We start from the raw sequence: 72,089 nt of genomic DNA, 5'->3' as shown, positions 1-72,089 counted from the left end.
CAAAGACGCGTCCTACCCACCAATGTTATTTGCACGTCGTAGTAAACAGATTTTGTAGTAGTGCATGATGATGGGAAATTTCTGTTTCTCTATTTTTTTAATTGTTTTTGTTGGAGGTTGCTTATTAAAGAAAGTTCTATGCTAATCAAATATCTTGAAAGAATTTAAAATATTGATTAAGAATATTTAATAAAAGAAGAGACCAAAAAGTCTACTTGAGCCTCAACATAATAGCACAAAGTCGCCTCCAAGTGACCGTGCTCATAGGTGGCCAACAATTTCTATTCTTGTCATATGCCTATCTCGAGAGCTTGCAAGTCAAGCTGCTGCAGAGGCCACTAAACTACTGAAGTATCATCCTACCATTGGTGTACAAGTTTTGATTGGAGGGACAAGACTTGCTTTAGAGCATAAACGAATGCAGGAAAACCCTTGCCACGTAAGTTTTTTCCTCATTGCCACCAAAGTCTTATTTTATGTGGTTATTAGTTAATGTACATCTCCATAAGATCAATAATCAAATAAATGAAAAATATTATGTATCACCCATTCGCTACTAAACAACCTTGGCTTAAGGATGTTGAACATTATGATTCTTCTTATTGGGACATTGATGTTGTAGCCATCATAAATTGTAGGATTTTCTTTTTCCAACTAAACATCTTAGATTATGTTAGGGCTGGTCTTCGAGACCCAGCAAGTCTCCCTGAAGAAGACGAGTAAGAGAGAGAGAAGATAAGAGAGAGAAATACGAGAGAGGAAAAAGAGAATTTGTTATTGCTTGCCCTTAACAGCGAGTTTTACATCATTTATAGTTGGTTACAATGGAACCACTCCTAACGGCTATAACAGTATCCTAACTACTAGGTAGTTATTCGTCAGATGCTTCCAATGGTTGAGAGTTCGAAGCTGCTCTTTCCATGCATGGCATAGCTCTTCAGCACGTAATCCTTCAGACATGCGGGGATATTAACTTGCCTCTTGGGTTTTGCTGTTTGAGACTCTTTTCTACTATTCTCACAGTTAGGTGTATCATTCCTGCCACCTTCGAAGAACACCTTGTCCTCAAGGTGATGAAGGGATTTAAGGGTTGACCAATCTTCCCATGATGCCTCATCAGGGTGCAAATCCTTCCATTGCACCAACACCAGTTCCTGTGGGCCTGTGTCTGTTGGAACCGTCTTGTGGCCCAAGATGGCTAAGGGAGTCGGAACTAGTTGATTATCCACGGCCGAGGGAGGGAGGTTTGTAGTCTGCGTTGATGCTAGAGATCCTATGAAGGGCTTCAAAAGAGAACAATGAAAGACTGGATGGATGCAAGAATATTCCGGCAACGCTAGCTTGTAGGCAACTGGTCCTAATTTTTCCACGATCCGAAATGGCCCATAGAAGCGTTTGGCAAGCTTCGAATGAGTTGAACCAGCCACCGTTGTTTGTCTATACAGTCGTAGTTTAACTAAGACCCAATCTCCGATATTGAAGTTGTGATCTCGGCGGTGTCCATCCGCGATATTCTTTATGCGTTCTTGAGCCTTGAGCAACTTTTTCCTTAGTAACGCAAATACTTCCTCTCTTTGACTGAGCCACTCATTCACTGCTTCTATCTGTGCAGAACCTTCTACATAGTGAGGGTAGTTGGGGGGCTTCCGACCAAAGGTGACCTCGAACGGGATTAGCCCAATGGTTGAATGAACGGAGGTGTTGTACGACCACTCTGCCCATAGTAGGAATCGTCCTCACATCGAAGGTTTGCGATGAACAAAGGCGCGCAGGTACTGCTCCACTACTCGATTAGCTACCTCCGTCTAGCCATTCGTCTGAGGATGGTAGGCGGAGCTCATCCTGAGCTTGGTGCCACTCAAGGAGAAAAGCGTTTGCCAGAACCTGCTAACAAAGAGTGGATCCCGGTCAGACACGATGCTCCTGGGCATTCCATGGATTTTACCCACCATTTCCATGAAAAGCTGAGCAACACCTTGTGCTGTGTGCTGCGCCGGCAACATGCCGAGGTGAATCCCCTTTGAGAAATGATCCACCACCACGAAGATGCAGGTGTGACCCTTGTACACCAGCAACCCCACAATGAAGTCCATTGATAAGGCTTCCCACGGCTGAGATGGTACCGGCAAGGGGCAAAGCAAACCCTTTGGCTTTGCAGTTTCATATTTGACAAGTTGGCAATCAACGCAACTAGCAACGAATTTTCGTGTGTCGATGGCCATGTCCTTCCACATGAAGTTTTCCAATAAGTGGTTCAAGGATTTTTTAAAGCCTATATGGCCTCCTGTGGGTGTCTGGTGGAACTCAGTCAGCAAGACCTTGATGAAGGAGCAGTTGGCGGGCAACCATATGCGTCCACGGTGCAGGATAAAATGAGATGTTATCACGTGGTCAGGAAAGTCCAACGGCGATGAACGTATCTGCTCTCTGACGGAGATGAATTCTTCGTGCGACTGATGCTCTTTATATAAATCTTCTAAGAACAAGAAGTATGGTGTTGAAAGAATGAAGAAGGAGGCAGTAGATGGCTCTGCAACCCTCGATAGGGCATCCGCGACTACATTGGTTCTTCCTTATCGATACTATATGGAATAATCGAATCCCAACAATCTTGACAAGTATCGATGTTGCTCGGGAGTTTGGATCGCCTGAGTCATCAATTCCTTCAATCTTCGATGATCTGTAAGGATATCAAAATGGTGACCTAGAAGGTATTGCCGCCACTTCTTAACGGTGTTCGTAATTGCTCCAAGCTCGCGTACATATGCTGATGATCTCGCAAGCTTGGGACAAAACTGCTTACTAAAAAAATCTATGGGGTGCCCTTCCTGAGATAGCACTGTCCCCATGCCGGAACCTGAGGCATCTGTCTCTATGATGAATGGCTTGGTGAACCGGAGCATTTGTGACAGCGTCTTTGAGAGCCTGAAAGGCAGTTGCTGCTTTGGGTGACCATGCAAACCCATCCTTCGTTAGTAGGTTAGAGAGGGGGGCTGCCATCACCGCATACCCCTTAATGAATCTGTGGTAGAAGCCCGTAAGTCCCAGAAACCCACAAAGGCTGCGAGCAGTGCGCGGCGGCGGCCATTGTTGAACAGCTTGTATCTTGTCTGGTACTAGTTGAACACCTTTCCCCGAAACAATGTGACCCAAATACTCGATTTGTCGTTGCGCGAATGAACATTTGGATAGCTTGAGTGTGAACTTTCCTTCCATTAACACTTGAAAAGCTGTTTCCAAGTGAAGCAAGTGCTCACGAACAGATTGACTGTATATTAGAATGTCATCAAAGAAGACGACAATATACTTGCGTAAGTATGGCTGAAATAAGCGATTCATTGTGGCTTGGAATGATGAAGGGGCATTACAAAGCCTAAATGGCATCACGCGAAATTCGTAATGGCCATTGTGGGTTCGAAACACTGTTTTCGCGATGTCAATTTCCTTCATCAGTATTTGATGGTAACCCTACATCAAATCTAGTTTGGAAAACCAGGTTGCACCTCCCAACTCATCTAATAATTCGTCCACCGTAGGGATAGGGAAGCGGTCTTGAATTGTGATGGCGTTAAGCGCTTTGTAATCTATGCAAAAATGCCAGGTGCCATCGCGCTTCTTTACGAGTAATACTGGTGAAGAAAAAGGACTTGAGCTATGTTGGATATGTCCTTGACTTAACATGGCCGCTACTTGATTTTCAATTTCTTGTTTTTGAGAGTAAGGGTAACGATATGGACGCGTATTAATAGGTGCTGAATTTGGTAAGAGGTTGATGGCATGATCAGTGGGTCTCAATGGAGGTAACGTGTTTGATGGCTGGAAGAGTGGAGCATATTTAGTGAGGAGTTGGTTAATTTCTGGGATTTGGCAAGTTGAGGGTAGGGCCGTAGTGGTGTCGGGTTCTAACTGGATGTGGAAATAGGTGCTAGTGTTACCTGTATGCACAAGACAGTGCAACTGGGAAGGGGAGATTTGTTCCATGTTCTTATCGTGTTCTCCAGTGAGCTCGATCAGCTTCCCTGCATAGATGAACTTCATCGTGAGAGAAGTATACTCAGTGAGCACAGGCCCTAATGATTGGAGCCACTGCACGCCAAGAACTACATCCGCGCCACAAATTGGTAGCACATGAAAATCTACTGTGAATTCATGGTCTTGGATGTTCACCGGGACGTCTGGGCAAAGCTGATGACATTGGAGTTCCTTTCCATTACCCACCGTGACCTTGAGGGGAGATGTATTCTGTGGGGCCAACCCCAAGGTGGTGATCAAATCCAGTTATAGGAAGTTATGCGTACTTCCTCCATCAATCAAGATGTGAACCTTACGATTCCCAATAACTCCGACGACACGCAAGGTTTCAGGAGCCCCATGCCCTAAAGAGCGAGGAGGCTAATCTGAGCTGGTGGTTCGTCGACACCGGGAACTGCCGATACCACAATAGGTTCCTGGCTCCCTTCCTCTTCATCTATAACAAACAGGAATAACGAAGGAGTGCACTTGTGACCTCGTGAGAACTTTTCATCACAATTAAAGCACAATCCTTTCTCGCGGCGGAGGGCCAATTCTGCTGGTGACAACCGTTTAAAAGGAATCATAGCAGTTGAAGGTTTGGTGGCTCCCTGTAGCAACGAAGGTTCCAGGGACATGGTGGGTGGTGGTGAGGGTTGCGAGGGAAGAAGTTTTGTGACTCGCGTGTTCTGACGATGACCATCCACCAGCTTTTCCTCATGCAACCTTGCAAAAGAGACCGCTTGTGTTAAGGATTGAGGTTGCATTACCTGAACTTCTCGGCGAATGGCGGGGCTTAACCCTGAGACAAAACAGCTGAGTACAAACGGTGTCGGAAGTCCTATGACACGGTTGGCCAAGGCTTCAAATTCCGCGAGGTACTCCGCCACTGATGACTGCTGTGTCAGCTTGCACAACATGCCAGTGGGGTCTTCGTACGTGGAAGAGGAGAATCGCGTGTGCAACGCGTGGAGGAACACAGGCCACGACATCAGCTGTCCATTCCAATACATCCATTGGAACCATGCTAACGCCTTCCCCTCCATGTAGAACGATGCAATTGTGAGGCGCTCATGATCCGGTGTTGCGTGGTATTCAAAGAATTGTGAAATCTTGAATATCCACCCAGCTGGATCCGACCCGTCGAAACGCGGAACTTCTAGCTTTAAACGGTGGATTGTACTCATGCTAGTTGTTGGTGCCGACGTGAACGCCGGCGAGGGCCCCTGAGGTGTCTGTGATGTCTCCAGCTGAGTCATTCTCTGAAGAAGCTCATCAAACCTAGAAGATATCGATGACGGAAGCTTAGCAAAGGCGTCTTCCCACCGTTCAGTGCTTGTCTTTGAGCGAGTGCCATCTGTCATAGTAACGTTGATGAAAGCACCAGTGTTAGGGCTGGTCTTCGAGACCCAGCAAGTCTCCCTGAAGAAGATGAGTAAGAGAGAGAGAGAAGATAAGAGAGAGAAATACAAGAGAGAGGAAAAAGAGAATTTGTTATTGCTTGCCCTTAACAGCGTGTTTTACATCCTTTATAGTTGGTTACAATGGAACACTCCTAACGGCTATAACAGTATCCTAACTGCTAGGTAGTTATTCGTCAGATGCTTCCAATGGTTGAGAGTTTGAAGCTGCTCTTTCCATGCATGGCTTAGCTCTTCAGCACATAATCCTTCAGACGCGCGGGGATATTAACTTGCCTCTTGGGCTTTGCTGTTTGAGACTCTTTTCTGCTATTCTCACCGTTAGGTATATCAGATGGCTTAGCTCTTCAGCACATAATCCTTCAGACGCGCGGGGATATTAACTTGCCTCTTGGGCTTTGCTGTTTGAGACTCTTTTCTGCTATTCTCACCGTTAGGTGTATCAGATTATAATTTAATTTAAACATCAAGAGACAAGGAGAAGAAAAGTTTTGTTTGTTGGTGTGCAAGTCTTCTGATCTTTCATTTATTTGCATAATCATCCTCATATAGCTAACTACTAACTAGTTTTTCCGACTTTGTTGATTGAATATTGAGTTCTGCTTAAGCTACATGTTATGTTCACACCCATTTTTAATTTGCATACTGTACAAATCCTTGTTGCTACTCCTGGAAGGCTTAGAGATCATACTAAGAATACTGCTAGTTTTGCAACTAGGCTGATAGGTGTGAGGGTCTTGGTTCTTGATGAGCGGAATCCAAGAGGGCTAGAGCACTAACCGAGTAGTCAGAACAAAAATAAAAGCCCTCCTCATTCAAAGACGATTTTTGAAAACAATCATCTTTAAAATGTTTCTTATATTTATAAAAATGTAACCGCTTAAAAAATAACAACAAATTTGAAAGAACCGTTGTTAAGCTTCAATTGTTGAAACTATTTTTTTTTTTTTTTAGTAGTGAGGGTATAGAGTAACCTAAGATAAGGAAAGTACATGAAGAATTAATTAATACTAATTGATGTTTAGAACATCTCCGGTGCTCTTCAATCTTCATATTAGTATCTCTTAAGGGAGTTCATACATGTAACTTCAATTTTAAAACAACTAAATAAATTTTCACTCTAACGAGAATTCCTATCAATAAGTTATTTTTTATTTTTTTATAGGCAAATAATAATTTGCCTAACGCACCAATCTCACCGCCTTCTCTCTCTCTCTCTTTAACATTTCATATTTACTCTCATACCTGTACACATACAAATGTTAAGTGATCCATAAGGAATAATTGTTTGCATAAATAACTCTCTCCAATATTAAATAACTTATAAAATATTGCTAAACAATCTATTGGAGATTTTCTTAAACATTCAAAGTATAATTGAAGTTCTCTCTCAGTTATACCTTTATATAATATCCCATTACTACGGGTCCATCAAGATCTAGATATTTAATAAGAATATTTGTTTAAATTCAATTACAACTATTAAATATTCTTTATTCTATATCCATTATTAATTAACCTTAATATATCCGTGGCTTTTGGACTCTCAAAAAACATCTAATTAATACTTGTCATTTTTCAATATCTTTCTTCTTATTATATTACATTATTTATTATATTTATATTTTTTCACTTTTTTTTAACTCTAACTATCTGTCGAATAAATTGTTTGAAAATTAATTTTGATATTCATATGAAAACACTTGCCCACTTATTTTTTTTTAAATCTTAAATGTTGATTTAGACAAGTGTTTTTATTACATAAAAACGTACTTTATGTAAAACTAACACTTCATTTTTTTTTTGTTGAGACTACAAATACTATAAAACCATTACACAACAAACCTTTTCCTCGAACTACATACTTTCTAATTGTCAAAAAAAAAAAGAAGAAAAAAAAAACTACATACTTCTGGTTACTACTCAGTCAATATTCCTAACTTTAACAACTTTATACTAATAATACTAATCGATGACGTTAGGACATTATACTGTTTATATTTTTTTGTGATTTTTATAATATATATATATATATATATTAATTTATTAATTAATATTATAATAATACCGGCTAACACTTTATTTTTCTGTAATAAAGCATATATAGTGCGAAACAAAAATTAAATATTTTAGTGCAGAAAAAGATATGACGTCATCGAAGAGATGAACTAAAGGTTTTTTTGTAAATACACTCTCCTGTTTTTTCTCAATATACACCACTTTGCAATTGCAATTTAATTTCTAATCTACACTACTTTGGATTTTGTGTTTTGATTCACACCATTTTGCAAATGAATGTGACCAAAATGAGATCTGACAAACTTAAATGAACGTGAATATACCCTCTCCTTTTTTTTAATTTAAAATATTATAAAATATAAATATTATATTATATAATTTTTTAATTGGTTTTAAAATTAATTATTCGTTAAATTAAATTTTATAATTTTTTATTTTTTAAAGAAAATGATATTATTAAATATAATTATTTTTATTTTATTATTTAATTTACTTAACATATTTTTTAGGTGAATATTTTTTATTTAAAATTTGAATTTTCTAATATAATTATTTTTAATAAAATTATATTACTAAATATAATTAGTTTTCTTATATCATTAGATTTAATTAAAAATTATAAGACTTTTTGTTTGACAATTTATTTATAGAAGAACATTATATTGCATTATCAATAAAATACTTAAATAATTACACTTGACTAAGGAAAAACTTAAGATGGAGATATGTTGGGACAATTGTTTCTGTTATGACCATGTTGTCGACAAATTCCATATTTTTTTCTACTTTCCTGTTCATTTTCTTCTCCGTCCATTTCAGTAAAAATGCGAGTTGAAACGGAACGACCCTTTGCAGTCCTCTTTCTGTTGGATCAAGTGGCCTCAGAATAATTAAGAAGGGGGGTTGAATTAATTATTAATGTACCTTGACTAATTAAAACTTATCCTTCTTAATGTTACTAGATTCAATCAGGCTTTTACTACAAAGTTAAGAAAGTAAAGAACAGTAATTGAAACTTAACCAAAAGTAAAAGCGATAATTAAAAGTGCACAACGGAAATTAAAGAGTGTAGGGAAGAAGAAGACAAACACAACTGGTTCGGCAACAACCCGTGCCTACATCCAGTCCCCAAGCAACCACCGGTTCTTGAGATTTCTTTCAACCTTGTAAAAACCTTTACAAGCAAAGATCCACAAGGGATGTACCCTCCCTTGTTCTCTTTGAACAACCAAGTGGATGTACCCTCCACTTGAACTGATCCACAAGAGATGTACCCTCTCTTGTTCTCAATTTCAACAACCCAAGTAGATGTACCCTCTACTTGTACCACAAAGGATGTACCCTCCAATGTGTTAAGACAAAGAATTCTCAGGCGGTTAGTCCTTTGAATCTTTGTAAGGGGAAACAAAAGATATCTCAGGCGGTTAGTCCTTTGAAATCTTTTGTTTAAGGGAAAGGGAAGAATCAAAAGAATTCTCAGACTGAGTCCTTTGAATTCTCTTGGAAAGGGAGAAGGGAGACACAAAAGAATTCAGGCGGTTAGTCCCTTGTTCTTTTGGAAAAGGGAGAAGAGAGACACAAAAAGAATTCAGGCGATTAGTCCTTGTTGAATTCTTTTTGGCAAAGAGAGAAGAGAATGAAAAGATATAGCACACTTTTATTTTCTGCAGAAGAACAAGGTTTGGAAAATAGAAAACTTAGAAAGCTTTTGGCAAAGGAAGAAGAAGAAAGATGAGAAGCAAAGGTTTCAAGATCTCTCAAAAGTTGTTCAAGAAGTTCAAGTTTTTCACTGAATGCAAGTCAAGGTCTTGCTTTTATAGACTCTTCATGTCTGGTCAAGAAAACCATTGGAAGAGTTATAACCTTGAGAAAATCTTGAGAAAACCATTGGAAGAGTTACATCTCTTGACTTTTTATTCAAAACTTGTTACTGGTAATCGATTACCATAACCATGTAATCAATTACACAATGCATTTTATGAAAAGATTTGACTCTTCACAATAGAATTTGAATTTCAACGTTCAGATACACTGGTAACCGATTACCAATATATTGTAATCGATTACACCATTTAAAAATCATTTGGAACGTTGCAAATTCAGTTAAAACTTTTTGAAATCAAATTTTATCATTGGTAATTGATTACAGGAAACTAGTAATCGATTACCAGAGAGTAAATACTCTGGTAACTCAGAAAAATTTGAGAAAATTCTTTTTCTAAAACAAAACTGTACTATGTTTGGTTTTTGAAAAATCCTTTTCAATACTTCCCTTGTGAAGTCTTGACTTGTTGCTTCTTGATTTCTTCCCTTGAATCATGAATTCATCTTCTCTTGAATCTTGATTCTTCTTGATGTCTTTTCTTGAATCTTGAAATCAATCTTGATCTTGAACTTGTTGACTCAATCTTGACATCATTCTTTTGGGCTTTTTGTCATCGTCAAAACTACTTGTTTCATACTTGATTCATCATCATGAAGCTTGCTTCTACACTTTCTCCTTGGATCAGGACTCCACTGATTTCGTTCATATTCTTGTCACACTGATTCGTGTGGCATTAAACCAAAGGAGTTCTCGTAGACGTGCAAAATGTCACTACTACAAAATCTACAATTAACATCGTTAAGTTAACATCGGTTTTTGCTAAAATCGATGTCAACAAAAATGTGATGGCAAAATGGTAAATAATGAGACTTTATTAACATCGGTTTTGAAGAAGACCGATGTTAAGATAAATGTCATGGCATAATTTATGAATATTGGGTATACGTTAACATCGGAATTGAAAAAAACTGATGTTAACGAAGTGACTTTAACATCGGTTCTGGAAAAATCGATGTTAACATTAATTAGTTAACATCGGGTTTTCAGAAAACTGATGATGTTAACGTTAACATGAATTTGTTAACATCGGTTTTTTTATTGAAAACCGATGTTAAACTTATAATTTAAATTATATTAGACGCCACCTATTTTGCTCATGCTTTCTTCTTCTCTGTGCATGTACCCTCTGCATCCTAAGGTTGTTTTTCATCGAAGCTTATTGTTCTCCATTGAGCTAAAGATCGTGACAACTCACCTTTTGGTTGTCCATCTGCAACTTACCTAGGTACGTTTGACTCCCAAGTAGGTTTTTCTGTTTCTGCAACTTAGCTAGGTTTCATTGCCAAGTAGGTGTGTTTGTTTCGGGTTAACCCAAGTAGGTTTCATCTGTAACTTACCTAGCTAGGTTTTTTTCGTGGTTAACCCAAGTAGGTTTTTTGGTTTCTGCTGCCAGTGTCGTGCTGACCTGAGGTACGCTTCACTACCATTGTTGCTGTCATTGTTGTTGTTGGGTTCGAGGTAAGATTGATGTCTTCATTGTCTAATAGTCAGTGTATTTTTCTCTTAAATAGTCATTGGATTTTTCTAATCTTGCATCATGTTAGACTTTTGGTTTCTGCTAGTAGTGTCGTGGTGATTGTCGTATCATTCCACTGGCGCCATCAACCTCCAAGGCTCGAACCACCGTCCTTCCACTCAACTGCGTAGTTGCACTCGTTGGCTCAAGCTACCACCGCAGCACGTCTCAACCGCCGCCAGTTAACAAGGTATGAGCTCTACCTTAGTTTATTGCTCTTCTTAGTAAGTTCTTAATCAGTGCGGTGGGTTTGATACTATTTTCTTTGGGACAACCATTTTTGGACCTTAATCGGTTCTCTTCTTAGTGATAGTAACTTAATATATGTGGTGATGATGCATTGTGAGTTTGTGACCACTGTAATTTGCTTGACTAAAATGTTTGAAGTTTTGGGTATTGTTTTGTGCTTGATTCTTAGTCTGAGATGAGTGTCTAATAGTAGTGCATTGCGACCTCTCTAATTTGCTTTTAACTTCTTTATTCTGTTTATCCCATAGTCAGTATTCACAATTGTTTACCTTCTCCCAATTTGTGTGCATTTCTAGTTTCTAAGGTACTAATAGAAACTTCTTTTTTTGTGCATATTCAGAATTGTTATTGACAATCTTTTTCTTTTTTTGTTTCCTTAACTGTATGACATGTGCACATTCTGATGTTTTAACTCATGGATGTCATTAGGAAGTTTGAACTTGAAGAATAAGCTTATGGAATTATATTAATTTCTGATGGCACTAATTTGCAAGACTGAGAGTAGCATCTCAGAGTGGCCTTTAGTTCCAGTAGAAGAATTGTTTTCTCTGGTTGGCATTAATAAAATCATTTACGGTGCTCATTTTTCTACTATTTCCTAGATTAGATATTGTTTTCTATCTTTTTTTCTCCTTGGTGTTTATCACTATCCCAATTTCCAATTAGCTTTATTTCATTGTACAACTCAGGTTCATTGTATGTTAAGAAATTGAGATAATTACCCTTATTTGTAAGTGTATTCTATTAACAATCTCTGTATACATATCATTTAACTGAGTGTGTGTAAGTGTGTATTGACCATTCAAGAATATTCACACGAAATCAATCTTATTTTTATCTTCAACTATATTTTTCACGCCTCACTTAGGTTCTTGGCAAATGGTTTTTAAGAGTGGTAGCAGGCAGATATGTAAAGACACTAAAATGCTTTATTTTGTTTCCTTAGATGTTTTCTGCTTTTGTTCTCCAATTTTGCAGGCATTATGTGACATAGAAGCTATCTACACATTTGAAGGCACGTATGACATAAACACCTTGGTTACAGGCAGGGAAACTACTGGTATTTTATTTGCTTTAAACCAGTTGCTCAAAAAAGTAGGCTGTGAAAGTGTAAAAATGTGTTCCTCTATGGACTGACTTCATTGGTTTATGTTTTTATTTATAATAATGAATTAAATAACAATTCATAAGCATTAAATAATCATTCAAATGTGTGAATAACAAAGAAGGGAAATGAAAATTAATGATCTTGGGATATTCTTCCAGTCCATATCCATCCTTTGAGTTTTGATAACTTGTACATGCTGAATGTTTGAACTTTGAAACTGCTGCTTTAGCATTAGGCATTGTGTTGAGGAAAGGACCAAAAAGACCCCTAAGGGAGAAATTTTCTTTGATGCAATGTCAAAGTGAGTGGGACATTGAAAAGTAATTTTCAAGGTTCCACATCCTATACATCCATCAAAGTTATTCACTAGAAATTAGAAAACATGTCTTAATATCACAAAAGAAAAATAAATAATCCTTAGGTATCTACTACCTACTTACTATGGTAAATATAGCAACCAATTGAAATCTGTGGTAGCTGCTTGAGTAAAGAGAACCTGGAGTGCTTTCCTCTATCTCAAGAGGTACAAATATATTGATGTTTTTATCCTCTAGATAAAAGTATGCATTGCATGGCCTTGTTTTGTTCATCATTGTTCAATGGCCACCAAAGAAACTTCAAATAAAGAGAAACAACATTATAGGCAATGAACACGCTCACTGCCGAATGCACACCACCCATCATGATGATGCTAAAAGGTTAAATGCCTATGTATCCATCCTCCAAGTCACTTCAGGTAGATATTTTATTAAACTATAGTAGTACCAGTGGTACTATAATTACATAACATGAGATATTTTAAGTACATGCATAAACAGTCTGGCAGTTTGAAGGAGACTAAAGTATTGAGTACAGTAAGTTCAATTTTGATTCTAAGTTAGAGAAAATTAGTTAATTTGGCAACAATGCCGAGCAGGCTCCTAGCTAGGTGAATAGGCATGATTACGACATGTACTTAAAAAGACATGTTTTTTGAACACTTGAATCCAGCTAGGAATGTTACTGCTAGTGACGACAATTGAAAGGTTTAGTTAATCTATGGGACTAATTTGATTGTTTCAATTTTGACACCGTGGAATTCTATGGAATAGTGGAAGTGGGGTAGTGAAAATTAGCATTTTGTCCCAGCTAAGCAGTTTTCTTTTGCTGGTTTCTCATGTCGTAATTCTATTGGTGGTGACTTTGGACAGTGTGTAGGAACTATATAAATCTTGGCTAGTTTTCTGTTTTAATAAGACACAACCAAAACCAAAAGAATATGAATAATTGAATATATTTATTGTGCAAAATTTCCCATCCTCCATTTTCTGACTAACCAAAACAATGACAATGAAGATATATACTTTCCAAACCGAATTATTCAGACACTCAGTGCAAAAATTGGTTCCTGGTGCTATGTGCTGTGCATATGGCATTACAAAGATGGCAGCAACAATGCCTAAACTAAGCCCGCTAAAATCTGACCATTAGACATGTACAATGAAATCCCATGTTTTTTGGGGAATCAAATATGGGCAACATTAACCAATCAACCACTCCACTAAACCAATCTATGAGTACGATGCACAAAAAACTAGCACCTTACACAAATAGAAATTGCAAAAATTAAAAGATAAATCTAGGTATTTGTTGATGCTGAAAACCTAAAGCCCAAACCCATTCCATCTTTCCTTCAAATCATGGCTACCTGCATGTGTGTAACAGACAAATTTCATGTACAAATATTTTTCTTATGCCAAACTAGATAGATCAATTTATCTGCAAAATATTTCACTGACTTTTTTCTTCCACTGAATTTTTAGGTGACCACCACTATTCTTCCACGGACTTCTTTCTCATCAGTGATTCATATGCTGATAAATTGGTTGTGATTCATATAAGGCAGCTTCTTTTTTTGTATTAGGTGATGATCATTTCTCCAATATCAATGATGTATATATTTTAATTTGTGTATACTTGACAAATGAGAATTGATTTGAACTATAGCTGAGTTTTGTTATATATATATAATATAGAACATACTTGTATCGAAGCATGATATGTCACTGTTGTCTAGTAAAATTGATGTTGTCTGAAAAACTTGATGTTTGATCACACGCACACACACACACACACACACACCCATGCACACACGCACCCACGCACACACCCACCCACACACACACATACACACACCCACACACACACCCACACCCACCCACCCACCCCCACCCACACACACCCACCCACCCACCCACACACACACACACACACACACACACACATACACACACACACTTTGGCTCAAATATTAAATGATGAAAAGACTTTTTCTTGTTCAAACATGACTCGTAAGCCATGTGAGGTGCTGAGTGACTTTGGCTCAAATATTAAATGATGAAAAGACTGTTTCTTGTTCAAACATGACTCGTGTAGGGGACTACACAGTTTGCTATTATATAGTGAAGATTTTTTTGTCTCCTTACCATCGTAGCATGATAATGAGTCATCAACTCTTATCTCACATGCTGCAACTGATTTATGTCATTCAGACTCTGACCTGGCACCTTTTACAGCTTCATTACATGTCAATAACTGAAGCAAGCATTTGTTTGTCTCCAATCTTCACTACTGTCCATGTTCTCACCCATGATTAATTTGTCATTGCCATCAAGAATGGTTACTATCTGTATTTGGTCTTAATTTTGGGTCAGAATGGATACATGCAGCTCCTAAGCTTACCAATCTCATTAACTCCTTCAAATTGTACTCTCCATTTAGTCCCATATCTGCTAATGCCTCAAGTGGCCTTCTCACCTCAAATTCATCAACCTTGTTTACCAATAGCACCTCAAGTTGCCTAAAATCCACAACCTTAAGTCCACTTACAATCTTAAGCACCACTACACACACACACACACACACACACACACACACACACACACACACACCTAGAGAGAGAGAGAGAGAGAGAGAGAAACACACACATAGAGACACACATACACAGATATTTCCTATTTTGGACCCTCAGGATGTTGTAGAAATTTTTAAAATTTATTCTGATCAGTTAAACTAATATTTATTTATTTTTGTGTAAATATGTCAGCTGGGTTGGTTTGATTCTTTTTTTATAAAAAAAATCAAGACCTTTTCTTGGAAAACTGGGTTGCTCGTTTCATAGACATACCCTAAGGACTAACCACAAAAATTGGCTGGCTTGACCTAAAAAGCTTAGGAAGTATTTTTAGGAAATTAATTGGTAAAATAGAGCATGTGGGAAAATTACTTTTATTGAGAATCTGAGTTTGGTAAAAGTTATGTTGTTCCTTGGACCTTGAAAAGTGTCTAGTACTTTTGTTGATTTTTAGAAAATTCATCTACTATTTTTCAAAAAATTTGAAAATCTAATTTTCTGGCAAGAGAGTCTTTGGAGACCACCTTCTCACTAACTTGTTAATAAACTTAACAAGATTACTTACCTCTTGACAAGATCATTGGGCAATGCTTCATCAGTGAAAACCCAGTCCTTGTAAACAACAGCAGACATTTCCAAAGCGGTAGCTACCCCACAAAAATGTTTTCTCTATAATACACAGTCACACACTAATGACTGGACCAATTAAAAATATTATGACAACTGGAACTGAACTATGCTATGGCATTATTACCAGTTTTCAATTTAGCAATGATCACATAGTTTATCTAAGATTCATTGTGGTTTGGTTGATATTTTTAAGTAGTGCCTTAAACAATTTTGGTAGCTTTTGTTATGGACCAAATGTGTTTAGTAGCTTTTGTGAGCTCATAGTTTATGCTAATGGTTTCTATTTACTGTTAGAGGCTATCAAGTACCCCCAGTGCTTTGTTGTAGTAATATGTTGCATTGTTATATATACACTAGGTTTGTTGTGTTCCCCTGTTGGAGTAGTGTTGATTGGACCTGCATTAATCTATTTAGGTTTTGCTGATTTCAATTGGTCTATGTTAGTATAGAAGAAAGCAAACATGCCATTAGTTTATTTGATGCTTGCATGCACATACACAATTTCCAAAACCGAATCTGTGTACAAAGTTTATATAAATTTCTTTGTAAATATTTATAAGATAAAATGAATTGATTTTAGTTTGTGTTGGTGCCTAGCTATGATGTGATTCATTGGGTTAGTGAAAATTGATTTGGCAGGGTCTGAGCAGAAAGCTAGTACATATATTGTCTGCGTTACTTTTTCTAGTTTCTTGTCCAATTTTTAGGTATCCCATTTCTTCAATTGTTGAATCTTTTATGGTGCTTGTTTATTGTCTTGGATACTGTATATACACTATGGCTTTGTCATTACAAAATATGCTTGCTTTGTAACATATATAGTTGTCTTCCTTTGAATGAGAATGTCTTTTGCTATTAATCGAAATCTCATTAGCATATTTTTCAAACTTGAGTTGACTCCTAGAACTTACAGCTTTACAATCTTGTGTTGATTGACCTCAACACACACACACACACACAAACCCTAATGACACACACACTCATCATACAAACACACACACTCATCACACACACACACACACTCATCATACAAACAAACACACACACACACACAAGTTTGATAACAAATTTGTTCAATTATACATGCAGAAATTTCTTCAATTCTGACTTATTAGCTGTGACAACGTAGCTGGCCTCTTCACAAGGTACTTACCTAACTTTAACTTGAATTCTACAGTAGTGGTGACGACTTACTAATATTAGTGAAAACAAATTTTCCAAGTGTACCTTAGTTAATTTGTTTAGAGTTGTAAAAAATGAATAATTTTTAACTTGAGTTATTCCTATTTTAAATTTTCAAATATGCTTCCATGATTGTCTTTGTATGAGGATTATCTTCTTTTTTATATAAATTTTGGGAAGTTGAACAGTAGTTAGTTTAATGTTGGTATTTTATGGGCAGTGTAGTTATTTAAGGGTACTTGTTAGTGTTTTAGGGGAATGAGAAAGGCAAGTCTAGTCTTTATCAAACGCCTAAATAGAAACTCAAGCCCTTCTTCAAGATCTTGAGTATGAGACTCGACTTTCTCCAATTAGTTTTGCTGCTTATTCATGCTTTCAAATTTACTTGTCTTGGCAAACATGTAGGGATAGAAATAGGGCAGAGCACTATCTATGGCCTATCCTACATCAAGCCCAAGGCAAATAATCTTAGAATGTTGAAGTCATTTTTGCCCATCATAAGCCTGATTTCTCATCTTCCATAAATTGCAGCAGGCACAATGCCCCCAACAAATGTTAGTCGTGGCGTTGATTTTTTTCCTTTGACCATAGTAGCAAAAAGCTTTTAAAACTACAGTAAAACATCTGGTAGTGAAAAAGAATAACCAATCTCATCATCCAATTGGTGTTATAGGTTGCAGTGAGTAATCTTTGATTCAAGCTGGGCTAGTTGTTCTTCCTCCCAAGAAAACAATGCTCTACTCCAGTCCCAGTTCCAATTCCAAACTCTTTTTTTATTTCATCTAGACCATAAAGTATCTTTATTTGTTGAGATACTGAATAATCTAGAAAACATATCCTTCAATATCTCTTTATCTATCCATTTCTATTCCCAGAATTTTGTTGACAAAACTACCTAGTCTTGGGCACCACAGCCTTAAATCCATAGCTCCTAACCTTAATTAAAATCCACTCCCTCAGGTTGCTCATATTGTTGATTACATGATGTCCATGCTCATTCCATGACCTCAATCGGGACCTATGCTAGCCAGTTGTGCACTTGCCCTTTTATTAGTTTTGGGCAAGCAATGCAATGCTAGAGTTACCACCCACAACACTCGTTTACAGTTGAGACATATGGTGAAAATGAATTGCAGATAGAGAAGTGGATTGCTGAGTGTACCTTCAGCTTTTTCAGCTGGCTATTCATTTTTTGCAAGTGACACTTCCCTTTCTCTAACCTATTAATGTGTTCCTTGAACCGCTGAATTTTCTGAGTAACCAATTTCCATTACTTGGTTCTCAAAAAATAATGACTTAGGAACACTGAAATGTTGACACCCCCCAAAATTCATCTGTTGATGATGATGTTGTTGCGCCTAATGTTGGTGTATGTTAATAGTTGTAGGAATTTGCATTTGCAACCAATGTTCCTACTGTGAAGGCATGACCATTGGATCCATTCCCATCAGGTCCTAATGATGAGTATCACCACCAATAACAACATTAACATTGTGATCTTGCTGATCTCCTACATTGATCACACCTGCAGGAGCTAGAAAATTTTCTAGGTTTTCCCCCAAACTAAGTTGTTGCTTCAAGGGGGTGTCCATGGACCGGCTCACCTGTTCTTAAAGAACAAACTTCCTCCAAGACTCACTAATACTATCATTATTAGTTTTGTTGCTCAATGTGCCATTATTCAAACTACCATTGCTACCAAGAATAAATGAATTATTATGATCAGATGAAGGGTCTTGAAGAAGTTGTTCATCTCTGATCAGTTGAGATCACATTTTTCTGAACCTCATCCAAATTCATACTATGGAGAGGCTTCCCTATGTTTCCCAACTGATAATGGCTCTGAACCTCATCATGAAGGGTGAGGAGGCTATAATATGAGCCTTTTCTAACCATAGGTGGATACTGTGGACCCTGTGTTCTACTAGGCTATAATATCAGCCAACTTATCATGTTCTTGTGAATGACTTGTTCATCCCATTCCTCATGCAGATAGAGAAGTGAAGATGCAAGTCATTTCACTATGCTATACCTATGATGATCTGACACACACACACACACACACATAAACCGTAATCACACACACACACACACACCCTGATGAGACACACACACACACAAACCCTAATCACACACACAAACCCCAATCACAAACACACACACATACCCTCGTCACACACACACACACAAACCCTAAGCACAAACACACACACCCTCATGACACACACAGAGACACGCACACAAACCCTAATCACGCCCCCACACACACAAACCCTAATCACAAACACACACACATTCCCTCATCACACACACACGCACACACCCTCATTAAAAATGCACACACATACACACACCCCCTCATGACACACACACACAAACCCTAATCATACACACACACACACACACACACACTTAGTCAACCTTACTTCCGACCTAGTCAACCTCCCTTAGCTTTCTTGTATGTCATGAATGTAATATGCTATACAAACAACTATTGATGTCGATATTTGTCTGTAATCGAAATTTAGATTTTGTATGTTCTTGTACGTCATCAATGTAATTTGCTATATAAACAATTATTGTTCATGCTGAGTGAACCTTAGATTCCCATTTGAGACTGAATGCAATGATTCTTGCGGACAGTTTGCATTAGTCATTGTATTTAGTCTTGAATTTTACATTTGGACAGTTTGGGAAGACTGGTATTTTTATGTTAGATTCATTCGTTAAGGTTATTATTATTTTCATTAATTTGATGAAATTTCGATACAATGCATTTCAAGTTGTTCTCTGAGTGCATACTTGATAATCGGGAAATTAATTTCATCGATATCATGTCGTGTACTTGGAGACCAATGCGAAATGCTGTCGAAATTTAGTCAAATTTTTTAAAATAATGCTAACCCTGACGTTTGAAGCTAACATAAAAGATAGTCTTCCTAAATGGGATAGGGCCACACTTATAAATAAATAAAAAAGTGAGATTTTCATGCATGGAATTGCTTAGATGGATCAAAGTTCGATGAATCAAAGTCGCATGAGCCCAGAATATGAGGATGGCGTCGAGTAGTTCTTGCAATTTGCTTTAGAAAGAGGTCGACCGAATGAAGAAGGAAAATATTATTGTCCTTGCATCAACTATTTCAATGGAAGATGCCAACTACTGGACGACGTACGGGAGCATTTATTGTGTGATGGGATTAAGAAGAATTACACGACGTGGATATGGCATGGTGAAGTGATAGACATGCAGAGTGGGTCTCAATCTGAACCGTTTGATGTAGAAATGGGAGATCGCTTGGAAGACATGATTCGTGACCTTGGACAAGAGTCTTTTTAGCAAGCACACGCCTCTGTGTATGAAGGATTGCAGAGTGATTCAAAGAAGCCTTTGTATACGGGGTGCAAGAATTCCTTAACCCTGTTTTCTGTGGTGTTAAGCCTAGTTAATGTGAAGGCCAAGTATGGGTGGAGTGACAAAAGTTTCACCTCATTGCTTGAGGTAGTTCACAATCTACTTCCAGAGGACAACACGCTGCCTAAAACTTACTATAAGGCGAAAAAAATATTGTGTCTGATGGGTATGGAGTATCAGAAGATTCATGCTTGCCCCAATGATTGCATACTGTACAGGCATGAATTCCAAGAAATGTCCAAATGCCCTATCTGTGGGACTTCACGATACAAAGTGAAGGATGAAGAGGAAAGTAGTTCTGATGAAAACTCAAACAAGGGCCCTACAGCGAAGGTTTTGTGGTATCTTCCAATCATTCCAAGGTTTAAGCATCTTTTTGCTAACGAGGACAATGCAAAAGACCTTACATGGCATGCAAATGGAAGGATTTCTGATGGAATGGTGCGTCATCCGGTTGATTGCTCGCAGTGGAAGAAGATTGATGGTTTGTATCTGGATTTCGAGAAAGAGCCAATAAATCTTAGACTTGGATTAACCATTGGTGGAATGAATCCATATGGCACCTTAAGCACTCAACACAGTTCATGGCCAGTTCTGCTAGTAATTTACAATTTGCCTCCTTGGTTGTGCATGAAGCGAAAATACATGATGTTGTCTATGATAATATTGGGCCCAAGACAGCCAGGAAATGACATTGATGTTTATCTAAGTCCATTTGTTGAAGACTTGAGAAAGTTGTGGGACGACGGGGTTTTAGTGTTTGATGCGTTTCGCAAGGAGACGTTTCAAATGCGTGCAATGCTTTTTTGTACCATTAATGACTTTCCAGCATATAGGAATCTCATCGATTACAGTGTTAAGGGTCATCATGCATGCCCCATTTGTGAAGAAAACACAAGCTACATACAATTAAAACATGGAAGAAATATAGTCTATTGTAGGCATCGCCGTTTTCTAACACCCAATCATCCTTACAGATGATTGAAAAAATCTTTTAATGGAAGTCAAGAGCACGATATTGCGCCAATACCGTTGACTGGTGAGCAGGTATACCAGCGGGTTCAATAGCTGAATACTGTATTTGGAAAGACCCAAAATAAGGATAAAAGTAAGACTTGCATATGGAAGAAGAGGTCCATTTTCTTTGATCTTCTGTACTGGTCTGATCTAGACATCAGACATTGTATTGATGTTATGCATGTCGAGAAAAATGTATGTGACAGTGTGATTGGGATGCTCCTTAACATTCAGGGCAAGATGAAGGATGGCTTAAATACCCATCAAGATCTAGCTGAGATGGGGATACGATCACAGCTGCATCCAAGGTCTGATGGGAAGAAAATTTACTTGCCCCCAGCTTGTCATACTTTGTCCAAAAAGAAGAAGATAAGTTTTTGTCAGTGTCTTCATCAGGTGAAGGTTCCACAAGGATACTCTTCAAATATTAAGAGTCTTGTGCAGTTGAAGGAGCTTAAGCTTGTAGGGTTAAAGTCTCACGATTGTCATGTGTTGATGCAACAATTGTTAGCTGTGGCTATACGAGACATATTTCCAAACAAAGTCAGGTTAGCCATAACTCGCCTATGCTTTTTCTTCCATGCCATATGTAGCAAAGTCGTTGATCCTGTCAAGTTTGATGAGCTGGAAAATGAGGCTACAATTATATTGTGCCAGTTGGAGATGTATTTTCCCCATGCCTTCTTTGACATCATGATTCACTTCATTGTGCATCTCATCAGAGAAATCAAATGTTGTGGTCCTATTTATTTGTGGTGGATGTACCCGGTTTAGCGATACATGAAGATCTTAAAAGGGTATACGAAGAATCTATATCATCCAGAAGCATCTATTGTTGAAAGGTACATTGCAAAAGAAGCCATTGAATTTTGTTCAAAATATATTGAGAAGGCTAAACCTGTTGGCCTTCCTGAGTCTTGACATGATGACAGAGTGGCTGGTAAGGGTTCAAGAGGACTGCATGTGATCACTCCAAGTCTAGAAGATTTGTTACAAGCTCACTTGTATGTCTTGAACAACAGTAATGAAGTTTTGCCATACATACTTAAGCATGAAGCTTATGTCAGACAGAATAATCCAAAAATGTCAAAGAATTGGGTGTTGAAAAAGCATAACAAGACTTTCTGTGATTGGTTTAAAGATACAATCTTTGCAGATGAAAATGCTTCAGAAAATTTAAGAAAGCTAGCAGATGGGCCTAAAAGAAATGTTATAACTTGGCAAGGATACGACACAAACAAGTATTTATTTACACAAAAGCACAAGATGAAAAAAGTACAATGCAAAACAGCGAGGTCACCCTAAGGGCTAAATCTCAACACTTCACAAGTGTGCATGACGCCAATCCCTGTGTAGCTTCCATCCTTTACTTTGGGTTCATTGATGAAATTTGGGAGCTTAACTATGTCAAATTTACTGTTTATGTTTTCAAATGTAAATGGGTTGACAACAACACCGGTGTGTACACCGATGATATAGGATTTATGTTGGTAGACCTAAAGAAAATTGGTTACTACAATGACCCTTTCATCATGGCAGAACAAGCTAGATAAGTATTTTACGTGCAAGACCCTTGTGATGAAAGGTGGTGCGTGGTTTTACAGGGCAAAACAATTGGTGTTAATGTAGAAGATGATGATTCATACATGGACACCTATGTTAGTCCTTTGTCCACACAAATCACTCCTAACATTGTCGGAGAAGAAGAAGCTGACAACGTTCATGCTAATCGTAATGATCATGATGAAGGAAAATTAATTAACATCGTCTAATGTAAATTTGTATTTATATATTTCATTTTGATACATTCATTTACATAAGTCATACAATTGTTTTTTGTAATGTTTATTAATCTGTGTTGCTTGTTGCAGGAAGTAGCTACCGAGGTGGTTCAAAATTCAGTATCCACGTGAAGCATCAGCTTTGTTTATTGAGGTGAAATCTGAAGACCAATGTATTTATCCCATTTTATAGTGTTATACATAGGATGTGCAAACAAATCAATGAAATTTCAAATACACACTATACAGAATCAACATTTATATATACATGCCTCACTACATCATAATTCTAAAATCTTCAAAGTTTGCCACACAATACCCTTTATCATGTAGCTTTATCTGATAAATTTTATACGTGTGAAGTTTGTTTGCTTTTTTTTAAGTCACCATCTTCATCATCTTTGTTCTTGACATTATTCTCTGAACCACCCTCAGTTTTCATTTGTGAATTCTGTATGCTTTGTTCTTTGTCCTTATCTTCAAATTTACTCACTTCATTATAGTTGCTTTTGATGTTATTCTCTGCACTACCCTCATTTGTGGCACTAACTTCTTCATTTGATAATTTTTCCTTGTGTGTTTCAATTCACCCTTCGTTGCCCTTATCTTCTTACTGTTGATTTATAATTCACTAGCTGCAGCATCTTTGATCTCATCATTTGGTAGGCCAACTTCAGTTTTATGTTTCTAAATTTTCCATATTTTAAGTTTTTTCAATCTCTTCACAACCTTTATTTTCAACGGGAACAGATTCCCTATCAGATAAAGGATCATGGCTTCTCCACCAGCCTCGCCTCCTCCTCCTCCTCCTTTTCCTCCTCCTCCTCTTCCTCCTCCTTTTTCGGAAGCATCAGCTTCGCTGTCTTCCATGAAGCGACACGGAAAGCCTCACATCTACGATCCTTGTCTACTAGACCAGATGGTGCTGAGAGACCAGTGGTCCACGTTGATCCTGCTACTGGCAAAGCCGACGATCCCCACAGGAATAAATTAAGAACATATTTTGGGATTGTGGCGCATGATAAGGTGGACATGACGTACAAGAACTGGAAGGAGGTCCCTACTTCTTAGAAGGACTTGATTTGGGAGGATATTCAGGTTTTTTTCTTTTCTTATTTGATGTTCTTTAATTAATAGCCAAAAAATACATTATTGTAACAAATAAACCTTATTTGTTATTGTCAGGCGGAATTTGAAATCCCAGAAGCTTCTGACAGTAGGACGAAAAAAAAGTTACTTCAGACTGTTGGTGAGAGATGAAAGCAGTTTAAATCAGACCTCACGAAGAAATGGGCCCTTGAAGCCGATCAGGACGGTGTGGACGACACTGTTTGTGAGAAATATGACATAAGCAAGGAAAAATGGGCCCAGTTTTGCCAGACTCGCAGAGACCCTTCTTGGGAGGTATGTACATTGTCATTTAATGTGTTGTTAAAAAAACATTAACTTGTTATAATTCATTCTAGCAATTTGAAACATTATTGTTTTATTTTTGCAGAATGTGCGGAAAAAGGCATAGGCAATCCAGAAACAGAACATTGCCCCCCATGTCTTGTCTCATGGGGGTTATGAATATTTGGAGCAGAAACTCCTGGCTGAGAAGACCAAGAAGAAGCTGGAGAAAGCTGGACAGTCAGGAAGCATTGATGGCATCATCGACCCTCCATCCCCCGTCAAACGCCACGTGAAGTGGAAGATGGTCCGCGTGAAGACAATAGGGGAGATGACGACTGAGGCCGCAAAGGAAATCGCTGAGAAGATCGTAAGTAATTTCCAACTAACCATTAGAATTATATTTCAATATTTTGTGAATGTCATGTACAACTGTGTCTTTTCTGTGCAGGATTCCTTTGAGGAGCGGGCGACACAGGGATCCTTCATCCCTCATGGGCATCAGGATGTTCTCACCGCTGCTATTAGACGTCCAGAGCACCCTGGACATGTCCGTGCTGCTGGATTCGGTGTCACCATCAAGCAATACTTCGGATCGGCTCCATGGACGTCCCGCAGCTCTTCCTCCCTGCCTCTTGAAGAATTACAGCAGCTGACCTAGTAAATCAGGGACCAGCTAGAGGAGTCGATCACAGAAAAAGTGACTCGACAACTGATGGCATCGTTCAGCCAGATGCAGTCCCAGTTCAGTCTTAGATGCAATCTCAGGGACTTGCACTGCCTCCAGAGCCTCTGGTTGGTCCCTCAGGTCCTCGAGTAAGCCCAAAGGAGAGTTGTGTTGATCCCTCAGGAAACGATCCTGAGACGGGTGACTCAGATAGGTGCGGCTTGTACATCGAAGCAAATCCTGCCCGCCTGGTTACCCTGGGGAAAGTTTATGAGGGATCCACTATTGTTCATAACACTCCTTTGTTGCTTGGCCAAGTAAAGGTAGGTGCGAAAGAGGTTAAAGATCCAAATGCTGCAGTTCCTGTACCCACTGATGAGGTTTCCTTAGTTGGGCAGACAATTCACACCTTCCTTGCTTGGCCGACACATCTGGTCAAGTCTTTATCACAACAGGTACTTTATTCTTACTATATGTTTCTTCTTTTTCAATTACTTCATTCAGTGTGCCTCAAATTATCCCCTTTAACTTTATTTCATGAACAGCTTGTTGTGTCTTCGGCAAAACCACCTGAAAAGTCGGATCCAGAGGTCGATGATCTGCTTTATCTGATGACATTGACCATCCCAGAGCTTTTCTTGAGGCCTTACCAGGTTACATGGGATGCCACCATGTTCAAGGCCTTTAATCCAGACTTTCCGCTCTACATAAAGCACAAAGACCTCTCCGAAATCGCACACGGTGGTCAATGTCTCAGCATATCAGTGTTATAGTTGTGGATTCTGTAAGTCATTTTCGATTACTTTTAATTACCTAAGTTATTGCTTTCAATTCATACATATTTAACTTTGACTTAACATAAACAGGCATCTGACTAAAACAAGTATGCGAGCGGGGAATTTTGATATCTATGGATTCCTCGAGCCACAGTTCATTCAGAGGTCTGGGCAATCGCAGTTTGAGACTGGAAGTTACACAAAGAGTTGGATTCAGAGTTCAAAATGTGATGTCTACCTTGGAGCCTACCTAAATGAGTAAGTCACACAAAATAACTGAATTTAATTAATGTTTACTAATATACTAACCCATATTCCTCCCCACTGCAGCAGACACTAGCAGATGGTGGTCATCATGCCCAAGGAACACATAGTTGTCTGGTTTTGTTCATTGCATAACAAGTCAGACAACTACTGACGTGAATCTTACAGGGCGGAACGTTTGATACAGGATTGTTGATGGAGAGGGATGCCACTTTCAGAGATGGAAGATAAGTCACAGTGACGCCACAAGGAATCAACCTTGATAAGTCAGAATTTGGTTCAACAGGAACCCTGAGAGAAGTTTTCCACATATTTGAAAAGAATTCCAAAAGTGTCTTCATTCATTTTCACAAAAATATATATAGTTCACCAAACCCTAAAAATGAAAATTGGTGCAGCTGAAAAGGAATAGGTTTCAACCACAACCACAAATTTATTTATTTAATTGCAATAATTAAATAATAAAATAAAAATAAAAAATAAAAATAATGGAAACATGGGCCTTCAATCATCATCAATGGCAGCTATACAAATAACTAGCCTTATCTCTGTGACATGTTGGGCCTATTTAAGTCTGCCTCTAGTCATGGGCCCTTCAAGTGCTTCATGGTCCTTGCCCTTAGTTGTGTCCTCATCACTGTGTTGGGCCTTTTTAAGTATGCCTCTGGTCATGGGCCCTTCAAGTGCTTCATGGTCCTTGCCCTTTGTTGTGTCTTCATCAACTACCTTAAGGGGATCATTAACAAGTCAGTGTTATTTTCAATGCATTTGCATTCAAATACCTCAACAACACCACTTTTTAATTGTTACTCACCTGGAACAGTGCTTTAAAAGGTGTTGATGATGCTCTACAGCGTAAATCAAAGGCTCCTGCTAGGTGAATTGTCATCAAGGTACGTCATTTACATATAACTTCCACTTATATATACTTCTTATGTGTCTGTACACTAATTGTTTAATTAATATCCAAATTTCATTATTTATTTAGTGTAATAGACAAAAAGGAAGTACTGAGTGCGGCTATTATGTCATGCACTAGATGTCCACCATCATTTTAGGAAGTTTCAGGAATAACTGGGAAGCAGTACGTTTATTTCAAACAAATTCGATTTTTTTATAATTTGTATTACATTATTAACTTATTATCATTTATTTCATGATGCAGTATTTTAACGATCCTAGACCATTGGAGCCAAAGGGATTAAAGACGTTGTGGATCCAGTGGGCACAGTATTATCTCCGAGTTAGAGCTCAGAGCTAGGATTTAGGGACATTAAGTTTAGCTTAGTTTACTTTGGTTTAACATTTTTGACATTTCCTATGTAATTTGAACATTGAATTCATTTGTTGATAGTTGTTCATAATAAATCAATTATTCAATGTTTATTGTGATTAAAATTGTTTGAAAGCATAATAAAATGTTTATTTGCTGTGAATTGGGTCTGAAATTGCATTTTACAGGTACAATTTTGGGTTTATTGTAAAAACAGAAAGTTTATATACAAAAAAACTTGAAAACAACATCGGTTATTAACAAAAACTGATGTTAATATAGTAAACAAAACCTGTTATTTACAAAAACCGATGTCAACATGCACCTTAACATTGATTTTTCAAAAAATCGATGTTGGTTATTTCTAATAACATCGGTTATTTATAAATAACCGATGTTAATGTACAAATGTTAACATCGGTTATTTATAAATAACTGATGTTAATATACAAACTTTAACATCGATTATTTATAAATAACCGATGTTATATATAACTAACTACAACAAACTAATTGTATAGATAATGGACGTTCACATCGGTTATACATGAAAAACCAATGTTAATATAATACTTAACATCGGTTTTCTATAGAAAAACGATGTTAATATATTACATTAACATCAGTTTTATAGAAAATCGTTGTCAACGTTCATCATGCATACACTTATTTTGTTGTAGTTCTTGGTATATAACATCGGTTATTTTGAAAATTGATGTTAGAATTTTTATGTTAACATCGGTTTTTCAAACCTGATGTTAACAATATTACATTCAACATCGGTACTTTCAGCGTTGGTTTTAAAACCGATGTAGAATGCCGTAAATAACCGATGTTGAAAGTGTATTTTCCAATAGTGTGTGTTGAAAAGTGAATAGCATCGGCACATAGTTCATGGGATCAATATTGACAGATTTACAGACAGTCATGACGTGAGAACACGGTAAGTATTTAGTCTGATATTCACCACAATCACACTTTTGGGATTGTAACATTACTCTAAACCTTCAAGGTGGTCTGGGTGTTTGAAGTGGAGATTGAGTCTCTATTATAATAAAAGTGTGATTGTGTCTGTCGAGTTCATTTACAATGTGGGTATTAGATTCTTGTTGACTGCTATTCATTGCATCAAAGACGACTTCAGAATACTGTGAGCTGGAGTTGATCATTGCCTGAGTTTGTCGACTTCTAATAGCGAAGAGTTGTGTAGTCTTGAAATATGTCTCCTCAACCAATGATGACACTGGCAAATGTCTTGTGTTTTTTAACATGGAATTAACAGACTCAGACAAATTGGTAGTCATATGTCCTCAATGTTTCCCCTCATCGAAGCATTGTACCCAATTTTGTTTGGTTAATTGATCAAGCCATTCAGCTGCACTTGGCTTATTCGCACGGATATCCCCAAGATGTCGCCAGTGCATCTTCTCAGTGTATGAGTAACCTGTAAATATTCAATCAATCTATTATGTTATAAAATTTGATTGAAAGTAAAATTTAAAGAATAAAATTTTATACAATTTGCACACATCTTTAAAAAAAATAAATGTTGCATCAGTAAAACTGACATGACATGGACAACTCAATTTTTTTTTCACTCTGATAATTATAATGGACTTCTGCTCCATCAATTACCAAGGATAAATCACTGTCAAAATTGACAACAATCGGCAATTTGCACATGTCTCTAAAAAAATTAATGTCACACTAGTAAAAACTGACATGACGTAGACAACTCAATTTTTTTCACTCAGTTATTTTTTTCACTCTGCAATTTGCACATTATGGACCCTTGTAAATATGCTTAAGTGTTCATTTACCTGTTCATCTAAATGCATATTTAACTAGTGACTCACCCAATTATAACCAAATTCTATAAATACCACTACAGCTAAAGACATTCGTAACAATTTCAAATTTTCATCTCAATCCCTACCACAATATGTCACCTAACTGCATATGTTTGTGTTTACTACGATGGTCAAATTTGCAATACTAATGAGGGCACTATCTTCATTAGTAACAACACAAAAACTTTCATGGTTAACAAGGTCATAACCTTTACACAATTGCTTGAACTTGTTCACCAAAAACTAAACATTGACCCACAACAACATATCCAACATCTCCACTTTGGATGCCCTATATTTGAGTCAGGACAATGTTATATGTACACATCTTTTATTCTGCGAGATGATGTTGATGTTTGACAAATGTTCAACATTTTTTACAACAACCCATCACTACCGTTTGTGGAGTTATTTTTCATAATCTATGACAATAATAACCCACCAACCAACCAACATGACTCAACCTCCAATCTTGAGGACTTATCAGATGAATACGAGAATTGTTGGGTCAAAAACCATGATAGTGATACTGACTCCTCTTCCGGGCCTAAACGAAGTAATATGTCTCCATCGCACGAAACAATATTCAAACGGGATTGGTAATCTATGGATCATTCATGTCTTAGTTATTTCTACTTTGAAGTTTTCATGTAGTGTTTCTGTGTTTAGTTATCACTTTACGTATTAAAATAATTGTTTTCTTTAAATTTAAATTAGCAATTTTCAGTTTACCCACTTTTACTGCAATAGGTGACATGGTAGCATAACTGTCAAAATTCACAACACTTTGCAATTTACACTACACTCTTTCTAAAAATTAAATGTCTCACCAACAAAACTAACATGAAATGGACAACTCATAATCTATTTTTTCACTCTGAAAATCATCATGGATGTCTGTTGCATTAATTACATCAGAAAGATCACAGTCCAAATTGACAACACTTTACAATTTGCACTAGTCTATAAAAAATTAAATGTCTCACCAGCAAAACTAACATGAGATAGACAACTCATAATCTCATTTTTCACTCTTAAAATCATCATGGACATCTGTTGCATTAGTTACATAGGAAAATCACTATTCAAATTGACAACACTTTGCAATTTGCACTAGTCTCTAAAAAAATTAAATGCCTCACTAGCATAACTGACATGAAATGGATAACTCATAATCTTTCTTTTCACTCTGAAATTATAATGGACGTCTGCTACATCAGTTACTAGGGAAAAAGAAACATTAGATTCCAATACACACCAACGTGGCAAAATGCTCATACAACTATAAATAACACAAAACACGCTTAATAGAAACACACAATTTCACACAACATACCTTCATAAACCAAATTCAATCTTATCACTATATCAGTTTTGGGAGAAACAAGCAACCAGACCATTGCTAACTTCATATTAGCCTTCACTTTTCCAAATGGATCAATCACTCACAACCAAACTGGTGTTTATTTTCAAAGTCCCACTCTGACACCAATGTGAATTCCTAATGACTGTTCTTTTGATACACTCAAGTGTAGAATGCACAACACCCTTCAACTAACCAACGATCAATTAGTGGATGAAATATACTACCAACAATCATTCATAGATGCAGGTCAACAATATTTTTTTCAATCTCTACAGTTGAAAAATGATGATGATGTTTACACAATGTTAATGTGCAATGAGCAATACTCGTGTGTTGGTCCTATAGAATTATTATGTACCACCATTAGAACACCAGATGTTATACTCAACCTGTTTCAATCAACTATCACTCCTACTCATGATACAATTATGTATTACAATGGGAAGTGGAACATACCACGTCAAGGTGCGTTTTTGGGTTACCCCTTTATTGGAACAAATCCAATAAGATTTGGCATTCCTTCGAGATGTAGCATGGACAAACTCAAGCATTTAATCAAGTAAGTTGCACCTATAGGGATTTCCCCTTATGGAATTCATGAATCACAATTGGTTAGACGATTGTTCTTTCGACAACCAGGTCATGCTAAGTATTCAGAAAATTTAATTGAACATGAAATAACAGAACTGAAAAATGAGGAAGACGTGCTAAAGGTGTTAGCACAATTAACTATTGGAAACGATTCCGCACAATAGAAATTTTGGTTACTTTTAACAAACCAGTAATCGAAATAGAATAAGACATGTATCCTGCATAACATATTTCACATCATCATTAGTCAAACTAGCATAATATATTTTTAGAAAAGAATAAAGAATTTTAAATGAGATTAAGTCTCAAATTGATAATTATTTTTATAATCAATTTAAAAAATTGAAACTTGTATAAATACTTTGAAATCTATTGAGTGTTAAAGGTCCTAATTACTGTAAAAAAAAAAAAAAAACCCTTTTGTTCTTTTGTGGCACCAATGATATTGTTTGTTGATTGTTACAAATATTATACTTTACTTTTCTATAGGAGTAGTTCTCCCTTTGACAAGATAGGTTGTTGTTTTGTTGTTTTCTTTAATTTAATTACACAAATATACTTTAACTTTAACCATCAGGTGTACACTACTAAAAAATACATTTTTAACATCGTCATTTTAACATCAGTTTTTATGAAAAATGATGTAAAAAAATTATGTGACATTTTTGTTAATAATTTGAACTTGTTAACATTGGTTTTCTAAAAATCAATGTTGCTCACATATGTTAACATCGGTTTTCTAGAAAACCGATGTTGCTAACAAGATGCTAACATCGATTTAAAATACAATGATGTTGCTAATAGGATGCTAACATCGGCTTCTAGAAAACCGATGCTGCTAACTACAAATGTTGCACACTCTCTCTCGTTTATTAAGATAAAATGACTTTGATTCATTTGATAAACACTCTCGCTGCTCCGCTTCGTTCTTTTTCTCCTCCGTCGTTTTTCCGCAATGACATTCTTCTCTTCATTCTTCCGCTACCCCGAAACCAATGCTTTTTTCAAACCCTAAGTTCCTTGTTTCCTCCTCCTTCTTCACCCCAAACCCTCCAAAAACCCCTCAGAGGTGCGTCTTCACGGCCTTGCCAATCCCCTCCAAAAACCCAAACTTTAGGTCCCAATTTTGGAACTTGGGCCTCACCTTCAAGCTCTCTACGCCCCAAACACCTTCGATGACGGCGAGAGGCACGGAGGGCAACGTGATGGGGCTGTTGCTGAGGGAGAGGATCGTGTTCCTCGGAAGCAGCATCGACGACTTTGTGGCTAATGCTATCATGAGCCAGTTGCTATTGTTGGATGCCCAATACCCCACTAAGGATATCAGGCTCTTTATTAATTCCACTAGTGGCTCTCTCAAGTTAGACGAGGTTTTTGACTTGTTGTGTTGTTTGAGTTCCTTTTTTTGAAATGGTATATCAAATGTATATGATAAAGGGAGTGAATTGGGCATAGAAGAGTAAAGGGTAAGTGGTAACCAAATATTTAATTGATTATACTACTACTTGAAGCTTGCTTTGAATGAAGTGACATAAAACATCAACAGGTTCATTCAATTGAACAAGGAAGAGTTCTATGGTTAATTTGGGATGGTCTTTATTTATGCTTCTTATGGATTTCTGATAGTGTTTTGGTATATCTAAAACCCTTCATTGGGTCGTTGACAGTGAAAGTCCTTTTGTTTTCATGCCTGTAGTTTATACTATTCAATATTTATACAATTCGATGGTTTTCAAATGTTGATGATATTATTCCTCTCATTTTAGTTGGGGCATTGCAAGGTCTTTCCTGGTTTCTACTGAAGTGCTTTTCTTAGTGGTAGCTTTTGCATTTTGAGTTTGCCGTTTTAGGAGGAGATATTGTCCCCTGAATAAGAACTTTTAGTCTACAAATGAAAAAAAAAAGTCCTTAATGAATTTTTAGGAGAAGTTTCATATAGATCCATAGTTTTAGAAAGGAAATTTCCTACCGACAGGCCAAATAGAATTTGAGTTAAATTACATTTAAGATAATGGGAAATACTATGAAGGACACTTGTTTTGTTTTTCTCTTCTAATCATTAGTTTGGCATCCTAATAAACTAAAGTTCATAAAAGAAATTGAAAATTTCCAACACCCACTAACCCTCACCGGCTTTGTCCTTTGCACTCCAGAAGATATGGCCCTTCGCTGTGAAAAAGGGCTATGTTATAACTGCAATGAAAAATGGAACCCCTCACACAAATGTCAGGGACACATTCTATTACTCATTGTAGAACCAAATGATCCCGAGCCCACCCTTGACCCCCCCCCCCCATCACTAGACCCACCAGATCCCACCTTTGACACTCAACCACTTCAAAACCTTCCACATATTAGCCTTAATGCCCTCTCTGGTCTGTCCACACCTGCAACCTTTTGTGTCCATGGTTTTATTCATCAAACTTGACTCACTGTCCTCATTGATAATGGGAGTACCCATAGCTTCGTACAACCTCAAATTGCCAAATTTCTGAGCCTACCCACAACGGACATTTCACCCCCTCAAAGTTATGGTTGGCAACAACTCTATCCTCAAATGTTGACAACGTTGCCCTTCTCTTATAGAGCCACACCTTTATGGTGAACCTTCACATTCTACCCATCAGTGGCGCAAATGTGGTATTAGGTGTAGACTAGTTAAAGGAATTGGGCTCAGTAGTCACTAACTACACCTCCCTTTCCATGAAGTTTACCCATATGGGCCGCCTAATGGAGTTGTGCGCTGACGTTGTGTTTGGGCCTCTCAATGCTTCGACAAAACAAATCAGAAAGATGATCCACAATGGATCCACCTCCTCCTTTTTCCATCTGGCCCTCCAACCCACCACCACTCCAAACCCGTGCTAGGAACCACCCCACCCCATACCCGAAATCCAACAGCTCATTACCAAATTTGCCCCCATCTTTCTCACCCCACAGACCTTCCTCCACCTTACCATATAATGCATTGTATACCTCTCATCCCTTCCGCAAGTCCCATCAATTTTCACCCATATTAATACCCTTACTTTTAGAAATCCAAAATTGAGAAGTAGGTACCATAATTGCTCCAATCAGGTTTGATTCATGTCATCCATAGCCCCTTCTCCTCTCCGATACTATTACTAAAGAAGAAGGACAGTTGCTGGCGGATGTGTGTCGATTATTGAGCACTCAACGCCATTACAATTCGCGATCGTTTCCAATGTCAACTATAGACGAGTTATTGGAAGACCTTGGCAAGGCTTCCTGGTTCACCAAGTTGGACCTTCGTCAAGGTTTCCATCAAATTCTGATGGTTGAAGAAGACATTTCCAAAACGGGCTTCCGAACAAATCATGAGCACTACGAATACCATGTTATGCCTTTTGGATTGTGTAATGCCCCTTCTACTTTTCAAGCTACTATGAATGCTCGCCTTTAGCCATTCCTTCGTCGTTTTGGGGTCGTGTTCTTCGATGATATACTTGTCTACAATGAGTCTTTATCGGAACACCTCAAACACTTAGACAGGCTATTACAAACATTGTTGCAGGGTAAGTTCTATCTGAAGCACTCTAAATGTCTATTTGCCCAACACCAACTGGAATATCTGAGTCACATTATTTCCGACAAAGAGATTGAACCATGCCCATCAAAAATCACAACTATGATACATTGGCCGCCACCTGCTTCCCAAAAATACCTTCGTGCCTTCTTGGGTCTCACAGGCTTTTACAGATGCTTTATTAAATGATACGCGACCACGACGGAGTAGCATTGTTGTAGGGACACGACATAGGTGTGGTGGCGAGCCATGGTATTGGGAACAATTGTGAAAGGATTGTCTGGTAACATTTCTTTGTTTCATATTATCTGATTTGCTAAATGAATGAATGGTTTAGTGTGTTTTGATATATATATATATATATATATATATATATAGAGAGAGAGAGAGAGAGAGAGAGAGAGAGAGAGAGAGAGAGAGAGAGAGAGAGAGAGAGAGAGAGAGAGAGAGAGAGAGAGAGAGAGAGAGAGAGAGAGAGAGAGAGAGAGAGAGAGAGAGAGAGAGAGAGAGAGAGAGGTTAAGTGAAGTTGAAAGGTCAACTTTATCCAATTGGTTTTGAAGGGTAAAAAGGTCTACTAAAAGTGGAGACACAAAACAGTAATCCAATTGGATATCCGCTTTATCTATTGGTATAAATATATGTTCGGATATAATTTGGTACACATCTTTACTTTAAAAGTTCAAATAATGTGCATATCGATATCCAATCAGGATGGATATTCCTCGTTCATGGTTCGAAGCAATACCCATAAGTATGGGATTATTTTTCATGTTTTTACTCTTGACTTTTTTTTTTTAGTGTATGACATGAGAGGTTGAATATGAATAGTGATATTTATATACAGTTTTATAACAACATTTCATTAATATTTATTATTTTTTCATTTTATATATCATTATATTATTTATCATATACTTACATTTCTTTCTCTCTTCTCTTCTCTCTATCACTCTCTAGGAGTCATATAACACTGAAGTGTCTATTGATTTTGTCCATTTAAAAAATATATACTTGTAATTTTAATGAATTATATATTCTAGTATACATATTTTTATAATTTAAATGTTTTCCCTTCATTTATTCACTCATCTTATTTTATGTTTTCATTATTTTTCTTCTTATCGGAAAAAATTCCAGTATAAAATAAATTTCCTTTCTAAAATAAAACTTTTAATAATAGCATTCTATCACTTTGTTTGGACAAAATTCTTAATAAGTATTTAATATGGGGAAAAGATAAAAAAAAACCTTTTTTATAAGTTAAAATTAACTCATACACTTTAAATTAAATTAATTTTTTTCCCAAAAAGTTTAGATATATAAGGTGATATTAACTTTAAGTGACAAATTTAAAACATTTTATCTTTTTATTTTTTTTCTATACAAGTACTTCTTAAAAAAAATTAAATGGAGCCTAAATTAATTTGAGAAATTATGAGAAACAATTAATTTACATTTTAGAATTATAAATAATTATTTTGACATAATGTATTATTTGATATTTTATTTATGCGATTCTAAAGACCAAACTGATAATTATTGTGCATGACTAAAATGACTATTGTTTGTGGGTTTTAGGAACTAAAATAAAAAATTATAACCGTACCCATAATTTTAGGAAATAATTTAGTGAATTATTCCAACTTTACACGTGTACAACATATAGGACATGCTTCTGCGTAGATTTATCTTTTTTCGTGAACAAATTAATTACATGTTTGTTTGTTTCTGTGTGTCCCTGTAAGTTGGTGGCATCATTGAAATGTATGTAAACTCAGTGATAACTACCCCATGTCACGGGGGGATCTTGCCCATCAACTCATGGACCACGGCAAGTCTACGCGTATTCCAGGGACATTTGGTGTTTTCCATTCCTGTTCCCTTCAGGAACAAAGACATTATTAATTAGCACACATTTAACATAAGGGGACCAATGGAATGAATTTTCTGCCACAAAGATTTTCACAAGATAAGATAATTCGAGTATTTTTAGCATGAAATGGATAAAATTTTTAAAATTTGTGAAAATCTATTCAGAAAAAATTAATTAACATAAAATTTTGACCCAATAAGGCTAACACGAACAAAGAAAAATATATTTGCTGAATAAGTATTTATCTCGGTTATAAGTAGCTATTTTTTCCAATTGTTGGGATCAAATAGGATCTAACCGTTTGAACTCGTAAACTCTGTTGTTGGTACTTCTGATACCGGTTTTAATATATATATATATATATATATATATATATATATATATATATATATATATATATATTCCTTTTGCCGATAGAAAAAAGTAATAACCATATAATAATAATTATCATTATTATTATTGTAAAAAGTATAAAATAATGTTTGTTCTCTCTTTCAAGTGACTGGCATTGAATAAAACCCCAAATTTGGACTGGTATGTAATTGCCTAATTGGTAGACAATGACTTGAAGAAATTTACTATAATTAGGCGTATGATACCTTCTCCTATCATTGTCTAAGATATTTAAGAAATTCAAGTATTGTTGACAGAATTTTCGCCACTAATGACAATGTTCGTCACGAATATTGATGTTACTAAAATCTCGGTGACAAATTTTTAAAAATTACATATAAATAGTTGTCCCTATTGTTAAGTTTTTTTTTTCTGTAAATAAATAGTACTTTAAATATATGATTATGGGTTTTGGAACTGATTTTTAATTTATTAAATGAGAAACAAAATAGACGCAATTTATTAAGCTTTTTATGGATCTTAATTAGTGTTTACAGTCCAATAAGCCATAAGCCCATAAGGCAATAGAAATGCTTCAGCTTGGTGATCAGAGGATTGGATCGAGGGGTCCTTGTCAAGCTCTCATGTTGTGGTTCCATCATTTTTAGTTAAGATAGGGAATGAGTTATCTCTGCTTGTATTTGATTGAATACTATTAGGGAAAATGATTTCCCAACCCTTTTTTATGTATTTTGTGTTTAATTTTATGATTGGATCAATTGTAGAGTTGTCTTAATGCATGTTTGCCCTTGTATGTTCTTCGAAATTGAATTATACAAATTGATGGTTTGACTGAGTTAAATTTATGCTTGTAATGTACGTGTGTTATTATTCATTTTGATTGGAGTAGTTAGGAATTAGTTTTGATAACCTTGAAGGTTATGACACCTAGTGTGAAAATTCTAGTATTGATTGATGTTGATTCATGAGTTAGGACATACTATGAAAGTTGGATAACCCTGACTTGTCACCAAAAGTCATTACTCTTGTGTGAAGGTGCTATATATATCGAAGGCATCAAGCATCAATATCGATGGCGATTCTTATTGAATTGGCATTGAACTTTGGGATGTTTTCAAGCTAGATTGGTAACACGAGTCTTAACTGATATGATAAGTGTGTCTAAGTGAATGTTAAATTGGCGCTTCCAAATACAATTCATTGCATATTTATCTTAATATTAATATTGATGTAGTTGTTGATAAGTGTGCCTAAGTGAATCGTATTTACCTATCTCATTCAAAACTATTATGAAGATGGATTAACAATAGTTAGTTAACTAAGCTCTAGCCTTGTAACAGAAATCTGTTATAACCTATTAGTTGTGTGATACCCATTTTCTGTAACTAGAATTGGTGTATATAAGTCTCAGCTGATGTAATTCTTGTAGGACATATTCTTTAGATTCATTGTGATCAAATACAAAACTCTGAGTGCAAGTGAGGAGAGGCTATTGTAAACTTCCCTAGAAGTCTTGCTGTTGTATGTTGTGTAATTGTGATCAAATAATGAAGACAGAATCGGCTACAATGTGGATGTAGGGGTCTCAATTGCCTTGAACCACGATAATTTTCTTGCTGTTTTGCTCTTTCTTTACCACCTCTGTTCTTAGCTTTCTTGCTGTGTGCGCTTGCATATCATCATTTTTGCAGTAATATCATCGAAGCAATACAACAATTGGTATCAAGAGCCAGGTTCTTGAAGGGATCTTGCGATGGGGACAAGGTTTGATGTGGAGAAGTTCACAGGGGAAAATGATTTCAACCTGTGGAGGATCAAGATGCAAGCTCTTCTTGTTCATCAAGGGCTTGATGATGCACTACAAGGAGCCTCCAAGCTTCCATCTACACTGTCAGACAAAGAGAAGAAAGATTTGCTCAGTAAAGCTCACAGCATAATCATTCTTTCTCTTGGTGATGAGGTTCTTCAAGAGGTAGCTGAGGAGAAATCTGCAGCAGGGATTTGGCTGAAACTTGAGAGCTTGTATATGACCAAATCCCTAACTAACAAGTTGTACCTGAAGAAAAGACTACATCAGCTGAAGATGGAAGAAGGTTCTTCAATCAAAGAACATGTTTCTTTGTTCACAAAGGCAGTTCTTGATCTGAAAAGTGTAGATGTGAGGATAGACAAGGAAGATCAAGCAGTAATGTTATTATGTTCTCTTCCATCATCCTTTGAAAATTTGGTGGACACTATGCTTTTTGGGAGAGATACACTCACCTTGGAGGAGGTTAAAGCTACCCTGAATTCTTGAGAATTAAAGAAAAAGATAACTGAAAATAAAGGTGAAGGTGGAGATCCCGAGGCATTGATGGCTAGAGGAAGATCAGAAAAGAGGGATTCAAAGAGCAAGAACAAGAGGAGGTCCAAATCCAAGAACAAGAAGGCCTGCTACTACTGCAAGAAAGAGGGTCATTTCAGAAAAGAATGCCCTGAAAGGAAGAAGAAGAACAATGGTAAATACAATGATGAATCTGATATAGCAGTGGTGGCTGATGGATATGAAAGTGTTGAAGTGCTCTCCATCTCAACTGAAAAGCACAGTGAGGAATGGATTCTAGACTCAAGTTGCTCATTCCATATGACACCCAATCTGGAATGGTTCAACTCCTATAAGGAGATAGATGGAGGGAAGGTTCTCATGGGAAACAATATGGCATGTAATGTCATTGGCATTGGAACTATTAAATTGAAAATGCAAGATGGATCTGTAAAGCTGCTCCCTGATGTGAGGCATGTTCCGGAGCTTAAAAGGAACCTGCTAGATCAATCTGGATGTTCATTCAAAGGAGAAGGTGGAACTTTATAGGTATTCAAAGGTTCATTACAAATAATGAAGGGTACAAGGAAGAATGGCCTTTTCAAACTGCAAGGTAACACTATCTTGAACTCAGCTGGCCTAGTTTCTATCTCTAAACCAAATGCTTCCAAGCTTTGGCATTATAGATTAGGTCATGTGAGTGAGAAAGGGCTAGAAGAACTACATAAACAAGGATTGATCGGTAATGGGAATTATCAAAAGCTAAGTTTTTGTTAACATTGTGTATATGGAAAACAAAAGAGAGTTAGTTTCCATAATGCAACTCACACAACTCAGGGTATCCTAGATTATGTACACTCTGATGTTTGGGGGCCAGCCAGGGTACCTTCATTAGGAGGAGTAAAATATTTCATAACTTTCATTGATGATTGGTCTAGGAAAGTCTGGACTTGTTCGTTGAAACATGAAAATCAAGCTTTTAAGTGTTTCAAACAATGGAAATTGCTTGTTGAGAATTAAACTGGTAGGCATGTGAAGCTGTTCAGAACTGATAATGGCCTTGAATACTTAAGTGAGGAATTCAATGAATTTTGCAAAAACAATGGAATAAGAAGGCACAAAACTATTAGATTGACCCCTCAGCAAAATGGCCTTGCTGAAAGGATGAACAGGACCATTTTGGAGAGGGTGAGATGTATGTTGTCTAATGCAAAATTGGCAAAGAGTTTTTGGGGAGAGGCTGTGAATACAGCATGTTATCTAATAAACAGATGTCCTTCAAGTGCAATTGAATTCAAAACACCAGAGGAAAGATGGACATGAAAAGCTCCAAGCTATGAAAACTTAAGAATTTTTGGATGCACTGTATATGTTCATTCTAATGAAGGCAAACTTGAACCTAGAGCTAAGAAGGGAATCTTCTTAGGTTATCCGGAAGGAGTGAAGGGATATAAAGTGTGGTTATTGGATCCTGCAGGTCCCAAATCTATTATCAACAGGGATGTCTTGCTTGGAGAAGAAGACATGATAGCAGATTATCAACAGAAGTCTGATTCAGTTCAAAAGGGTGTTCAAGCTGAGCAAAACAAACACTCTGATCAAGGAATTAGGTTGGAGGTGGAGAAGCTTGCACAAACATCAAGTCCAGTAGAGGACAGAAATGAAGCATCTCATGATGAACCTATGATTTCATCAATTCTTGAACTTGTTGATACTTCATATAACCTGGTTAGAGACAGACAAAAAAGGCAGATTAAAGCTCCTGTAAGATTGGGTTATGCTGATCTCATAGCTTATGCTTTGAGTATAGAAATTGATGATCAAGGCTTAGAACCAATTTCTTACAAAGATGCAATTTCCAGAATCGACAGTGATCAGTGGAGATCAGCAATGCAAGATGAGTTTGACTCTTTAATGAAGAATGATACTTGGAAACTTGTTGAAAAGCCAGCAAAGCAGAAAGTTGTAGGGTGTAAATGGATTTTCAAAAGGAAACCAGAAGAAACAGGAATGGATAGCTACAGATACAAAGCAAGGCTTGTGGCTAGGGGTTTCACACAAAGAGAAGGAATTGACTATAATGAGATTTTTTCTCCAGTTGTGAAGCATACAAGCATCAGAATCATCTTGGCACTAGTTGCAGTTCACAACCTTGAATTAGAGCAAATGGATGTAAAAATAGCTTTTTTACATGGGAATCTAGAAGAAACAATCTATATGAGTCAACCTGAAGGATATGAGGTAAAAGGGAAAGAGGAGATGGTATGTTTGCTGAAGAAATCTCTGTATGGACTGAAACAGTCCCCAAGGCAGTGGTACAAAAGACTTGACTCTTCTGTAGTGTCAAATGGTTTCAGCAGAAGTTCCTATGACAGTTGTGTCTACTTCAGAAGGTTGAAGCCTGATTGTTTTATCTACTTATTGCTCTATGTAGATGACATGTTGATTGCAAGTGCAAATATGGAAGCCATCAAAGAATTGAAGAATCTGTTGCAATCCGAGTTTGAAATGAAGGATTTAGGGGTTGCAAGGAGAATACTGGGAATGGATATTATCAGGAAAAGAAATGAAGGTCTGTTATATCTATCTCAGTCAAGTTATGTGCAGAAACTATTGAGAAGGTTCAATATGCTTGATTCAAAACCTGTATCAACACCTATTGCTGGACATTTTAAATTGTCAATCACTCATTCTCCACAAACAGAAGATGAAATCAAAGATATGAGTAGAATCCCCTACTCGAATGCTACAGGTTCACTTATGTACGCTATGGTCTGTACAAGACCAGATTTAGCATACTCTGCTAGCATTGTAAGTAGATTCATGGAAAATCCTGGAAAACAACACTGGAGTGCCATAAAGTGGATCTTAAGATATCTAAAGGGTTCAAAGTCTGTTGGTCTGGTTTATGGAAGAAATTCAGAAAGAATCAATGGTCTGTCAGGCTATGTTGATGCTGATTATGCAGGTGACATTGACAAAAGAAGGTCCTTAACAGGATACTTATTCACTTTGTATGGAAGTGTCATAAGTTGGAAGGCTAATTTGCAATCAGTTGTGGCTCTATCTACCACTGAGGCAGAGTATATAGCTCTCACTGAAGCTAGAAAGGAAGCCATATGGCTTAAAGGTCTTGTTCATGAGCTCGAAGGAAAGACTGGTCCTATTGAAGTATGGTGTGATAGTCAAAGCGCAATTGATCTCTCTAAAAACCAAGTTTTTCATGAGAGGACAAAGCATATTGACATTAGGATGCATTACATCCGAGACATCATAGCACAAGGTGAAGTTGAAGTGAGGAAAGTGGCTGGAGCAAACAATCCTGCAGACATGTTGACAAAAGTAGTTCCATGTTCAAAGTTTACTCATTGTTTAAACTTAGTGAACATTGGAACTTGTGACACTTGAAGTCTTTGTAAGAGACTGGAGGAAGGAGAGCTTGCTGGTCCTAATATTGAAGATCCAAGGTGGAGATTGTTATGAAGATGGATCAACAATAGTTAGTTAGCTAAGCTCTAGCCTTGTAACAGAAATCTGTTGTAACCTATTACCTGTGTGATACCCATTTTCTGTAACTAGAATTGGTGTATATAAGTCTCAGCTGATGTAATTCTTGTAGGACATATTCTTTAGATTTATTGTGATCAAATACAAAACTCTGAGTGCAAGTGAGGAGAGGCTATTGTAAACTTCCCTAGAAGTCTTGCTGCTGTATGTTGTGTAATTGTGATCAAATAATGAAGACAGAATCAGCTACAGTGTGGATGTAGGGGTCTCAATTGCCCTGAACCACGATAATTTTCTTGTTGTTTTGCTCTTTCTTTACCACCTCTGTTCTTAGCTTTCTTGCTGTGTGCACTTGCATATCACCATTTCTGCATTAATATCATCGAAGCAATACAACAAAAACCTTTTATGTAAATCTTTTTCAAGGTAAAGGTCACAATTGATATACATGTAAAAGCAATTCAAAATTATAAAGTTGGCTTCATGATTGAAATGAGAAGGAAATAGGGAGAGGTTCGGAGTTCAAAATTTTCTTCCACTAATAAAAATCAGTAAATTAATAATTAACATTAACTAATAAAAAAACATGTAAAATCAATGTTGAAGTCAGAAAGGATTTATAAGGATATTCTAAGATGGGTCAAAGTAAATTATGTATGACTGAGAAATCTCTCAACAAATTAACAATTAACATTAACTAATAAAAAAACATGTAAAATCAGTTCAATAGTCAAAAAGGATTTATAAGGATATTGTAAGATGGGTGAAAGTGGATTATGCATGGCTCAAATCCTCTCATAAAAAATATGTTTTTTTTTTAAACATTGTACTTCGTAATTACTCTTGATCAAGCTTTGTGATTCCGTGTTATAGGTGTATTTAATTTGCCTTGCCACTAAGTCATTTGTCGAAAATTTAAGTTGCAGTCATTTTACATGGACCTTTGGGTTGACACTGTACTAATTTGAGTTTAGGTAATAAACCAAGATGTTTGGAGTGGCACATACGAGTTATCAAATTCAAAACATACTTGTATTTTGTAAAGTAAATAAGAAGTAAACAAAGATAATACTTTTACAAATTTTAGACTTAATTATATTTTCAATCTTCACATGTGATTTTCGTTCTCTTAACTTCAATTACTTGAATTTAGTTCTTACAGTTTCTCAATTCTTAAAATTAATAGGAATTTAAAAGTGTGACAAGACGTTAATTTGTAAAAATTAAAAGGAAAAAGTACATAAACACGTAAATAGAAAATAAAAATTAATTTTACATTTTGACATGACATTTTTTATTTAAATATTTATACATTTTTCTTTTGTAATATCACATCATATTTTCATTACATTATTTATTAAACACCATTTTTAATAATTTAAAATACATTTTTCTTTAATTTTTATAATTGAAAATATAAAAATTAAATATACCAAAACTAAAACTATATAAAGAAATTAAAGTATAGAAACTAGAAGTATTTTTTTAATTATAATATGAACTATTCATTAGCTTTATATAAATTGTTATCACAAAATTTAATTGAACCATTTTTGAAAAGTCTCTCCCAAGCACATATTTTTCATCCACCGATACGTCTCGTATCTCAAAATTTACTTAACCAAATCAGTATCTTGCTAATTAAGGATAACAGAAAACTCCCTTCCCACACATAGATGGAGAACTTGCCAATGAACTACGTATCATTCTTGTACTCTAGTGTTTTTTATTTTGTCTCTTCTTTTGCCAATTGGGATATTGCATGAAAGGTTGAAAATGAACAGTGATATTTAGACACGTTTTTATAACAACATTCCATTTACACAAGTTATTTCTTTATTTTTCTTTGTCCTGTATCATTATATCATTTACCATACTAACATCCCAACCACAAAATCCCTGTTGCCAAATGCAAATCACCACCTTGAGACATTCTCGATTACATTATTTTTCATCTATTTATCTTAAACTACGTAACTTTTGAGTAAAATTAAACCTTTTTATCTATACTTTTTTTTTTTTGAAAATTAAAATCAAGACTTATGAGTTCTGAGTAACTTGTTTTAAAAATAAAAATTTTAGTGAAAAGGAAAAAGATAATACGTCAGTGAAGAAAAGGACTAGACGACGTGGAGAAACGCCTCCGTAAGCAATCCCTCTCTATATGAATACCCCAAACCTCTCTCCTTTTGAAGACCAACTAATTCCTTAGCTTTTCTCTCTGTAACTCACAATGGCTGCTAGCACCAAAAACGGCGACGTTCGTGACTGCGGCGGGGACCTCAAGCCCCCTATCCCGTTGGACTTCTCCAGCGACGAAGACGATGAAAACGACGAATATCTGAATGAGTTGATACAAAAAGCGAGAACGGAGATTGAGGACTCGGTTCTGGACCCGCACAACGAGGGAATCCCGGACAAGTGGGTCCCACGGATTGCCTCCCTGGTGCGGCTCACAGGGAAGCACCCCTTCAACGCGGAGCCCCCACTCCCACTCCTCATGCACCACGGCTTCATCACCCCAGCGCCACTCCACTACGTCCGCAACCACGGTCCAGTCCCCAAAGCAAATTGGGAAGACTGGACCGTGGAAGTAACCGGTTTGGTCAAGCGACCAAACCGGTTTAGCATGAAAAACCTTGTGAAGGATTTCCATCACCGCGAGTTTCCCGCCACGCTCGTCTGCTCGGGGAACCGCCGCAAGGAGCTGAACATCATGAAGCCCACCTCCGGCTCCAGCAACACCGCCGGCAGCGCCTCCACCTCCGTGTGGCGCGGCATCCCGCTGCGCCACGTGCTGCGCCGCTGCGGGATCCTCGCACGTGCTAAGGGCGCGCTGCACGTGTGCTTCGAGGGCGCCGAGGATCTCCCCGGCGGCGGAGGGTCCAAGTACGGAACCAGCATCTCCAGGGACCTCGCCATGGACCCCGCGCGTGATGTCATCCTCGCATACATGCAAAACGGCGAGCATATTCCGCCGGATCACGGGTTCCCCGTGCGCCTGATTATTCCAGGGTTCATCGGTGGAAGAATGGTGAAGTGGCTCAAACGCATTGTCGTTAGCGAGCATGAGTCCGATAATCATTATCATTACAAGGATAACAAAATGCTCCCTTCTCACGTCGATGCAGATCTTGCCAATGAAGAAGGTATCTTTCTTTGTACTCACGCGGCTTTCAATTTTTTTACGTTGAATATGAGCAGTTGATTTTAGACATTCATATATATATATATATATATATATATATATATATATATATATATATATATATATATATATATATATATATATATGAATATTATACATTAAAAATGTTTTAATAACCTCGATCTAATTTTTTTGTGTGTGTGAAGGTTAACCTTCATTTTTTCGAAGTATTGACCTCTGTTACAAAGAAAGATAAATTAGAAACCTTTTACAAAAGTTCAGATAAATAAGCTGACACTAATTTAAGCAAGAAATTTAACTCATTTTATCATTTGATTTATTTATTTTCTTTAAGTACTTCTTAAAAGAATTGTTTAAATAGAACCTAAATTAATTTGATAAAAATATGACTACTAATTAATTTAGTTTTTAGAATTATTAAAACATTTTGGCATTATCAAGCATTTGTTATTTTATTTGAAAGAATAAAATGATAGATTATTATGTGACTAATTAAAATAACTACGGTTTGTTGATTTAAAGAATCAAAATAATATTTATTTATAATTTTAAACACTGTGCTCATAATTTAGGAGATGATTTAGTGAATTATTCCAACTTTGCATGTGTAGTCTGTCATATGACATGTTTCTTCCTACGAAATTTTCATGGACACAAACTATAATTACATTCTATTTTGGTGTGTCCCTGCAGGTTGGTGGTACAAGCAGGAGTATAAGATCAACGAGTTGAGTATAAACTCAGTGATAACTACGCCTTCTCACGAGGAGATCTTGTCCATCAACTCATATACTACGCAGAGGCCTTATGAACTCAGAGGCTACGCATATTCCGGTGAGTTTTGGTGTTTTTCATTCCTGTTCCTTTCAGGAACAAGTACAGTAATTAATATTAGCACCATTTAACATAAGGGAACTGATAGAGTGAATTATCCGCCACAAAACTTTCACAGGATAAGATGTTACGAATATTTTCAACATTAAATATATAACTTTTTATTAAAATTTGTGAAAATTTATTAAGAATATATATATATATATATATATATATATATATTACTATATTATTAATATGGAATATTCATGAACCTGATAAATTTTAGACAAATTTTTTTAATCATATTTTTATTTACTAATCATATTGGCTGAACAAGTATTAACCTAATAATAATAATGATAACGAGTAGAATAATGTGTCTGCTCTCTCTTTCAAGTGACTGGCACCGAACAAAACCCTAAATTTGGATTGGTGTTGCGGCTGTAACATGCAATTGGTAGACAGTGGATGTAAAGTGACTGAGAGTGTGGTTGTACGTGTGCAGGTGCTGGAAGAAAAGTGACTCGTGTTGAGGTAACATTTGATGGTGGAGAAACGTGGCACGTGTGCACATTGGACCATACTGAGAAACCAAACAAATATGGCAAGTATTGGTGCTGGTGCTTCTGGTCTTTGGAAGTGGAGGTGATAGACCTGCTTGGGACCAATGAGATTGCTGTTCGAGCTTGGGATGAAGGCCTCAACACCCAGCCTGAACACCTCAATTGGAATCTTATGGTACCTACACATCTCTGAGAAACTTCGATCATTTTACAAACTATGAACAAAATATGTTTAATTTCTGTATTCTTTTTTCCTTTGTTAAATAATCAAGACTAGGATATAGTGATAAATGTTTTTAATGGTTTTGGTGAATTGTGACAAAATGTTTGGTGATTAATAGATTTTTGTCTGTTTGGTTAAAGGTTTTATATAACTCAAGTATGAGTTATTATATTGTTGCTTCTATTTTAATTGTTTTTTTTTATATAATATAAGCTCAATGGAGGCAAGATAAATTAATTCATGGAGAAAATGACAATTGATTATTTTTAATATCTATTGATAGTGTAATAATAATCACATTATTTTACTGATTCACTACATTTTTTTTAATTTAAAGCCCTTGTTGATTTTTTTGTAATACATAAAGGAAGTCCAACAAAGCTTTTTGTGTTACATTAATTTGGGTATGCAATGATGTGTAGGGCATGATGAACAACTGCTGGTATAGAGTGAAAACAAATGTGGGCAAGCCTGCCAAGGGTGAGATTGGCATATTGTTTGAACATCCAGCTCAACCAGGAAACCAACCAGGTGGGTGGATGGGAAAGGAAAGACATTTGGAAAAATCACTAGAGAAATTACCAAGCATCAAAAGGAGTGGTTCCACTCCATCCATGAACATAACCTCAAAAAGGTTCTCTATTTCTGAAGTCAAAAAGCACTGCACCTCTGACTCTACTTGGATCATCGTCCATGGCCATGTCTACGACTGCACCCGCTTCCTCAAAGACCACCCCGGTGGCGTTGATAGCATCCTCATAAATGCCGGCACCGACTGCACCGAAGAGTTTGACGCCATCCATTCTGACAAAGCAAGGAGATTGCTCGAAGATTTTCGAATTGGCGAGCTCATGACCACAGGTAATATAACATAGGTTGCAGATTTCTAATTAGCATTTTAGGAGAACTTTTTTTTTCCTTCATTTTTTATTAATTAAAATTTATTAAGAAATTATAAGATGAGTTTGACGTGATGGGCTTTTATCCTTTCAGTCGATTAGAAATATCTTTAATATAACTTTTCAAATTATAAAAATCAACGAGCATATCTTACACACCAGATATTTTACATAAATGTATCTTTTATTTTTATAAAATTATACGAGTGAGTTTTTAAAATAGGAGAACTATCATACTATTTAGAACTATCATAATCTAAACGAATTTTACGTGTAAGTATTAGTCATGTAAGTATTAGTCAGAACTATAAAATGTGGTGGTGATTCTAAACTAATTAATAATTTTTTATTAAAATATAAAATGAGATTTACATAACTTTGAAAAATCACTTTTTTTAAAATAATTTAAAACATAAAATGTGATTAAAAAAAAAAGATAATGTAATAAGTAAATTTGTGTTGATGGCTTTCTCTATATTCAATATGCAAATTTGCCAATTTTTTCTTTAGTATGGTCAAATTTATTCAATTTTGATTCAAAAAGTATCAACCTCCTTAAATTTCTCTAGCATCATTTTATTATTTGTAATTTTGTTTTGGTAGAAATTTCATTTTACTTCATTATGTAGAGATTTATATGACCTATTAATTCTGCATGAATAGACTACACCTCAGACTCAGAGCCTGACAACTCTATGCATGGCGATTCTGAATCCACCCATTTGGCCCCTATCAAGGAGATCACCACACCAAGACCACAACGCAAGGTTGCACTTAACTCACGTGAGAAAATCTCATGCAAGCTTGTGTCGAAGACCTACATTTCCCATAACACGAGGCTCTTTCGTTTTGCGTTGCCCTCGGAGGACCAGCTCTTGGGTTTACCCGTGGGAAAGCACATTTTCTTGTACGCCACCATTGGTGACAAGCTATGCATACGAGCCTACACTCCAACAAGTAGTGTGGACGAAGTGGGGTTCTTTGACCTTCTTATCAAGGTGTACTTCAAAGGCGTGCACCCCAAGTACCCAAATGGAGGACTCATGTCCCAACATTTGGATTCTCTCTCCATTGGGTCTATGTTGGACGTGAAGGGCCCGTTGGGCCACATAGAGTACACCGGAAGAGGCAACTTCATGGTTCATGGTAAACAAAAATTTGCAAAGAGACTAGCTATGTTGGCTGGTGGGACCGGGATCACACCCATTTACCAAGTGGCACAAGCAATTTTGAAGGACCCAGAAGACCACACTGAAATGCATCTAGTGTATGCTAACCACGCCGAGGATGATATATTGTTGAGGGAGGAGTTGGATGCGTGGGCAAAGACACATTGTGATCGGTTCAAAGTGTGGTACGTGGTGGGAATTGCAAAGGAAGGGTGGCAATACAGTGTGGGACGCATCACAGAGAGTATTATGAGGGAGCACCTTCCAAAATCATCGAGCGATGCCTTGGCTTTAACGTGTGGGCCACCACCCATGATTGAGTTTGCGGTGCAACCTAACTTGGAGAAGATGGGGTACGATATCAAGAACGACCTGCTTGTGTTTTAGGGCACAAAGAAGTAGATTACTATATTATGTTGACTATCTATGCATGTGTATTTTTATTGTTGTTTGTGTATCACCAATTGTTAGAGCATTGCTTGTTTCATTATTTGTAATGGTGAAAGAAAGAACAACTGATGTCTATATATAAACCATATTATCCTTTTTTTTTCTGTTTTAGCACCATTTTTGGTATTCTTTATCGGTAGTTTTAAATCCAAAATTGATTTGTGGATATCTTATATACTATTTGACATCTAGTTAAATATATATGATTTGATATGATATGAAGTGAAAAACAAAAATAAATAATATGTGTTGATAAAATGTTTATAACAATAGAGTGTACTAATATAATTGTTCTTTCAAATATTATACTGAGTAAATATCTTTGCATTATCGGAGTTTTATATTGTCATTCATTAAAAAATTGTAATGTATATGATAATTTATTAACTTTTATAATAATTACTTTTATAAATATGTGAATAATTTTTTTAAGTTTTACGTGTAAAATTCTATTCTATAAAAAAATGTAAAATTCTTTACATAACAATGCATAATCAATTCAACTCTTACACTTTATTTTATCTTTAAGTTTTCTGTTAGATTGGATTAGTTGCTGTATTGTTGCTTTTCTTTAATTTACACGAATATGGTTTAATCATCAGTGTGGAGTAGTTAATTCAACTAATCGGGTTACCCATGTGATGCACATGCTATTTTTTAATAGTTTATATTTAATAGCAATTAAATATAAAATATAATTTTATATGAGTTACACTAAAAATTAATTTTATCTGTATGTTCATTAATTTAAGAATTATAAAAGAAATTTAATGCAAAGAAACTTATAATATTTTTAGTATGAATGTTTTTAACCTAAAACGTTATTGTTTCCACAATTCTGTTAAGGATCTATTTGGATAAAGTTCTTCATAACTACTTAAAGGAAATAAAATACAAAGCTAGTTCATAAATTAAAATCAATTGATGTATCTAGCTTTTATAAAAGTACTTTTTTTGTATTGTGGAGGGTCAAGCCCAAAAGTTTATAAAAGCACTTTAATTTCATATAACTTCTCCAAAAATTAAGATGTATAAGTTGATTTTAGCTTATGCAAAAATTCTAATATAATATTGTGCCTTGGAACTTCTTTAGAAACATTTTCGGCAAAGAGAGAGAAAACAACATTATAGTTGCTTCTAAATTTAAAAGCTCCACTAATAACCTTAGAATACTACAATTTATAAAATAAAATGTTCACCTCTCATCCCTTTTGGAAACATTCACATTTAAAGTTGTCTTTCGTAAATAGAGAAATTAAGAATAAGAAACCATTTACTTAAATGTGGAAGAAGTGAAATTATAAATCAGTTAGTAAATAGAATTTAATATTCTTCAAGATCGATTTAAATTTCTTATATACAAAGGTCATTATATTTTCTTCGCTAATTATAAGATATAGTCAACAAATTCTTTTGTTTCTTATTATAAGATTTTATTTTATCTTTCCTGTGTACTATTTTTTTTTACAAAAATATCCTTATTAATTTGAATCTATAACTAAATGTTACTCTTAATTGTCACATTCTTCCTCTTATAAAGATTGGAAAAGATGAATAGATTTTCTTAAATATTAAGAACAAATTGTATAAAAAAAATATTATGATTAAAGATAAATTTAATGTTAATATCTAAATTAATTAATTTTATTAATAAACGTAATTTAGTCAATTATGTTTAATTTTCTTCCATAAAAATCTTACTCATGATTTAAGTCTCTTAAAATAATGTACAATATATGCCACATTCAAAAAATATGTATACCCTATTAATTCACCCCTTGATTAATTAAAGATAAGATTCAATAACGAGGATTAATATACATATCAGAAATAATTAGGAATAATCATATACCGTGATCCACAATATAAAATCCATTTCTATTTAAGAAAACCTTTTCAATCAGCTTTATCATCAAATCAATTATATATGGATTGATCAAATCCAGACTTTTTTAAATAAATAAAAAATATATTTTATCTTTGAATAATCATTCAAACTACTATTACCACTTTTATTAGCCATTACATGATTAATATCTACAGTCATTTGCTGTAATGGATTTTAACTATTTAAAAAACTTACCATATCATATTGCCTCTTTTCATAGTATATATTTACTATAAATATATTCTTTTATCAAGGAGGTAACCTACTGATTAATCAATCAATTCTCAAATGCTGCCACTGAGTTCTAATGGCTTATGGATTTATCCATTTTAATTTTACATTCGTAACTTTATAATAATACAACATATTTTTTTGTTATTTTACCCATATTAACAGCTTTATCATGTCTAATGTACTTGCTAATTAATATTTCCGTTGAATAGGTACAACTTAATTGGGACTATATATTGTGATTGCCTTTTGGTTAGAAAAATTAATATACCGGGATTGTCTCTTCATATGACTCATTGATTACAAAAATATATTAGGTTTCATTTTTCCAATTAGATTGTTATTTATAAGATATTCTTGTTTATTTTGCTTGATTGTATGAACCTTATTTCCCTTTAAATTTCATCAAATTATATATCTAAGAAAATACAGAAGACTTTGACCATAGACATCATTGCTAATTTACGAAGGAAAAAGGTAGAATTATGAAAAGAAGACTAACAATGTAGGATAACCAAATAAAAGAAATATAAATTCATATTAATCATTATCATAATAAAACAAAACACTAGTCGATAATATTACAAAATGAAAAATATAATAGGGAATACCCCAATTTTCTTAAAAAATCGTAACTGAATGAGCGATTTTAAAATAAATAATATTTATATGCTATTATGGGCGGAGACTTGCGAGAATGTTTTTAGACAGATAATAATTATGTTGTTAATCAAACGTATTATGACAATTAAATGGATAAATTTGCTCCATAAAATTTGCAATTATCGATAAGAATCGTTTTCGTAATCAATATAGACGAGTAATAGGAGATTATATGCAGCATGACATACTAAGCATTAAATTTCGTAATTAAATGAGCAATTTTAATAAAAGAAAGTTGATTTTGCATGAATACTTAATGGTTTATGTGATTCTATTCGAGATTATGGTGGGATTAAATTTCGTAATTAAATGGACGATTTTAATGTAAGAAAATTGGTTTTGCATGGATACTTAATGATTACGTGATTCTAATGAAGATTATGGACGGAATTTATCACGCAAAATAGGCGGAGAAAAATCTGTACAGAACTTCTTCTTCACTTTAATATTAAGATATTTCAATATAGATTAAAAATAGTTAAGGAAAGGTTTACTAATTCAGATAAGTTGTGTATTTTGTCTATAAATTGTCAAAATGCTCACACATATATAGTTAAAATGAATTAAATTTACTCTAAAAAGAATGAATATTAATAATTCATATGAAAAAACATAATTTGATGAGAGAAGTAATCGTAAACTCAAGTTGTAAAATGTTTTAATATAAAATTAATGTTAACGTTAATAATTTAAGTTAATACTTAATAGTCAATACATGATGATAAATTATAATTTTTTTTAACTAGAATAGAATATTTATGTTTCTGCGAGTTTTTTTAATTGCAACCGCAGATATATGGTTCCTCCTAACAAGACCTTTGTATTTACGTGGGTTGGTCTTTTTTTGGCACACTTGTGGTTTGATTACATGTGCAATGTCTCTATAGTGGTACAAACTTTACATTTCGGTTTCTATATTTTAAAAATTATTTATTTTTATTTTTATACATATTAATTTAAACCCCTTTTAATCTTTATAAATTTAAACAATAGAGACTAAAAAACAAATATGTATAAAGACTAAAAAATTGAAAATAATATATGTAAGAATTAGAATGAATATATTTTAATTATAATAACTAAAATATAAACTTGTATAATTATACAAGCCTAAATGAATAATTAACTCAAAATTCTTTTACAAGTGCGAAATTAGATTGAATCATACGTATACCAGGAGGGGACTGCTGCTGCTGACTAGATAGTAACTAATGGCCATAGGTTACCGTGGGGGACACAGTGGTTCAATATTAAGCCACCCAATGAATGTAAACATTTGGTGTGTTGTGTTGTGGGCAGATTTTGTGTGGGAATTACTTTCCCACGTAGATATCGTGGATATATATTGGCTTGATGGGTCGATCCACTGTTCTTTTATCAACAAACAAAGTTCTTTACCTTCCAAAAAGAACTAGAATAAAATATTGCTTCCGCTAAAATAAAAAAATAAAAAAATTACATATGGACAGAATAAAAATGGACTTTACTTAAAGAAATCATTATCATTGTGAGGACAATTGAGAAATCCCTTCCCACGTGATGCAGAACATGCCAACGAAGAAGCTATCTTTCTTGCACTCTAGCTTTTAAAATTTTATCTATTGTTTTGCCAAGAGATATTGCGCGAGAGGTTGAAAATGAACAGTATAAACTGATAATATTTCAACACGTTTTTATATCAAAACTCCATTAAAGCATCGTGCGAGATTAAAAAAAAAAAAACAAGATAATGTGAGTAGAGATTTTCCTTAACTAGTATTCTACTACTTCAAGATTAGTTTTATGACTTCTCAGTGTTGAAATATTTTGTAGTTAGAAAAATAAATAAATAATTTATTGAAGAAAAAGATGTGACGTAACTGAAGAAAAAATCTAAACGAGGTAGGTTTTCGTAAGTAAGTCATTCCTCATCTTTCACATGCCCCTTCCTCGCTCTATATAAATACCCTAACCCTAAACCACTCCCTTCGAAAACTAACTTATTTCCCTCTCACAATGGCGGCTTCCATTAGCAACCGTCAATACGGCAGCCACATAAACGACGTCGTTGGCAGAAGCAAGCCGCCTCCGCCGTTGGATTTCGACACGGACTTCTCTTCCGACGAGGAAAACGACTACGCTTCATACCTCAAAGAGCTGAACCAGCTGATACAAAAAGGGAACGCCGAAATGGAGGACTCCATTCTGGACCCGCGCCATGAGGGCACCGCGGACGAGTGGGTCCCGCGTAATGCCTCCATGGTGCGGCTCACGGGGAAGTACCCCTTCAATGCGGAGGCCCCACTCCCGCGCCTCATGCACCATGGCTTCATCACCCCGGTTCCACTCCACTATGTGCGGAGCCACGGTTCAGTCGTCAAGGGCAAATTTGAAGACTGGACCGTGGAAGTGACCGGGCTGGTAAAAAATCCAACTCGCCTCACACTGGAAACCCTTTTGAAGAGTTTTCCCCAGCGCGAGTTTCCTGCTACACTCGTGTGCGCGGGGAACCGCCGCAAGGAGCAGAACATGGTGAAGCAGAGCAACGGCTTCAACTGGGGCTGCGGCGGCACCTCCACAACTCTCTGGCGCGGCGTCCCCCTCCGCCACGTCCTTCGCCACTGCGGCATCCTCTCGCATTCCAAGGGCGCGCACTACGTGAACTTCGAGGGCGCTGAGGATCTCCCCGGAGGCGGTGGATGCAAGTACGGAACAAGTATCACGAGAGAAGCCGCCATGGACCCCTCCCGTGACATCATCATCGCGTACATGCAAAACGGCGAGCTTCTAGCGCCGGATCACGGGTACCCCGTGCGCATGATTATTCCGGGGTTTATAGGTGGAAGAATGGTGAAGTGGCTCAAACGCATTGTCGTTTCTGAGCATGAGTCGGAGAGTTATTACCATTATAAGGATAACAGAGTGCTTCCTTCGCAAGTTGACTCAGAGCATGCCGATGCAGAAGGTATGTTTCTTTTTTTGTCGTACTCTAGTAGGTTTTGGTTTTGTTACTTAGTTTGCCCTAGGGATATTGCATGGGAGGTTGAGAATGGACAGTGATATTTAGACACGTTTGTTTGTTACTTAGTTTGCCAATGAAGAAGGTATCTTTCTTTGTTCTGTTGTGGCTTTTGGGTTTTAATTTTGTTACTTAGCTTGGCGAGGGATATTGCATGAGGTGGAAAATCAATAATGATATTTAGGCAGTGATATACAGACACGTTTTTTAATACTTATTATTTGTTTATCATATCAGATTATATTGTATCTTATTATATTATCTATCATCCATACTTTTTCTATATATTTTTTAATATGTTTATAATTTATTTTTTTTCTTTTTCTTTATTTTCTTCACTTAATTATGTTGATTTATATTTCCATTCTTTTCTTTTTTCTGTCAGAACAAAATATATAAACTTGTAAAATATTTTCTTTCTAACATACAACCATTAATAGTAATATACTAACACTTTGTTTGAAAAAAAAAATCTTAATAAGCATTTAATGAGGGAAAAAAGAAAGAACAAAACTAATTAGTATTTCATAAATTAAAATTAATTTATGCATCTTAACTTCTGACAAGTTAAATTAGAAAAATTTCTACTAAAAAACTTAAGTGTGACAAATTTAATTCATTTTTCTTTTTTTTCCTTCTTAAAAAAGTTATTTCTATAGTTCTTCTAAATAATGTTTTTACAATTTTAAATTAAACAATGTACTCATAATTTAGTGAACTATTCCAACTTAGAGATGTGTGTAACATATAACATGTTTCTTCCAAGGAATTTTTTCATGGCACAAATTAATTACATGTTTGATATTCTTGGTGTGTCCCTGCAGGTTGGTGGTATAAGCCGGAATATATCATCAACGAGTTGAACATAAACTCAGTGATAACGACGCCGTGTCACCAGGAGATCTTGCCCATCAACTCATGGACTACGCAGAGGCCCTATCTCCTGAGAGGCTACGCATATACCGGTTAATTTGGTGTTTTTCATTCTTGTTACTTTGAGGAACCAGTAATATTATATTATTATATTAACACCATTTAATAAGCGTAAGGGAACTAGTGGAGTGAATTATCCGCCACAAAATTTTCACAAGATAAGATAACACGAGTATTTTTAACATTAAATCAATAAAATTTTATTTAAATTTTGGAAAATCTATTTAGAAAAAAAAAGATAAAGTATTGACACAATAAGACTAACATGAAGGGAGAAAAAGTAAAATATATTGGCTGAACATGTATTAACCAAATAAATAATAATAATAATAATTTATTATTAGTATTAGTGTTCGTGAAAAGTAGAATAATGTTTGGTCTCTCTTTCAAGTGGCTGACACTAAATAAAACCATAATTGGTAATGAAATTATGGCTGTAATTAACATGCAATTGGTAGACAGTAACTTGAAAAAAGAGAACTGTGTTTATCTTTGGATGTAAAGTGAGAGTGTCATTGTACATGCAGGTGGTGGAAGAAAACTGACACGTGTGGAAGTAACACTGGACGTTGGAAAAACGTGGCGCTTGTGCAAATTGGACCGTACTGAGAAACCCAACAAATATGGCAAGTATTGGTGTTGGTGCTTCTGGTCTTTGGAGGTGGAGGTGATGGACTTGCTTGGGACCAAGGAGATTGCAGTTCGAGCTTGGGATGAAGGCCTCAACACCCAGCCTGAACACCTCATTTGGAATGTTATGGTACGAACACACCTCTGACAATGTTGATTGAGTTATTTTTACTGTGGAACGGTCTCTGTACCTGTGTGCTCTTTTACAAATTATATATGAACTATTTATTCTGTTACCAAATTTCATTAAAATGTATTGATAGTGTAATCATCACATTATTTCAGTTATTCACTAATCAACCATTCTTATTTTAGATGGTTGTTGATTTTTTTAAGGATTAATTATCAATTTAATTTTTAGTTTTTTTATCTTATCATAATTATATTTTTTTATCACATCATAAATTTTATTATAATTATATTTCTTTTTTTTACTTTTTTTTAAGTATTAGATAACATATTAGATGTTGATCAACCATTTTCCTTTTATAAATTATACACGAACTATTTATTCTGTTAACAAATTTCTTTAAAATGACCTAGTATTGATAGTATAATCATCACATTATTTCAGTTATTCACTGTACATATCCATTCTTATATAAAATCCTTGTTAATATTTTTAGGGTAAAGTACATTTTTTATCTCTTTAAAATATGTGAAATCTCGAAATTGTTCTCTTCAAATATTTTTTTTCTCATCTCAGTTCCTTTAAAGTTTTAACAATATTATTGTTCGTCCAGTATATTAATTCTATCAATGATTCTGCCGACTTGATATAAGATTGAACATTCTGTTTAAATAATTTGTACAACAAGTTAAAATGTTGGCCTAACATAATAGATATGCTGAGAGTTTTAAGTTTTAACATACTAGATAAACAATGTTAAAATTTTAGAGAGATCAAAATGGGACGCAAATTTTTGGAGGAACCAATTACAAATTTCAAGGGACCAAAAAGTATTTTCCCGCTTTTTTTCACAAGTAAAGCAATTCTAATGAATCCTTTTGTGTTATGTTTTGGGAATGCAATAATGTGTAGGGTATGATGAACAACTGCTGGTTCAGGGTGAAAACAAATGTAGCCAAGCCCCACAAGGGTGAGATTGGCATAGTGTTTGAACACCCTACCCAACCAGCAAACCAACCAGGTGGTTGGATGGTAAAGGAAAAACATTTGGAGAAATCACTAGAGAAATTACCAAGCCTCAAAAAGAGTGGTTCCACGCCATCCATGAACACGGCCTCAAAAATGTTCACCATCTCTGAAGTCAAAAAGCACTGCACCTCCGACTCTACTTGGATCATCATCCATGGCCACGTCTATGACTGCACCCGATTCCTCAAAGACCACCCCGGTGGTGTTGATAGCATCCTCATAAATGCTGGTACTGACTGCACTGAAGAGTTCGATGCCATCCATTCTGAAAAAGCAAAAAAAATGCTCGAAGATTTTCGAATTGGCGAGCTCATGAGCACAGGTAATATTTATATTAATTAAATTTTATTATTAAATTTTCGAATTGGCGACCTCATGTGTTCTTATTAGTCTTTGAAATGTTCCACTTTTTTTTATTATTAATTAAATTTTATTAAAAGTTATACGTTCAAGTTGTTAAAATAGAGAATGATCAAGTTCACATAATTCAGAAAAATCCCATGTTTTTTAATCATCCCATACATAAATGTGATAAATAAAATGTAACAAAACGGGTTGTGAGCCATTTTTCTAATATATTAATTTGGGCAACAGAAATAGTATTTAAGGTTATTTTATTTTATCGGTATGCAAGAAAGATATTTTATATATTATCAATAAATATAAATTCAATTTTCTTATGATTTTTAACTTATTTATCTTACATGCTGATTTTTTTATAAATTATTTGAGTTTAATTTCTATGTATAAGAAGTTTTTATACAGTCAAACAATCAAAAATAAAAATAAAGTATATGTATTGATGGTGTAAATAATTTTTATACTATCACTCAGTTATTGTTTATTATGAATATTAATTTTTTTAAATTTTATAATATTTATATTAAAAATCATGTCAATCATAAGTTTTTTATTGATGGATACTGTAATTACATTAATAGTTTATAGAAACGAGACAAATATTAGTAAGTGTCCGAATAGTCAACCACCGATAAAGAGATAATAAATTGAAAGTTCATTAAAAGTATCATTAATGCATCTCTAGTCCGATTTCTAATATATTATGTGAATTTAAATAGGACACTGGTTAGAAGACACTAGAAATTAAGCTTGTTTGAAATCATGTGAAAAATTATTTTTGAAATAACATTATAAAAGTCAATTACAAAACTAGCATGCATAACAAGGTTCTAATTAGTTGATAATTTATCATATTTTTTATTATAAATTTTAATTTGTTAGAGAATTTTATTTTATTTAGTTATGTATTGATTTATAAGGTGTGTTAATTATGGATGAACAGGTTACACCTCAGACTCATCACCGAACAACTCCGTGCATGGCAATTCTGAATTCACCCACTTGCCCCTTATTAAGGAAATCACCACAACACCACCACCACCACCACGCGACGTGGCTCTTAAAACACGTGAGAAAATCCCATGCAAGCTCGTGTCGAAGACTTCCATTTCCCACGATGTGAGGCTCTTCCGTTTTGCCTTACCCTCAAAAGACCAGCTCCTAGGTTTACCCGTGGGGAAGCATATTTTCCTATGTGCCACCATCAATGAGAAGCTATGCATGCGAGCCTACACTCCAACAAGTAGTGTGGACGAAGTAGGGTTCTTCGATCTTGCCATAAAGGTTTACTTCAAAGGCGTGCACCCCAAGTTCCCAAAGGGAGGACTCATGTCTCAGCATTTGGACTCCCTCTCCATTGGGTCTGTGTTGGACGTGAAAGGCCCATTGGGCCACATAGAGTACACCGGAAGAGGCAACTTCTTGGTTCATGGAAAGCAAAGATTCGCAAAGAGGCTAGCCATGTTGGCTGGTGGAACTGGGATCACACCCATTTACCAAGTGGCACAAGCGATTCTGAAGGACCCAGAGGACCCCACAGAGATGCATGTGGTCTATGCAAACAAAACTGAGGATGATATTTTGTTGAAGGAAGAAATGGATGTGTGGGCGAAGAAACATAGTGACCGATTCAAGGTGTGGTACGTGGTGGAAACTGCTAGGGAAGGATGGGAATACAGTGTTGGGTTCATCACAGAAAGTATCATGAGGGAGCACCTTCCAGAAACGTCAACGGATGCCTTAGCTTTGACATGTGGGCCACCACCTATGATTCAATTTGCAGTGCAGCCTAATTTGGAGAAGATGGGATATGATATCAAGAACGATCTACTTGTGTTTTAGGGCATGTTTGTGTATTGCTATTGTTGTGTGGTTAATGTATGTGTATTATTATTGTTGCTTGTGTATCAACAATTATTCGAATATTTCATGAATAAATAATATATGTGAAAAGACATATAATATGAGATATGAAGTTTTTTTAAACATAAAAAATTTATGTATTTATGTTTCTGCCGTGGATCTCTATCCCACAATTTGTTTTAATAATAACAAATAATATATATATATATATATATATATATATATATATATATATGTTTTATTTTTTTAAAGATAAAAAAATCTATTATAAATACTGTTTTCAAGGTGGCATGTACCTTTCGAAAAAAAAGGTGGTATTTAGTGAATAAAAGAAAATATTTTTTCTTAAAAAGTATATTTTTTTAAAAAATGTGTTTTAAAAAAAAAATTAATATGTTCATGGTAGTTCACGGTGAGTTAGTTATTTTAATACTAAATAGTAAAACCTTGAAAAACCAGCGAGTCAGTTATTAGTATAAAAGACTCAATAACTACTATGATATAGGAAATCTCTCCAGTAAAAATAACACATTTGCTAACCCTGCAACTTTGTGGAGAGAAATGGAAGTTAGACCTCAGAAAACTTTTTACAAAATGAAGACAAAGGAAGCGCTCACAACATCATCATGCAACAACTTCGGCATATAAAAGAAATAGAAAATAGATATGTTCATTTTGCATGTTTGAAACACCACACTTATAGAAAAATACAGTTTAGTGATCGAAATTCGAGTTCGAAAATATATTGTGACTAAGTGGAATCGAAATAGAGATCGAAACGTTTCAGTCGTTATTTGTGACCGATTTTCACACTGAATTTATTTATGGTAATAACTTGCGTCAGCCATCGAAAGGAAGGTCGCCGAAACATTTGGTCGCTAGATATATATAACTACTAAAGTAATATTGCGAATGAATTAAACATCGAAATGTACTTTGATATAGCGACCGAATCATATTCGGTGGCTGTTATGATATTAGCGACCAAATACAGTTCGGTCGCTAGGTTATGATGTCATCGACGAAATACTTTTCAGTCTCTATAAGACAAAATTATATTTGGGATTAGCAACCGAATTAGCGACCGCATCCTTATTTATGTAAAATAGGTTAAGAAACTAATATTTAATTTTCTATAAATTATAATAAATATTTAATATACTTAAATACACTTTATACTTGAAAAGTATTTAAATTAATATATTAGTAATATTTTCAAATTAACAAACCAATATTTTATAAATTATAATAAAATATAATATTTTTAATTATACTGATAATTTTTAATAAAATTAACAAACCAATATTTACATTATTTGATTATGATTAATAAATCATGCTTATCATTAGTCTTTTAATTTGTTTTTTGTAAAACAATTATTTATTTATATAATTATTGAAAATTTATAATAAAAAAATACCATTTATATTATGAAAATATGTCATAATCAAAATTTGTAAAATTAAGTATTTTAAAATATAAGACATAAGTGTAACACTAATGATTCATTAAGGTTCAATACGGTGTAAGTGAAATTTATGCAATGATGAAGACCATATATATTTAACTTTAGTACAACATGTGTTCTAGGCAAACCCAATAAAATGCAATGTGTGTAACTTACTATGCATTTACTAAAATCTCAATTTGACTTAAATTTAAGGCTTAATTGCAAAATTTGTCCCATAATTTTGCCTATTTCATCAAATCGATCCTCCTATTTTTTTAATTCACTATATTGACTATACTAAAAAGTTGACCAACATTTTCTTAAAAAATAAGAACTTTAAAAATGTTTGAGGAAGGACTAGAACTATGATCCATGGAGTGAGAAGCACACTCACTCACCACTACAACCATGAACTCATTTGAATTTTGGTGTAAAATATAGTATTAATATAATTTTATGTAAAAATAGTTTAAAATTCAAATTTTATTCTTTTTTAATGTATTATATTTTATAATCTCATATATTATCTATTAAAATATAATATATATAAGATTAAATTCTATTTTCACATAAATTAGAATATTTATATTTAAATAAGTTTAATTCAGATAGAATTTAATCTTATATATTACATAAGTATACATATGATTAATTGAAACCCAATAAGACTTAATCAAGGCTTAATATCACTTTAGTGTAACATATACACTAACTAATTAAAATTTACTAGTGTGTGTTCCCATGTGATGCATAGGTTGATAAATTAATAATTTTATCATTTTATAAAAATTAATTTAAGATTAAATATATTTTAAAAAATAAAATTAATTATATTAGGAGGAGAAAGTCATGCACTAACCTATATAAATGTATATTATACTCTCACTTTTTTTAAGATATCACCCTCACTTGATTATGTACAAGAGTCAAGCTCAAGTTTTTTTTTTTAATTTCATATATTACATGTTAAGCTCTTTTGTTGATTATCTTCTATAAAAATAACTATTAAATATTATATTAATATAGTTATAAAATAATTTAAGAAAAATCAATAAAGATAATTGAGTGATAATTAAGTTAGAAAAATTAATAAAAAAAAAATTAAATTTTAGCCACATATATTACCCATGAAATATGCATGCATGGAAAATGTAAATTTCACTTATGGATATTACCCACACAAATAGAAATGTGTTAGTCCACTGTGATTCAGTGAATTTTTTGGCCAGCAGGGCTAGACCAATCTTGAGATGAGCCGCTATTTTCATGGCCTAACCCAACCCTCTACGGGCCAAATGGGCCGGCCCATGAGCTCATTCATTTAAAAAAATGAAAAAAAAATACAAAATAAAATTATTTTAAAAAAATTGTATTCTTTTTCATATTTAAATTGAGCTAAAATAATTAATTAGCAAAATGCTTAATTTACCTTTTGGTTATTAAACTCAATCATTTTTATTTATTTTAAATTTCCATTTTAAATATTTTTGAGCCATTGTTTATTAAGAAAAACAATATATTACCATCCTGCAGCTATGTTTGGGCTATTCTAACCAGCCCATTGGGCCTAACCATTTTTGGCATCTCGGCCAAAAAATTATGTATCCATCTGAAAGTATTAAAATTGACTATCTAAGTCAACAGAGCTAATTTTGTGGCACATTCCTTCACCCCTCCACTCAAATGTTGATTTGAATATTTGGTGCAAAATATAGTATAATACAAGTTTTATACGAAAAATAGTTCAACATTCAATCTTTATTCTTTTTAATTTATTGTCTTTTTAATTATAATCTTATATATTATCTATTAAAATATAATATGTAAGATTAAATTCTATTTTAACATAAATTAGGATATTTATACTTATATAAACATTATTTTTATTTTATTTATTATATTTATCTTAGATAGTGAATTTTAAAATATAGGGAGACTCAGGTAGTGAATTAAAAATAAAGGGACCGATTTGGTGAAATAAGCAAAATAAGGAGACTAATTTTGTAATTCAGCCAAAATTGTATATATAAATTAAAATAGTTATCTTGTGCGGGAGTGTTTTTAACTATTTTTAATTAACGGGAGTGTTGTTAGAGATTTTCTCAACTTCTTATATTCTTTAATATGTTATTTACATTTTTATTTCTAAATTACATTTGAATATATTTTTAAATAACTTATCAATAGTTAAAATAATTTTTTATCCCAATATGAAGTATTTTGCATAAATCTAAAAGATAATTTATATTTAAACATATTTATTATCTCAAATTTTATACATTAATTTTTAATTCAAAGAATTTAATATTTTAATAATAAATATGATGTTAGTAAATCGTATATTTTTTAGAGGAAATATTTATTATATTATACTAAAAAAATTAGTAATACATATATAAATGAATAAGTATGAGCACGTGTGAACAGTAAAATGGCAATCACACTCGCTTTCTCTGTAGTTTTGGATTCTTTTCCTTTCATTGCACATATAAATAAATAAATACTTCCATCTCTCTCATCCCACTGTTACAATTTTTGAACAAATGAGGGTGTTGTTTGTTCGCAGCTCAAGAAGTTCCACGTTTTTTTTTAATTTCATGACTCTATGTCATTTTCTTTTCTAATTGCAGCAGATGGTGTAGAATGATTTCTCCCCCCTAAAGTATATTCCTTTCAGCTTGTGATTTTAATTTTCTAGTTCATTGTTTGGTTCTGCTTCACAGGAATGGTAGATTTGTGGTGAAGAGGTTCCACATTGGTCAGGTAATCCTCAGATCTAGCTTCACTCTAGCTCGTTAACACCAATTTCATACACTGATTCATAGACCAAGCAGTGTTCTGTGCTTGCTTGTAGCAGACCTTGTTTATTGACAAATTCTAGGGTTTGAAAACAGAAACACTTTGTAACCAAAGAAGGACACCTTCACAGGAGTAAGGTTAGAAACTAAATGTCTATGGTTATGATTGCTGCAGATTTAGTTTCCTTCCTGATTACTGCAGATTTAGTTTCCTCTTTAGCACTAATTCTACCTATAAATCTGTGGGTCAGTCAGTGGGTGATGGTTAACAAACATTGTAGATAGAAATCATAGAATCATATATTTACGTTTACAGCTACCTCACATAGGCCTATTTGGGATTAATTTGAAAATATTTTAGGGGTTAAAAATATAAATTGATTTTATTGGCCTATAGAATCATATATTTATGTTTACAACTACCTCACATTCTGCTCTATGTTGACTTTCATTTTGTGTCCAAGAAAAAAAAGGAATGAACTCTTGGTTCCACATGGTATTTGGTCAAAGCTTAGAGCAGAATATGAATTGCGAAACAAGCTCTGGAGCATGCATTTGACTCAGCTTATTAGTGTACATTTATTTTCTTATAAGCAAAAGATAAAAAAAGGTAAAAAATATTTATTGGTTTGGTTTATTCCCACACTGTACACATGCTGACAATCACAAGAAGTTAAAAAAGAAAAGAAAGATAGAGAGAATATTTCTAGTTATGGCTATTTGCGATATTAATTTGATTTTTAATGTTAAAAAGAAGATTGGGGGAGGGGTGACTTATAATGGTCAAGGTAGTAGTTATTTGAGTATGGATTTAATGACATTTATGCTATGGGATTGCGTGAGGGGCCTGAGGTCCAAGCAAGAATGAATCGTAGGCGCATAAGAAGTGGGTGAAATTAGATAACCCCAAGTTTTTGTCATAGGAACATAAGATTTTTAAACTTTCTTTCTTTCATTCCCTCTGTATTTTCTATTTATTCAAAAAGTAAATGTTTTTTATCTCTCCATCGAAGCATAGGCTTAATGAAGTTTCTTGATTTAACTATGTTCGCTGTCAATACCGATATCAATGCATTCAATATAGCTTGTTTGTTACCCACGATCACATCAAAGTAAACCATGTCACTAAGGACCAAGTGACCGTGTGGAGCCCTGTCCCAACTACACTTGAGAGTTGAGATAACATTACAAAACTCCATAGAGATTGAATAATAAATTGTCTTGGACTTAATTATGCAACACCCTTTCATGACTCACTGTGTCAGCACCACTGTTTGAAAATAACTAGCATAGAAATGACTTGCTCTTATCAATCCTGAGGCAATGTCTAGCCCTGGAAGGTTTAAGGTGCTTCCATGCATTTTAGCTAGCATTTTACATACATCACATATTAAAGGCAAATATAGTATTGTTCTCCTTATGTCTGATGTAGTGTTATGTCGATCGCATTTAAGGTATTGTTTGTTTTTACACTTATAGATCTTTACGATTTTGTCCTTTAAAATATGTCTCAGTAAATAAGGGAATATCATTATTTAGTCTTGATTATTATTCGATGTTGGATCTCAAATACTTGGTAAAACCAGATTTCTAATCATCAATTTCTTTTACTTTTACCTTAGTTTTTTTTAGTGTTCCAATTGCCAATTATTGTTTTTACAGTAGATGAATCATGAATAAAATGGGTGAATTGGTTTAACCTTTCATAATAGATTAATGAACCTCATTCTTAATATGTAGTGAACAACAAGTGTACCTTTGTGTAGCAGTTGAACTAAAACTCTCCCCAACACAAAAACCTGCTCCAAGTCCACCCTACAAACCTAACCAAAGTCACGCATCATTCTCATCTCTCTAATATCCGAAAACAATGCTGATTTGCTAGCCAAGCCAATAGCATCGATTTACCTCCTTTGTGGAATATATCACCAAAAGACCTTTCTAATCCCAACCAAGTTCCTAGACCTCCTTTGTGTTGCATAATATTATGATAATAACTAATAATTACGTAGTGTGTGCCAATAAGATTTTAATGCCATTCGTTAAGAAGAGGTTAAAGTTATTTCTTAATATTCATTGATTCATTCTCAAGCTTTTAATTTGTTCCTTAGAAGTTAGAAGTATTGAGTAATTTGGATACTCATGATTATTTACATGCACTAACCCATTAACAATAAGAGTAAAATGATTATTTAGGAGTAGATCGAGACAGGTCGTCCACAAATTAATTTTAGATCAATTTAAAATTTTGTATATATATATATATATATATATATATATATATATATATATATATAATAATTTTTAATCAAGTAAATGGTAAGTTTTAGAATGAATTATTTAATGAAATGTTATTGAGTGATTTAAGGGTAAGCTTGAGTTACATTTTAGTAAAATCATCCATTAAATTATTTCTCGTTCTTTTATCATATACGTTTGTACATATAGTGAGTTAATAAATAAAAAATCTTAGTTGTTGTTTAACAGATTTATTGACATTACTTAAATAAGATGATAATGTAAACACACTTCAGGTATCTTACATGAAGGTATCTTACACTTAATCTCTTAATGGTTTGCACGAGTCAACTTTGCATCAGGTGATAAACAACTCAAAATATAGAGTCAGAGTAGTATACTTTTGTGAGGTTAGTCACATTTTACATTTTATGTTATCATCCTTTTCTCTTGTTTGTTTGGTTGCTTATCCTATATGCCTCTACTGGATGAAAAGAAAAACTTTGATACATAAGTAGATAAATGATGTAAGGTTTTGTTGTGCCTCACACTTATATAAGTGGTGGCTTCATTGATGTAATAGTATGTCTCCTGTGTGTTTGTATGAACACACCCCATTAAATATTACCAAATCATTTCATTTCATGATTATATTTTCTTACTTCTTGATGTTTCTTAATGGAGATTTGTTGTTGGTAGTTTGTATCAATGGAGATTCTCGAGAACCGAAGGTGAATGTATCAGAGGTTAGATGCTAATAAACCTTGGACAAATGAGTTTAGAGAAGGAGTGTTTGAGTTCGTACAGTTTGTTACTAGTCAAGACATGTTTAAAATGCAAGGTGCACAAACAAGGTGTCCATACAAGAAATGCAAATGTAAAGTTTTCAAGTTTGTGGATGATGTGATGAGGGATCTTTATGAAGAAGGATTCATGCCCAATTATTATTGGTGGACAAACCATGGTGAGGAGTTACCACAATTCCCTTCAGTAGTGTTGCAAGGTTCATACTACGGAAGTGGTGGGCAAAAGGAAGAGTTGAATCCTTATGAGCAAACGATCATGGATCATGCTAGATTATCAATTGGGCAATACATAGAATAAGAGGGTTTAATAGAGACAAAATGTATGGAGGAAAATCCTAATCCTAAAGCTCAAAGGTTCTTTGATATGCTTGCAACTGCACAAGCACCGTTGTGGGAAGGATGCAAGGATCATTCAAAATTGTCAGCTTCTTTGGTCTGTCTTAGCTTGAAATTTGATTATAATATGTCAGAAGGGTGTTTTAATCGTATGGTTCAACTTATGGGTGACACCATGCCAAAAAACAATACTATGGTGGGTAATTTTTATCAAGGTAAGAGGTCAGTGCAAAAATTGGGTCTCGGTTGTTTGAAAATTGATTGTTGCCCGAACGGATGCATGTTGTCTTACAAAGAAAATTCAGATAAAAGTACAAGTAATTGCTTTTTTTTTGTAAAAGTGATCAGTACTTGACAATTAATATGAGAGGGATTGAAAATAAGTTTCCTATTAAAAAAATGTGGTACTTTTCACCCATTCCAAGACTAAAAAGATTGTACTCTTCAATGGCCACTGCATCTCACATGAGATGACATAGTGAGAATCAGAGGGACCCGAATGTCATGTGTCATCCATCTGATGAAGAAGCGTGGAAACATTTTGATAGAATGCATCCAGAATTTAATCAGGACCCTAGGAATGTTAGATTAGGGTTATGTTCATATGGGTTTAGTTCTTTTGGTCAATTTGGCAAGACTTACTCTTGTTGGCTGATTATCTTAACTCCATATAATCTTCCTCCTGGCATTTGCATGAAGAGAGAATTATGTTTTTAACTGTCTTAATTCTAGGTCCATCACATCTAAGGCACAAGATTGATGTATATTTGCAACCACTCATAGATGACTTGTGCACTTCGTGGAATGATGGCATACCAACTTTTGATGTGTCATTGAGGCATAATTTTTTGATAAAGGCTACTTTGATGTGGACAATCAATGACTTCCCGAGTTATGGGATGTTGCTAGGTTGGACAACTGCTGGCAGACTTGATTGTCCCATATGTATGAAATGATTGAAGACATTCATAACTTTAAATTTTCACAAGGTATGCTATCTTGATTGTCATCGCCAATTTCTTTCGCTTAATCATGCATATAGGAGGAATAAAAAATCATTCAAGAAGGGTCGAGTTGAGACCTCACCCCCTCCTCCATGTTTGTCTAGCCTTAACGTTTGGAATAGAGTTGCTCATTTACCGCTCTACCTTGAGTTGCAAGAAGAAAAAGATTTTCCTGGTTATGGTGTTGAACGTAATTGGAAGAAGCAAAGTATATTTTGGTTGTTATCGTATTGGAAAACACAGCTTCTGCATCATAACATTGATGTCATGCACACATAGAGAAATGTGTTTATGAATGTCTTTAACATTGTGATGGACATCAATGGCAAAAGTAAGGATACACACAATGCTCGAATAGATTTAGCATAAATATGTAATCGGAAGGAGCTTAAGTTGGTAGATGTTGGTCGTGGCAAGTTCTTTAAACCAAAGGAAGCTTATGCAATGACCAAATCACAAAGACTCGTTGTTCTTAAATGGGTCAAAGAACTAAATTTACCAGCTGGCTATACCTCCAATTTAGGTCGGTGTGTGGATCTTAACAAGGGAATCTACACAGGATTCCCCTAACACTGCTACTTTTGTTAATGGTAATGAAATATATTTGAATGTTGTTGGAGGACCAAATTATAAGGGGAACGTGTACAGACTAGGTACTTTGAGCAAAAGGTTTAGTTGCTCAAAATCAGGTCCATCTAATTCTATTGCTCCTATGGAAGACCAAATAGAGGAAATGTGTGAGACAATTAATAAATTGAATGTTGAGCTTTTGTCAAAGGCAAATAAGGAGAAGACACTTGAGGAAAAGATGTTGCAGTTGATGGAGAATCATGACCACCAAAGTTAGGAGATGTGACAACAAATGCAGGAACAAAATGAGCAAATTTGTCAACAAAATGAGCAAATGCAACGTATATTACAATACTTGCATATTCAGTCTATCATGTCAGCTCCTACTCCATCGACTACCATAGCTGATGGAACAGAGCACTATGTTGATGATGCTCAGGTTGATCATTCTCATGACATGTGAAAGAACCATTGACTCCAGGTTATTGTTTACTTTGATTATGTCATGTTAGTTATAAATTTGAACTTTATTAAACTTTGACATTGCATTTTATTTAACTTTGAAAATTATGAATTTACACTTTATCAATCTTTAAATTAGAACTTTGTTATTACATATATTTACTCATTATGAATGTCCACTTTTATTTATAAGTTTAATTATACAATTTAATTAAAAATTATATTTATAGTCGATAATTATTAAGCAGGTAAAAAAATGGAAAAACAAAAAATACAGCTTTTTTTCGTTTAGCCACCAAATTTGCGACCGAATTAGCAACCAAACTATATTTTTAATGTATTTTACTATAAATAGCCACCCAATTAATGAACGATCGTGATTTTTAAAAATTACTTTTTAAAACTAATTATTCAATAGCGACCGAATTTTATTTCTATTTATTTTGTATTTAAAATTAATTATTCCATAGCGACTGAAATAACCACTGAATATTATTTTAATTTATTTTATGTTTAAAATTTTATTATTTATTAGCGACTAAATTACCAAGTGAGAGTTTCAGTTGCGGAATTGGTCCCGAGTAAAAATAGCAATCAAATATGCAGTGACCGAATTTATTATCTTGCGACCGACTAATTCGGTTGCGAAATAGTGACCAAATATAAATTTGGTGACTAAGGACTTAGCGATTTGGATTTTTGAGACTTATAGAAGTCGGTCGCTAAAAGTTGGTTGCTAAAACATGTTTTTTTTTTTAATAGTTACATCATCATGCAAGAATACCAACCCCAATAAATAGATAAATTTATTTGAAAAGTAATAATGAAAGAGATAGGCAATAGACATGAATGAAGGATATTGTTGTTCAAACAAGCAATACGCATGTGGAGAAATTATTAGGGCATTAATCTTATTTATCCTATTTTGGTTGTAGTTGCCTTTGTTAAAATACTTGCTCTTTCACGAGGTAATATTATGTGGGTAGCATCATCAATACTTGAGTTGCAATTGATTGGTTATATGCAAGTAATGCAAATTTAAGAAGGAAGATGATTAAGAAGAATAAGTCAGCCTATGGTCTCCTTCTACTTTTTCAGTTTTGGCTGATGTTCACTATTCATAGATTTTGTTTTAGATGAAAATTCATCTCCCAATCTTTGCGGTCCAAGGTAATATGAATCTTTTATACAAAGTTTAATTACGCGTAATGTTCATAGAACTCTATTGTCTTCTTTATCTATTGGTAAAATATTGTGCAGTAGTTTATTTATTTGATTATTAGAAGTTATTTGTTTTACAGATTGTTTTTTAATCTGAAAAAAAATATTTTTCCTAGAAATCAAACGTGGGCATACATTTTTCCAACCTCATATTCCTGAAAATAAATAAATAACCTATAAAACAAACACTCCTTTAGCTTTGTGAGTAGTATCTTATATAACCAATATACTTCAATATCCTTTTGTAGTTAGAAGTTCCAATGAGAATTATTCCTCCTCCTTGAGTAGGCCAATGTCCA

At 34.9% G+C, this 72,089-nt stretch overlaps 3 protein-coding genes and 1 long non-coding RNA gene across 4 annotated transcripts; all 4 read left to right on the top strand.

Moving 5' to 3' along the window:
- The first annotated feature begins 32,481 nt into the window (after positions 1 to 32,481).
- LOC106795901 (ATP-dependent Clp protease proteolytic subunit-like) lies at positions 32,482 to 34,730 on the top strand. The gene is made up of 2 exons (XM_014766832.1): positions 32,482 to 32,676; positions 34,407 to 34,730. The coding sequence occupies exons 1-2, from the start codon at positions 32,482 to 32,484 to the stop codon at positions 34,728 to 34,730; spliced, it is 519 nt and encodes a 172-aa protein (XP_014622318.1).
- A 10,257-nt stretch (positions 34,731 to 44,987) lies between these two features.
- Positions 44,988 to 50,290, top strand: LOC100818642 (nitrate reductase [NADH] 2). The gene is made up of 5 exons (XM_003544723.3): positions 44,988 to 46,039; positions 46,753 to 46,893; positions 47,381 to 47,613; positions 48,084 to 48,522; positions 49,224 to 50,290. Exons 1-5 carry the CDS (start codon positions 45,124 to 45,126, stop codon positions 50,114 to 50,116), a joined length of 2,622 nt encoding a protein of 873 aa, XP_003544771.1. The 5' UTR covers positions 44,988 to 45,123; the 3' UTR covers positions 50,117 to 50,290.
- A 4,531-nt stretch (positions 50,291 to 54,821) lies between these two features.
- Positions 54,822 to 61,010, top strand: LOC100818103 (nitrate reductase [NADH] 2). The gene is made up of 5 exons (XM_003544722.5): positions 54,822 to 55,905; positions 56,784 to 56,924; positions 57,420 to 57,652; positions 58,565 to 59,003; positions 59,985 to 61,010. Exons 1-5 carry the CDS (start codon positions 54,957 to 54,959, stop codon positions 60,881 to 60,883), a joined length of 2,661 nt encoding a protein of 886 aa, XP_003544770.1. The 5' UTR covers positions 54,822 to 54,956; the 3' UTR covers positions 60,884 to 61,010.
- A 3,868-nt stretch (positions 61,011 to 64,878) lies between these two features.
- Positions 64,879 to 68,873, top strand: LOC121173463 (uncharacterized). The gene is made up of 2 exons (XR_005888346.1): positions 64,879 to 65,291; positions 67,688 to 68,873. It is a non-coding gene; the product is annotated as an uncharacterized lncRNA (long non-coding RNA).
- Positions 68,874 to 72,089: the final 3,216 nt, after the last annotated feature.

The sequence above is a fragment of the Glycine max genome, chromosome 14, assembly GCF_000004515.6.
Source record: "Glycine max cultivar Williams 82 chromosome 14, Glycine_max_v4.0, whole genome shotgun sequence".
Taxonomy (NCBI): domain Eukaryota; kingdom Viridiplantae; phylum Streptophyta; class Magnoliopsida; order Fabales; family Fabaceae; genus Glycine; species Glycine max.
This window is presented reverse-complemented; position numbering and strand designations above follow the sequence as displayed.

Bases quoted from the DNA above. Each gene is read 5' to 3' on its own strand.
- LOC106795901 (XM_014766832.1), top strand. From the start codon at position 32,482: ATGACGGCGAGAGGCACGGAGGGCAACGTGATGGGGCTGTTGCTGAGG. The intron at 32,677-34,406 runs GTTTTTGACTTG...TGTCATCCATAG, and splicing joins GCTCTCTCAAGTTAGACGAG to CCCCTTCTCCTCTCCGATAC.
- LOC100818642 (XM_003544723.3), top strand. From the start codon at position 45,124: ATGGCTGCTAGCACCAAAAACGGCGACGTTCGTGACTGCGGCGGGGAC. The intron at 46,894-47,380 runs GTGAGTTTTGGT...GTACGTGTGCAG, and splicing joins CAGAGGCTACGCATATTCCG to GTGCTGGAAGAAAAGTGACT. The intron at 48,523-49,223 runs GTAATATAACAT...CTGCATGAATAG, and splicing joins TGGCGAGCTCATGACCACAG to ACTACACCTCAGACTCAGAG.
- LOC100818103 (XM_003544722.5), top strand. From the start codon at position 54,957: ATGGCGGCTTCCATTAGCAACCGTCAATACGGCAGCCACATAAACGAC. The intron at 55,906-56,783 runs GTATGTTTCTTT...GTGTCCCTGCAG, and splicing joins AGAGCATGCCGATGCAGAAG to GTTGGTGGTATAAGCCGGAA. The intron at 57,653-58,564 runs GTACGAACACAC...AATAATGTGTAG, and splicing joins ACCTCATTTGGAATGTTATG to GGTATGATGAACAACTGCTG.